The sequence below is a fragment of the Elaeis guineensis genome, chromosome 9 (assembly GCF_000442705.2).
Source record: "Elaeis guineensis isolate ETL-2024a chromosome 9, EG11, whole genome shotgun sequence".
NCBI classification, from domain to species: Eukaryota; Viridiplantae; Streptophyta; class Magnoliopsida; order Arecales; family Arecaceae; genus Elaeis; species Elaeis guineensis.
This window is the reverse complement of record NC_026001.2, coordinates 32,600,059-32,672,147: the sequence shown is the minus strand read 5'-3', so window position 1 is coordinate 32,672,147 and position 72,089 is coordinate 32,600,059. Positions and strand designations below refer to the sequence as shown.

At 36.7% G+C, this 72,089-nt stretch overlaps 1 protein-coding gene across 2 annotated transcripts; it reads left to right on the top strand.

The window, feature by feature from the left end:
• The first annotated feature begins 11,677 nt into the window (after window positions 1-11,677).
• On the top strand, window positions 11,678-22,716 carry LOC105051227 (uncharacterized). Of its 2 annotated transcripts, XM_010931551.4 has the most exons (16): window positions 11,678-11,812; window positions 11,903-12,305; window positions 13,220-13,396; window positions 13,594-13,718; window positions 13,785-13,920; window positions 14,437-14,586; window positions 14,674-14,727; window positions 16,675-16,770; window positions 16,859-16,918; window positions 17,053-17,127; window positions 17,232-17,285; window positions 19,238-19,339; window positions 19,433-20,158; window positions 20,517-20,615; window positions 21,177-21,284; window positions 22,451-22,716. In XM_010931551.4, exons 2-16 carry the CDS (start codon window positions 11,913-11,915, stop codon window positions 22,598-22,600), a joined length of 2,505 nt encoding a protein of 834 aa, XP_010929853.1. In that variant the 5' UTR covers window positions 11,678-11,812; window positions 11,903-11,912; the 3' UTR covers window positions 22,601-22,716. The 2 variants fall into 2 exon arrangements, with proteins under 2 accessions (XP_010929853.1, XP_073099414.1); XM_073243313.1 differs by lacking the exon at window positions 14,437-14,586.
• The last annotated feature ends 49,373 nt before the right edge of the window (window positions 22,717-72,089 follow it).

The following is a 72,089-nucleotide window of genomic DNA, read 5'->3' as shown; positions in this document are numbered from 1 at the left end:
GGCATCCCGGAGTTGGAACATACATTTTGATAGGACGATCAAGACGTATGGCTTCGTTAAGAACGGAGAAGAGCCCTGCATTTATAAGTGGGTTAATGATCCAGTAGTAGTATTTTTTGTATTGTATGTGGATGACATTCTCTTAATCGAGAATGATGTCCCTGCATTACAAGGAATAAAGATTTAGCTGTCGTCACAGTTCTCCATGAAGGATCTGGGAGAAGCTTCCTACATCCTAGGGATGAAGATCTATAGGGATAGATCTAAAAGGTTGCTTGGCTTATGCCAGTCCATGTACATTGATACTATGCTGAAGAGGTTCAGCATGGAGAATTCCAAGAAAGGCTATCTACCGATAGGCCATGAAATTTTTCTCTCGAAGAGGGATTGTCCGACAACACCTCAAGAGAGAGAGCGTATGGGTAGAATTTTATATGCTTCGACAGTGGGATCTATCATGTACGCCATGATATGTACACAATCAGATGTGGCATACTCACTAGGGGTAGTGAGTAGATATCAATCTGATCCAGGAGAGAATCACTGGAAGGTTGTTAAAACTATCCTGAAGTATTTGAGAAATACTAAGGATCAGTGGCTTGTTTATGGTGAATCGGACTTGAGACTTATAGGATTTACAAACACTAGTTTTCAATCTGATCACGATGACAGCAAGAGTGTGTCGGGATTTATTTTTACCCTTAATGGTGGGGCTGTCTGCTGGAAGAGTTTCAAGCAGCACACAGTGGCTGATTCAATTTGCGAGACGGAGTATGTCGCTGCATTAGATGCTGCCAAAGAAGCGGTGTGGCTGAGAAAATTTATCATCGAGCTCGGAGTAGCACCCTCCCTTATTGATCCAGTTCTGCTTTACTGTGACAGCTCTGGAGCCATTGCTCAGGCGAAGGAACCGAAGGCACACCAGCGGACGAAGCATATTCTGCGCCGCTACCATCTCATCCAAAAAATCATGGATCGATGTGACGTCGACCTTCAGAAGATCGACGAAAAGAAGAACCTGGCCGACCCATTCACTAAAGCCATTACGGTGAAGGAGTTCGATGACTTCAAGTCGAAGATGGGTATTAGATACTACACCGATTGGCTTTAGACCAAGTGGGAGATTGTTGGGAATAGTATCCCAAAGTTAATCGTCAGCCTGTCAACAGTTGTGCTCTTTTTTGTATTAGTATATGAATTATAAATTAATAAAAATTATTTTGATATTTTTCATCACAAATTATTTCATCTTCTAATAAACTCCTGTGTTGTGGTGAAGTCCTTAGGACTATTTAGACTCGATAAAGAAGGATTTGTCATTTAGTTCTTAAACCTGTTCGCGACCAAATGATACGTTGTTACCAAGGACAATAATGTTTATCAAGCATAGGTCGTTGTGTGCCATATAGGTTGGTTGTCCTCTTAACCAAGGAGTGTGGAGACACTGGTATGGCATACAGATGAGATGTAAGGATACATCTGCACTGAATGTGATCGATTCTGGAGCTATTTCTGCTATCAAGAATTGCTCCGATGGGATATGGGTATAACTGTCCCTCCGATCTGAGACCGTCATGGTGACTTGTAAGCAACTCACTGTACTTAGGCACTGGACTATCTGAATTTCTAATTCAGTGACAAAAGGCTGCTGGGTGTAGTCAAGTACTTGACTTATCGGTGCGTGTGTCAAGATGGGATTGATCACTCCAGTTCAGGAGCTGTATACAGTCGTATTTCAATTTAGCAAAACCTTAGCCAGGATAGTCCTAGTGAGAAGTCACAGGACTGTTTGAATTGAGTACGATTCGGATGATCTGATCAAGGTTGACAGTTTAACCCTAAGTCGTTCTAAACACAGGGGTCAAAAGGGATGAATTATACAGTAACCATATTCACGTAGGTTCTGAATATTATGATTATGACTATTCGACCTATCCAGATATCAGGTACCATTGCTAGATGATCACTTCGATTAGTACAGAAATTGGTTCCTATACTACCGATTTAGGTTCGAACCTGCGGGGTCACACATATTAGAGGTTCCTATCTGATCTAATGGCCGATGAAGAGTCCTAATGCTCATGGACTATGAGTCCTACGTGTCTGAGACTCTGTGATCAAGAATCAAGATTCTTTGATCACGAGTCCCACATATTTTGGGTACCAGGGTTAAGAGTCTCACTGGTTTGGGACTCTTCGATCAAGGTTTCATATCGAAGGACTTTGATACCCGATTGCCCATCAGATTTGGACTCAGTATTTATGAGAGGTATAATTAGTGATTTGATCATTAATTAACTCAATTTAATTGAGTAATTATTTTTGGATCAAGTCCAATTGAATTGGATTCAATTGGGTTTGATCCGATTAGGTTAAGTGTTGACCTAATCGTCGAAGTGGTTTGGTCCCTGATTTGATCAGGGGTTGGACTTAGTCAATTTCTGATTTGATTAAAACTTTATTGAACCTAATTAAGTCTAATTAAGTTGGGTTTAATTTAGTCTAATTGTGCTTAACCTATTTTGATTAGGTTGATTCAATTATGATCAAACCACCTTTTGAATTCAACTCCCTGCGCCACCTCACTTCTCTGTGCCCATTTGAATTCACGAGAAGCAACTTCTTGTGAATTTTCTCCCACGCAAAGGCCTTCCCACGCCCCACATTTGTGCACCATATGGGTGGATAAAGATGGTTGGTTGGCCATTCAAATTCAAAAAAAAGTTTGAATTTGAATGAGCAACCAATCCATGCGCCACCTAGCCTTATCCTTGCGCCATTTGTTTTACACGAGAAAGAGTTTCTTGTGTAAATTCTCCATGCAGAAGAGAAGCCACACCTCCTCTCTTCTCATGCGTAGAGTGGATAGGAATGAGTTGGTTGGCATTTGAATTCAAATTCGATTTGAATTCAAATGAGCAACCACTTATCTTTATCCTCTCATGCGGTAAAAATGCTGCAGAGATGCGGTCTTGCATCGTTTTAAAAAGGAGATAAGAGAGGGCATGCGCATGAGACAACTGAGAAAAAAGGGTGGCGTGAGAGAGGTTTCTTGCATGAGAAAAGAAAAGAAAAGCAGAGAAAAGAAAGAAACAAGTGGGCACTAGTTTCTTCGGAGTGTACCCTAGGGTTTTGGCTTAGGGTTCGAAAAGTGAGAACGTGAGCTACGAGTGTCATGAGCCCACCAAACTTCAGAGAGAGCATCATCAATCTCTCTACCATCTTTGCTGATGATTCAGAGTATCCGAAGAGTCAACAGACATCGATCGAAGGAGTTCGATCAACATCGGCCATCAAAAAGGTGCAGTCACGAACTAGCATTCGTGAGGAGTCGATCAGATCGGAAGCTTCATGTGGATGATCCACAGAGGTCAGACATACTGTGTGGTTGTGTTGCGATGATCATATCCTTTCGATGATGATCAGATTGCGACGATCGACTACCCACACAAAGGTAATATGTTCTGAACACATAACAGTAAATTATTTACTGCAGAAATTTGAATTTCAAATTTAAATGCATGCATGCTATATATCATATTTAGATCCTAGTGTAGGATAAATATATGTTAATTAATTAGATTAATTAATAATTTTTACTGTAAAATAGTGATTTTGAAAAAATTTTAAAATTATCATTTTACCCCAGCACTCAAATTTCACTTCAAAATTTGCATCGATCACATCGATTCTCTAGATCAGATCTAATTGTTAGATCTGATCTAATCCTAATTTAATGAGTTCAGAACTCATTATCTTTGCACGAGTCGATGAACACCACTGCTGATCATGTGGATCTAAGGCTCTACTGGTTGCTCGTAGCTGCACAAGATGTCCGACCTCTATGAATCATCCACACGAAGTCCTCATACCGATCTGATCTTTCGGGATTGCTAGATCACGCGAAGATTGCTCTTGGTAGCTGATCTGATTTGATCTTCTTCTAGAATCACCTCGAATCCTTCCAAGGTTGAAGATAGATCAATGGAGGTTGCTGGATGTTGGAAGAAAATCAGAGAAAATATCTTTTCTCTAATCTAAACTCTCTCTCCCAAAATTCATTCAGCACCAATGCTGAACTCTCACCAAAGAAGAGACGGTTCTTTTCTAATCTCTCACGCCAAAGGATGGCAACCCACCTCAAACCTCACGCCCCCTCTCTGGAGTTCGGCTACCCTTCTCTCAGCCTTCTCATGGTGGAAAAACCAGGCCTATTCAACACACAAAAAATAGGTCTTTTAATGCTTGCTGAATAGGAGGAGATAAGATAGGATGTGGACTCATTTGAGTTTGAATTCAAAACTCTTTTGAATTCTAACTCAACCAGATCTTATCCAGTTCCATTCCCATCCTAAGAAGGACTGAATAAGAGGTGTGGGGTGTTGAAAAAAAAAAACAAGGGAACAATTCCCTTATTCTCGCACAAATTGAACACCTTTATAAGGTGGTCAGCAAGAATGGATAAGGATGAGGGATTAGGGTTTCAAATTTAAACCTCTTTGAATTTGAATTAAAATCAAGTTATCCTTATCCATTGAGGGCGACAACTAGAGGTTTTTGCTAGGGTATGTCTCATGCACAAACAAGTTTTGCGATGAGAAAACTTGGCATGGAAAAAGAAGGTGGCGGATGGGAGAAGTCCAACTAGTTCGGACTCTAGAGTTTTATTTATTTGGTTCTTAATTAGGTTTCATCCAAACCCAATTAATTTAGATCTAAATAAAATGAGTTAGCCTAATCTAATTAGGTATCCAAACTTCTAATCTAATTAGAAATAAATTGAACCCAAGTCCTGATCAAATCAGGACTAATTCTCTCTTAGCGGTTAGGTCATCCTATAACCTAATTGGATTTGACCTAATTGAATCCAATTCAATTAGACTTAGTTTCGACTTTAATGCTTGACCAAATTGAGTTAATCAATAATCTAATTGTTGATTAATCCTCTTGAATATCATTGACTCTCAGTGAATCAATTTATTGCAACTATTATACAGGGTTAATCATCAATCGTATTGACAATTTTACCTTCGAACGATTCTCAACCGTCGATCAGCCATATGATCGGAGAGGTACTTCTTATGTGTGTAACCTTGTAGGTTCGAACCCAAACCTATAGCACAGAAATAATTCTATACCAATCGAAGTAACCATCTAGCAATGAGATCCGACGTCCTGATAGGTCGAATGTGTGCAAAGCAACACTTAGAACCTACTGGACTATGATTACCGTATAATTCATCCCTTTGACCCTAATGCTCAAAGTGACCTAGAATTTAACTGTCAACTCTGAAATAGTCAACCATATTGTATTTCAACCTTTCAAATCCATCACATGGATTATCCTAACTAAGATTTTACTGAATTGAAATATAGTGATATATTAACTTCTACTTATTCGGAGGGGTCAATCTCATCTTGACTCATACACCGATTACTATAAGTACTTAACTGTATCCAAAAATTTTCTATCACTGAATTAAAAATTCAAGTAGGCCAGCACTAAAGTACAATGAGTTACTTGTAAGTCACTGTGGTGATCTTAGGTTGGAGGGACACTTATACCTATATCCTTTTGGTGTAACTTTTGACAGCAGAGCACTCCGGAGTTAGTTATATTTAGTGAGATATACTCGTATATCTCACCTATATGCTATATCAGTGTCTCCACGCTCCTTAATTAAGAGGATAATCAACGTATATGGCATATAACGACCTACACTTGATATAGCTATCGTCCTAATAATAGTATTTCGTTTGTTTGCGAATATATTTAAGGACTAAATGATAAATCCTCCTTTATCGATTCTAAATAATCTTAAAGACTTTATCACAATGCAGGAGTTCATAAAAGAAGATATATAACTTGTGATGAAAAGATGCCAAATAATTTTTATTAATAAAAATTCATATATATTTACATCAATAAGCTCAACTGTCAATAGGTTGATGATTGACTTTAGAATATAATTTTCAACATCTATGTATATAAATAAATGGTATAAATAATGCTTTCCACATCTTGTTATTTGACGGTTGGGAGGATGACAAGATTTAACAGAATATTATACTTACCTCAGCGACATAGCCTTGGAAATATATTTCATAAGACTTGTCTCATCTTTGTAATATGCGATAGACATTAAATTCTCCTTTATATCTCTGTGGATCCTAAAATCTTACAGCACGTGTCACACCTTCCTTGGGTATTCCATTTGACATGAACCATGCATGATGCACCGTATTTAAATGAATATCACCTTCATCCTTTTAACTTGGTTACCTACTTCGGCCTCTTTCCAAAACCTTCATTATTCCAAGACTTGTCGCAAAACCCTTGTTCTTTGACTCATCACCATGAAATCTTCCGCTCCATTTTTAGTCGAATAGTTCAAGAGACGCAAAGGGAGTTAGAAACTTCTGAGGTCCTCGCTTTCGCCAATCTCCAATTATTCATCCTTAAATCCTCTAATTTAGTTATCCTGGGTCCCATCTTTGAACTTGATATTCTACCATCTTTTTCCTCAATTTTTTAGTCCATTCTGAAGAAAGTATTTTGTACTAGCGATCAAACTTTAGAATTGGCATTTGAGAGGGTACTAACCCTCCTAGATCTTTGCCCACTATCTCATCTTCATAGGATCGTTGGGCCTAATGTATTTTAACTTTAAAAGGTTCCAGTTGAGAAAAGAATGGATTTCATAATATTATAAAATTTTTAACTTTTTTGATGACTGAAAATCATCATTTGTTGTTAATTATCTTGTGTTTTGGGTCCTCTTTGACCAACACTTTTTACTTTAATCACGGTATGTTAGCCCCAACTTACTTGACTTAGGGTTTCTTTTAGATCTCGGACTGTTATGTGAAAATTTTCCAGTCGTTTCTGAAATCTTCATCTCTATTGACAACTTCAGCCACTATTTAGGAGACATATATGGTAATTGCAAAGGCCCTATTACCCATCAAGAATTAGTCACTTTCTATCTTACCTGCATCTGTAAATTCTTGTTTTGCTGCTAGTAATTAAAAATTGTTAAAGCTCATCTTAGGCTTGCTAAAGATCGGCCGATCTGTCTCTCCGCCCTCCTTTTGGGTTCTCTATTTTTGGGGTCCACTAGCTATGATGGGCCTCTCTAGATTTTATAACTTTGATTGGATGCTTATTTTCTCTAATTCAATCTTCACATCTTTCTTCTTTCTCCTTTGCACTTGTTGGCCTTGAACTCGCACAACTTGGTGGCCTATTTTTTTCATTTTTTGAGTACTTTTATAAGTTTTACGAAGGGCCATTACAAAGAAACAATTCATTTTTCTTCCCATTTCTGCATACACCTCATCCTTCTTGGCTTACTCTTCCTTCTTCTAATATGTTTGAAGTGGAAATCAAAACTATCGGCATGCTATGGAGATCTTTCTTGCTTCCTCATGACTTACATCTGGGCTCAGTTATAGAATTATCCAAGAATAATCGATGTTCAATTGAATACTATTCCCCAAGTTTTGTTGCTTGTCAATTCAATCTTACACAAGCCATACCTTACCGTGACTTATTTGGCTGAGTTTCCATCACCAAACTTAGTTGGATCGAGTTGGCTGATTACATCAAGATTAATTTTATGCTCGTTCCAATTTCTTCTATTCAATCCCAAGCCAGCCACAATATAGTTCATATATTGGTGGGATTCACACTTGACAAAAATTTGTGATGAACCAATCATAGCCATCCTTACGAGGATCACACAGGGTGACAATACTTCAGCACCAACTAAAGTTAGACTTTCCTTGTAAAGGGCACATGATGCATCCTGGTCTTCCCAACCGACAAAGGTACTATCTTGGGGCTTTATAAATCTAATAAGAAAAATAAAAAGTTTTATGATCCAAAAGATGCTGGGTAGAAAGATTGTACCAACACTTTTTGTAGGAGAGTAGAGGACCAAATGCTTGAAGATTTCAAGCACAAATTCAAACTTCGTTCCGGCGATCCATAAGTTATCTGTTTGACAAAGATCCAATAGTCCACAATTTGATAAACCGAACTGATTCTTTTGGTTCGATTTTAAGCAATTATTCTACGTGATCGATTTGGTTTTGATTTTAAAAAATCAATTTAAATAAGTTTGGTTTGAAAATTGATCCTAATCCGACTCGAGCCAAATTGTGCACATCTTTACTTGTTTGGGTGTCTATATTTTATAATGTTAAAATAAAAATCATGATGAAATATAAATTTTGATCCTATAAGATTATACATAAAATGCTATTGAGAGAAAAATCTAATATAATTAATCTTATCTACGTTTGGATGATAAATTAAGATTTTTTCTTTTTTTCTTCTTCTACTTTTCCTGCTCTCTCTATGTCACGCCTCCGATCCGAGATTGTGAATCGAGGATCATGGCAACCGCTACATACTCATAGAAAACTCTTCCCATAAGCATGCAAGGCATCTTATCATACTATCCTAAAACAACAGCAGAATAATTAGTCAATAATTTAAATCTAAAACATAACGACCTAATTTTTTTCTTTAATGTCTCAATAAATTCAACAATGATTCATAGGCTTTACATCAAATTCAAATAAGACTTTCGACCGAAAATAAAAGTATAGAGATTCTGCTTCTGATCATTCTTCCATTCATATCTTGTATCATCTTAATTCCTCAACATCTGTAAAAACAATAAAATAGGAGGTAATGAGCTAGACAGCCCAGTAAGCAATGATCACTTTCAACAGATTTCATCAGGCATTTAAGTAAATAATTATTTATAGAAAATAAGCATATAGAGTTCATTAATTCGAAATCAATTTTCAATTTGCAATATAATTCATACCAAATTTATTTCTTTTTCGAAAATTCAAGTTTCTTTCCAGATTTCAATTTCTTTTGTTCTTCAATTCTTTTCGTCAACCATGAGCTATGACCACATTTTTTCTGTGGCAGGGTCATAATACCGCGTATCTGCTTGCGGTGAGCTGCGAATCATCTGGCAGTAAAGTCCTTTGGAACCGCTGATTTCGCTGGAGGTTTGTCGCTGGTCTCTCTGGCGACATGTCGCTGGTCTCGCTGGCGACATAAACCCTCAGAATAATCAATTACCAATGTATATGCCCCCATTGGTGGGATCCTTTACATAGTCAGGTTGTCAATTCATAATGTTTCTTATATCATAATTCTTCATAAATCATGTTTCATATTCTAATTTCGATAATAAAACATATAATCATGTAGTATCGAAATAAATCAATATAATGCATCATGAAATCAATATGTTCAATCATGCTTCATCATAACATTTCAAATAAGATATTTTCATAACAAAAATACCATTCATCCAATTCATGCATCGTTTCACAAATCATATCAGAAAAATACATTATAATTTGTCGATAAATCTAGAAAAAAGTGAAACATTACTTACCTCGAACGCATTCCAATAAATCCACATAATTCTAAAAATTTTCTTCCAAAAATTCTGTTCGTAGATCATATTGCGATATCCCATGATCAAACATCCACAATCCTATACAGAATCAATTTCAATAATTAGAAAGAATACGAATACCATATTTCAACGGTTTAGATTGGGTCCGATCATCTAATTTCATCTAATCAAAATCTAATGAGGACCTAAACGATTCAAAGTTTGACTATCAGATCAAATCAGATTCGAAGTGATAGGATCGAAGTTTCTTCATTGATTTCATAAAATCAAGTAGAGAGAGAAAATTAGAGGAGAAAGAATTCATGAGGTACAATTCGAATTGATCAGGTGACACAATCCAACATTACGATTGGTCCAATATCTCGAGTGGTGAAATCAACATGATCAAATCAAGTCATGGCTAGATCGAAATCATTGATGGTCAAATCTAAAGATTCATGGTCTGATTAAGGTGGATGTCAGTACGCTGTCTGACAACCATGGATCAGGGTTCTTCATTAGAATCAGATCAGGACTATTAAAAGAAATTTTTTCATTCACTAACCTTTTTAGAGAGAGAATCAATCAAGAGAGAGAATATTTTAGAGAGAGAAAATTCTAGAGAGAGAAAATTCATTTTGGATTCTTCAGATAATATGATTCAACAAATCCTGATCGATTAGATCAAATCATGCTCAGATTATCATGTGGATAATTCAATAAAATTATGAAAAATAAAATTTTAAAATACTTGATCTGATCAAAGTGGATGTCGGTGTACCGTTCGACGATCACAGATCAAAAATCCATCACGAGGATCATTTAAATTCATCATCATTCTTCTCAAAATTTTAAAAATCTTAGGAGAGAGAAATAATCTAGAGGGAGGATTCTAGAGAGAAAAAGTAGAGAGAGAAAGTTCAATTCTAGAGAGAAAAAATACTAGTTTAGACTGAAGAGAGAGAAGAAAGAGAGAGAAACTCTCTTTCTCATATTTTATTATTTATATCATTATTTATTAATTTATTTTATTTTATTTTTTTTCTTTCTTCTTTTCTTTCTCTCTTTTTTTTTCTTTACGAAAGAGAGAGGAGAGAAAATCCTATTTATTATTATTATATTATTATTATTTTATTTTTTCTTCTTCTCTTTTTCTTTTTTCTTTTTTTTCTTTTTCTTTTCTTTTTCTTTTCTTTTCCTTCTTTTTCTTTTCTTTTTCTTTTCTTTTCCTTCTTCTTCTTCTTCTCTTCTTCTTATTTTCCCGTGGGTTCCTTTGGGCTGAAACAGGGGACCGGCAAGTCCCCTCATTGGTGTTCCGACCGGCGGCGTAGCCGACGTGGGGCAGCCATCGGCAGGAGGGGAGCAATCCGGCGGCAAGAGGGAGACCAAACCGGTGGTCGGCGGTGACCACCGGCGTCGGAAAAACGACAAAAAAGAAAGATTTCTTCCGCAACAAAATCCGGCGACTCCGGTCGCTGGCGAGCGTGCACACCAGCACGGGAAGGACAAGGGAGAAGAGAAGAAGGGGAGGAGGCTTACCTCCGACGCCGGCGAGACTTTTCCGGTGAGAAATTGGGCGGGCACAGGTCGGTCTTCCGCGGTGGATTTTCCGGCGGTCTCTACCGTTTTGCCCCGAGATTTCTTGATGAGAGGGAGAGAGGAGGGTTCTCCTCCTTAAATAGAGCCGGAGGGGGGCTCTTTCCGACTCCGATTGGGAGCCGGTGAGAGGAGGAAGAAGACTCTTCGGAGTCTTCTCCCCTGTTTTCTTTCTTTCTTTTTTTTTTTTTTTGGACTTTGGTGGGCTGGAATTCTCACTCGGATTGGACCATCACACTCTATCTCTTCTTATACTAAATAATAAATTTATTATTATCAAAATATTATATTAATAAAAATTTATCATTATCAAAATATCATATTATCATATAATTATAAAATAATTCATATAAAAAAAAGTTAACATATCGTATGGATCTTTAGAGTTTAAAATTAAAATATATTGACTTAAGATAGATTTAAATTTACCCCTTGGATGCTTATTGCTCATAATTATATTATACATATATATTATAAATTTTTATAAAATACACATACATAATAGAAGAAAATGGGGATTTGAACCTCCAAATCTTTAGATGGTTCGACCATTTGCTTTGCCAATAAGCCACCGTGCAAAGACACCCGTGTCTGATTGATATTTTATTTATACCGTTAGAACCATTAACTATAAATGACCAACACAAAACCCTAGCCATAGTCAAACCTTCCGTGTTCGGCCGCAAGCCGCCCACCCGACTGAGACTCCTGAGGACGTAAAAACAGAGGAAACGAGGGGGGAAAACATAAGAAAGATCAACGAAGGCAAAGGAAAGCCGTGAAAGGTGAGACCTTTTCCCACATAGATTGATCATTTTTTTTTCTTTTCGCTTCTTTTCTTTTTCTTTTCATTCTCTTTTTTCGGAGATTAATAGGGTTTCCGAGATGCCGGCGACTAGCGCTCACGTGCTCTCCCCGGAGTCCCTCTCGGCCGCCGGAAGGGCGGCGGAGAGGCTGAGCCTCCCGACTCTGCAGTCAAAGATGAAGTGCGATCCGGAGGGTTACGAGGCGGAGCTCCTCCTCCTTTACCGCCACTTCGAGTCATCCCTTCACCTCTTCCGCCATCAGTCCGCGCTCAGTCCCTCCTCCGACCCCGCCGTCGCCAAGGACCTCGGCGACCTCGCCATGTTCCTCGCTCACGTCACCCCCTTCTACCTGGACAAGCTCGCCGATTTCCCCCGCCAGATCGCCGAGTTGCTCCACTCCGATGCCCGCTCCCTCCCCTCCTCGCTCCGATGCCATCTCGCCCAGGCCCTGATCCTTCTCGTCAATAGAAAGGTACGGGAAGCTAATTTTTCCCTTTCTTCCTTTCTGTTTTAATGTGAAGTTTGTAAAAAATAAAAAAAAAGGGATTGTTTTTAATAGACAATGTGGACAACTTATTCTTCTGTTGAGTTATGGAACTATGTAATGGCTAATGCTAGGGGGTGTGTGTTTCGAAAAATCTTAATAATAGGGAGCTTCAACTCCCTTTTGTCTGCAAAAAGGGAAAAATGGTATGCTCCATTAAAAGCCAAAACTAAGACAGAAGATCAATATAAAGGGTTTTTACATCCACTTTAGCCCCTTGTGAAGAATGATTTTGACTCCATATGTTAATTTTGCCTGAAACTTTGAATGGACCACAATTTTGGATCAGTTGTAGTTGAACTGAAACATTTTGATTTTGGTTATGTTGTTTTAGATGAAATATTAAACCCTACACTTAACTAGGCCTCAAATGTTTGTGCTTCATATATTATAGTAGATAATAGGCGTATCTCAACTATTTGGGGTATCATCTCTTCATTTGCTATACATGAGTTTAAAATGCTTTTCAAGATGGCCGTTAACCTATTGTTTATCATCTACCTTTTCCATTTGAGCTTGCAATGCCATTGGCTGTGTTTAATATAATAATGGATAAGCCCATGATTATATGACTTTCTTGATGCTAAGATAATCTAATGAGAATTTCTAGATGGAGAAATTGCCACCATAGAAAGCCTTCATAGGTAGAAATATTGGGGAACTTTTCTGATTTCTCATTATTCTGATGTTCAAAGTTATTTGTGAGGGCTAAGACTTTCCAACATAACTTTGTTTAGGCTTCCACACTTTCAAGTCCATTGATTTGTTTCAAATCAGTTGAGGTTTAGTATTCTTATTGAATTTAATAGTACTCACATGCAGTCTTCTGTTCTTATATCCAGATAATTGATCTTGAGGAAACTCTTGAATTGTTCATGGATCTTCAAATTCTTGGGGACCGGACATTAAGAAAACTAGCCTTTTCGCATGTCGTTCACAACATTCGGCGAATGAACCAGAAGCACAAAAATGAAGCCAAGAATCGCAAATTGCAAAATATACTTTTTCTAATACTACAGGTCTGAAATATTTCTTGTTCATATCTTGTCCATTATTGTCCAATATGTGATGTTTCTGATATATGATTGCTTTCATTTTCTCGAATTTTGCTAATCCTTGTAATATCTGGTATTGATAAATGCTATTTCATATCAACACTTATGAATCTCATGATGCTGCTTCTTGACTAACAACTGCAAGTTTGTGTTCCATTTAGGGAGAGGAAGAATTAAGGGCCAAAAGATCTCTTGTTATCCTTTGTGATCTTCATAGACGAAGAGTGTGGTTTGATGATCGGACAGCCAATGCCATTTGCAATGCATGTTTTCACACATGTTCAAGGTATATAGTTTCACTTTTGTAAATTTATTGTTGATCAACAATTTCTTATAGTTTTTGTAACTTCAGGATTATGATAGCTGCTCTTGCATTCCTTCTTGGTTATGAACGGGTTGAAGAAGAGGATGATAGTGAAGCCTCCAGCAGTGAGGATGAAACCAGTCAACAGCCACAAATTGTTATAAGCAAGGAGGCTGTTTACAAGGTCTTGTATGTTGTCCTTTACAATTATGTCCTTTGTTGCATTCATCTCCTCACAAGCTGCCCTTATTTGTTCTTTACAATTATGCCCTTTGTTGCATTCATCTTTGTAAAAGTTGCCCTCTTTCATAAGTCATCATAGGTAGTTTTAATTTTTATATCTTGTTGGCATGCATGATGACCTTATGAATTATGAAGCTGACAAAAGTCAGTGTTGTACAATTATTATGTCACGGCTAAGCATGAAAGGAATTTTAGTTGGTGCGCTGACCTAGTGATGCAGATAAACATGTAACTGTATACAGTAGAGCACCGTTCAACAGCTACTTATAATCATGTTGGTTTTGCATGTTTTCCTGGGATTTGATTTCCATGACAGGAAAGATACACATTATAATTTTTTTACAAAATGGTCACAGCAGTTTGTGTTCTAGGGGACAACAATACTACTAACTGCAAGCAGCAAATGATTTCACAAATGATCTCTGGTCGCCATCATTCTTTTCTTTCTTCCTTTTAGGCACATCATAAAGGTACTACTGCTAGCAAGAAAAAGAAGAAAGCTAAATTGCAACGTGTTGTTCGCAGCATGAAAAGGCAACAACGTATAGCATCAGAAAATAACAAAACCAGTTACTATTCTCCTCTTACCTATCTAAAAGATGCACAGGTTGGATATCACTTATACTGCTTTTCACAGATTTGATTCTGGTTGATTCCATGATAAGTGATTTTTTTCCCCATTTCTTGTCTGTAGGGTTTTGCTGAAAAGTTGTTCTCTCGTCTCCAGAAGTGCAATGAGCGATTCGAGGTAGTTTTGCTTCATTTTATTCTTTGCTAATTGTACTTGGGGTTAATTTTCACTTCACTTTATTCTTTGCTAGTTGTACTTGGGGTTAAATTTCATGGACTTATATATTCTAAAGTCTCTGGCACTGATTTCATATATGATGTCCTTGTTATTGTGCATGTGCTTCCACTGTTGCTGCCTTTGCTGTAATAGTTGCTTTCCGTTGGTTGCTACTCAGTTTTCTTCATTATGATCCATCAGAAATCATGAGATAGTTGTACAATTTATTTATTTAGTGTTATTCAGCTAGTGCTCTTTATTAACGTGTTGTATTAAATTGTATTGTTAAACATAAAAAAATAAAAAGTCAAGGCATACCATTGCTGAATCGTGAATATATGGTTGGCTAGATGTTTCTAGTGCAGTCATTAGTACAGATGGACTAACAAGCAGCCCTTTTTTTTTTGGGGGGGGGGTTTCAAAATAATGCCAAAAATTCTAGATGGTTTGCTGATTGAGTGGAAGATACTTGTGAGGGTCTACAGGAGGCATGCCAGGAGGATAATCCTCATAAAAAGTCCAAAAGAGGGCTTGACAAAATTATCAAAGATTGGTATTCATTATTTTGATTCAAGAATATACCAAAACCAATAGTTCCTTGTTGTTGGGTAAGTCATCGAAGCTTCACCTTGGAATAAAAAGATTGATATTGGTGTGATCTAATCCATTATCAGAAAACAATATGGAACTTACCCTATCATACTTTTTGTTTGGTATACGAAATAGTGGACTTGACTACCTCCAGGTACCTTCTTTTTTTTCCTGCTTTAACATATCTGAGCAGCATATCTGTACTGTCATGCCACACAAGCTGATCCCTGTAACTCCAGAAACTCTCACTGCATTAGTCTAAAGTCCCTAGAGACATCCTTTAGATAACTCTGTTAGCATACCTAACTTGAGGTTGGGACCATAAATTGGTATTCCTTTTTTCTGTGATTAAAAAAAAAAACAACAACAAAAGAATATTGATCACTTGCCTGAATAACAAAGAGGAAATATAACAAATGAAACTATAGCTTATTCAAATATCTATCATATGCATATTGCTCACTTGATAGGCTAAACTTATTGAGTGCAAGGTTTCCAAACTCACAAAAATTTTCATCGATTTGATTTGCCAATAATTTTGGAATTCACACACATGTATGTGAGGCATGCCTCTTACAATTGTCATCATCAAATCCTTAATGAGTATTGCCAAATATATATCATATAATTAATTTTTTTGGTGCAAGAACACCTTTTGCTCCTGATGAGTCAAAAGATGTTTTCCATAGCAATGACGATTCTTCAATTTCTTGAGAAATTGATGAATTGTCACAATAATTTTAGAGACCACATGATTTCCTAAACAGATTGTAATAACACTATTATTTATGAATGATCAGTAACTTGCAAATCTATGAATTATTCATGACCAGTACTCATTGTCTGAACTGATGTTACCTGCATGTAGACATTTTAAAATGTTATCTGCATGTAGACATATTACTTTATGTGTTCTAAGATTTTTTTGTTTTTTTTTTGGAATTCATCTATTTTCTCTCAATATTTTGAGATCTTTGTTTAGCAATCATTATCTCAAATGCTAAACTTGGGATCACCTGTAATATATGTGCTATGGCACGTAAAACCTTAAAAGATATATGAAAGCTTCTAACTTTACTAGGTTGTTTACTGTTATTGATTAGATTTCCAAAGGTTTAATCAAGTGCTTCAATTTACTGTCTTCATAAATTCTATATAGGGAAAATGATAATGTCATCAAGTGATTACTGTTTTGTCATGGTGATGCATATAATCATAAAATTTTCTCCGTATAATGTGTTTACCAGCAGATGTTGCTTATTGCTTAATATGCTTACCCATCCTGTATTCGATTATGACAATGTTTATAAATTCCAGGTTAGGATGATGATGCTGAAAGTAATCGCAAGAACTGTTGGGTTGCACCATCTTATCCTGCTAAATTTTTATCCATTTCTTCAAAAATATGTTCAGGTATACACAGATATTCATGAATATGGATGCAAAGATAAACCTCAATTAGTGACTTTTCAATTCTTTTTTTAAAATGTTTTTTTGGCAGCCTCATCAGCGTGATGTCACGGAATTGCTTGCAGCAGCAGTCCAGGCCTGCCATGATATGGTAGAGTTTTACCTTATTTAGTTTGTAATTATGCTGCTTTTTCTCAGTTGGTTTGGATCATGAGACTGCTGTTCATTTTTATTCTTGTACTCAGTTTAACAGGCTTCATAAATCCTATCTGATTTTATGATTAGGTGCCTCCAGATGCAGTTGAACCACTATTCAAACAGATAGTAAATCAATTTGTGCATGATCGTTCTCGCACAGAGGTATTGTGTAGTATATGTTTGGTGTGGCACAGGCGTATAATCATGTACCGGTATTATATAATTTGGGTTCTAAGCTGACGTTTGGTACATCCTTCTTTTAACAGGCTATTGCTGTCGGATTGAATGTTGTAAGAGAGATTTGTTTGCGCATGCCCTTGGTAATAATTTCCACTAATAAACTGTTTTCTCCTAGTTTCTCAAGTGTCATTGTTGTCCTGTATTCTGCTTTGTTTGTGTTGTACGATTTCTCATGGCCATAAAGGCCTGTGTTAGACCCTCTAGTTTCACCTTTAACATTTTCCTTTGTCAATTTATGCCTAGTCCAAATATGAGAGGTATCATGTATTGACATGATTTTCTGTGAACTTTGTACAATCTGACTTTGTTGCTTCTTTAAGAATTGAGTCATAATTCATAACAAATGGACACATTAATATATAATTGGGATGAAATTGGGAATCCCATTGGATCTCTGAATACTTAACTGTCATTGCAGGTCTGAAACCTTTATTGACTGAGGAGACTTTGCTAGGTTATTCGGGTATAAGTAGGTGGCCTAAGCACTGACTAGTCAGCAACAGCCAATTTTTATGGTTGATTTAATTTTACATCCACTTATATCTCAAAATTCAAAATTTTGTTTTTGATGCTTTCACTAAAATCATGGTGTCATTTGCTACCAAGTCTACATTGTAGTTGAGCAATGTTTGTATGTTAAATCTTAGTTTGTGCCTTATGAATGTTTTCATTTTATTCCTTGTGTTTATTATATGTTGACCTATACAAGTTAAATGTGATTCTCAAGCAGAAATATGGATTAGAATCAGACGTGACTGTCAGAAATATTTGCAGTAGAATAACAAAATTAAATAGCTGTTAGTGTTAGTTGAATTTTATTATCAAGGTCAGCTGCACACTATTAATTCTTAAAATCCAAACAAGATACAACATAGATGTCCATGTCTTTCTGTCCTTTCTAAATGGAACATATAACACAATATATAACTCAGAATTTTCCTTGAATGTGCATTAATATGAAATTTTTAGTATCAAGAGCTGCTGAATTATTTTGATCTGGCTACTTCAGGGCATACTGAAGTAACCAAACCAGCCCGGTCGGTTATTGGCATGATTCAGTCCATTGGTTCAAAACAGAGGTATAGGGAGGGGGGGGGGGGATGTGCTCAAAAACCCTCATCTTGTTGGTAGAGAGTTTACCTATTTCATTTCAAAATAAGGGATACTCCATATTTTTTTCTGAATATTTCAAACTGAAGTGGCAAACCATTTGACGACTTTAGTTCAAGATTGGCAAAAACAAATCAGCAAATGGTTTGCCAACTTCATTTTTGGGAAAAAATTAATTCATATGTCCTGAAATGGCACGGTATGGACCTATATCATACCATGCCGGTCACTAATTGGTATGAGCCTTGGTACTGGTTCGGCGAACCTTGGTTACTATAATCATATAACTTCTTGTTGACATTCTAATCCCTTCCTAAAGCAGGCCTTTTAAAAGTTTTGGAAAAGGAAAAATGAATTTAGAAAAAAAGAAACTAATTTGTTAATCCAAATGCCATCTTGGTTGCTATGCAGTTAATTATGGATTCCATGCCCCCTGATGTGCTGCTGCACAAAGGAGGTGGTTGTGCTTATGGGTGGCGTGTTGATACATCTAAACTTGTGGTGTGTGGAATGGATGTGGGTGCATTTAATTGGAGATGCATGTGTGGTAGTTGGTTTTGTGAAGCAGAATTCTGTGGCATTTTAAAGCATATCAACTCATGTTAAATTTGGATAATCGGTGCTATCTTTGTGTCCCCTGTTTGCATATTACTTTAATCTACCCAAGCAACTTCCTTGTTTGATATGTTTTGACATATAATTATTTGGTCCCATAGTTTAGAAGGATGCAATATATCTTTGTTGACTTGTGTGACTATGTCTGACATGCAATATTACTGACAATTGATATGTATATCGTTTAAGAAGCAAAAAGGTGTTTGTGCATATATGAGATGGAACATTTACATAGTTATGACTGGTGTTACCATCTATTTTACTTATTTCCTTAAACTAAAACAACTATATATTTCCTTGACTCCAGTTAATGAATGAAGATCTGCTCCAAGACCTTGTCTTATACAAAAAGTCTCACGAGAAAGCAGTTTCAACAGCAGCTCGTTCCTTGATGACTTTATTTAGAGAGGTTGGATTGCATACCTTGTTATAGATTTTCTTGTACCATTTCTGCTTATTGGATAGGTCCTTTTCTAATCATTAATGCTTAATTTGTATGAAGATATGTCCTTCCCTGTTGGTCAAAAAAGATCGTGGCCGCCCCATTGATCCAAAAGCTAGGCCAAAAGCATTTGGAGAAGTCAGTGTGGCTAGCAATGTTCCTGGTGTGGAGCTACTACAACACGATGATGACTCTACACTCGATAGTTCTGATGAAGAAAGTAATGCTTCTGATACTGACAATGAACTGAATCAGTCGCCATCTCATGGAACCGAGCATGACAATGAAGCTGACTCAGAAGAAGAGAATGCTGCTGCAGAAGACAACGAGGAAGAGGACAATGAAGTTTCTGAGGAGGATGGAGAAGCGGATGGTGAGGAAGTTGAAGTGGAGGATGGTATTAGTGATGATGGAAGTGATTATGACGATCTGCGCAATAGTGTCGATGGAGACTTGACATCCAGCGATGAAGAAGAAGAAGAAGTTGATGATGATGATAAAGAGATGATTGCAAATTCCAAAGCATCGAAGAAGTCAAATAATGGTGATCATGATTATGACCGCTCCCATGATGAAGATGATAGTGATAATGATGATGAAGTGGGGGAAGAGACATCTAAAACACAGAAAAGGAAGTTTATAAATGATGATGGACAATTGAATTCTGCAGATACAAGTCTTCGGGTTCTAAAGAGACTTGCTGGAGCGAAGATGGCACAACAATTGGCAAATGAATCTGATGGAATTCTTTCAAATGAAGACTTCCAACGTATTAAAGAGTTGAAGGTTTGTCGAACGTGAAAAGTTATTATATTCTATTTATGGCCTTTTTCTTTCATGGCTCAAAATATGGTGTATTTGCTGGGACTGCTGAGAGTTTCTGTTCAAGTTTATTGAAGCTAAATAGTTTAAATTGTGAATTTTTCTAATACATTTCTAATTAGTGTGTTTTCTTATTACCGAGGGTTTTTCAAGGAGTTTTTGTGAATTGTCTAAGCTATCATTGGGAGCTTTTTCTAGAAAAAAAATTCAAAATATGCTATGGCCATAATATTTATGTGAAAATAAAACATAGATGTAATCTTCTCCAAAGCATAAATTATTATTCAGACTTGACTAATTTTTCTGTTTGTGCTCAATGTAGGCAAAGAGAGAAGCAAAGTTGGTTATGGCTCAACATGGTTTTAAGATTCCCTCTTCTGACCAGTTAACTGTAAAGCGTGTAGATCCAGCTAAACTTGAGGTGAGTTTTCATTTCAAGGGGTTTAAAATTCCTTCTTCTGATCCACATGTTAAACAATGAAGCAAGCAAGAATGCAAAAGACTAGGACCATCATACCATGGGAGGGAAGGTTGCAAAACAAGACTCTCTGTATGTGTGTGCGCGCGCGCGAGCGTGCATGCATGCATGCATGCGACTAGCCCGCTCGCTCCCATTTCTGGGGGATGGTGTCTGTTTCAGTGAAAGCATTATTATCTATTATGGTGTCTGCTGCAAAGAGTTGTGCTGACCCATAGCTCAAAAGGTTGTCAAATATATTTGCAAGTTTGAGATCATGGGTTCCAGTTTATAAGTGCCCCATATATATATAAATGCATACTCTGTCGGTACAATTAAGATTGACACACTTCAGTTCCTTCCTAAAAACAAATTTTTACCCTTATATGCTCATGTGTCCCATTTGTATTATGATCCTATTTTTGTTTGTTTATGGCTAAAACCTAACTATGACTCTTCATTATTATTTTTTTCTTGGAGTGATTTTGTATCATTATGTAACCTACAAATTAATATGATGTGTAGGCAAATATAAAACGAAAGCTGAGCAAGGAAGAAAGGCTGGCATTGGTGAGAGCAGGACGGGAGGATAGAGGAAAGTATCATGCTAGAACTGCTGTAAAACAGAAAAAGGTAAACCTGGTACCAGATTTATATATTGGTTTACATGTCATCAGTCTGTTTTATCGGCATGTTATCTTATTGCAGTTACGGGCAACAAAAACTTGATTCAAGCATATTGCCTTGAATTTTACGGAAGAAAATGCAAAATAATTTGCTTTTGCTAATTTCATGATTATAATGATACATTGTTTAAGCCTTTTCCTGTTAAAATGGTGTTGGTTATAGAGTGCAATTTTAAGGTGACAAGCTTTGTGAAAGGATTCAACGGGTTGTTATGTGAAACTCTCTTCCATCAACCCTAAGAACTGGAGCCAAATTCTTGGCTGAAGGTTGCTTTGAGGAGAGGGAACTGTGGTGATGCCTAGAGGGCTGATTGGCAGGTCAAGAGGCAGGTCAAGAGACCTGCTTTATTTGTTTCAGTTCATGCTCTTGCTGCCAAGAAGCAACCATCTGTTGAGTCCTATGGACTGCGAAGAGTCTAACAAAAGATGGAAGTGACAATTATTTGAGGCACGAATATAAGGCTGAGTGATATTGGAAAAGTCTTAAAAATTGTAGCTATTCAATTTATTTCAGATTTTTTTAATTCTAACACAAGAATTGGGCTTGTCTAACATTATAATTGTGGTTGGCATGCTTCTGTTGAGGAACCTTTTTCTTAGCTCCATCAAAGTTCAGCAAGTGGCAGGTTGCGTCATCCCAACAACAAATCCATAACACGACCATCCATTTGGGATTTGACTTTATTATCCCTCTTGATCATTATCTACTTTCAAGGTTACGCCCTATGTCAAAGCAAATCATCGACCCTCTCAATCATGTCATCTACTTATCTTTCACCTATCTATCCAACAGAAATGGAATGCTTATCTTACTTGTACCTAATTTATCTTTTATGCATCCCCACCATTACAGTATTGTTATCCATCACTTAATCCTGTACTGGTGCAACACACTAGTTTTCTTTAATGCAGTGATGTGAATTCTGCAGTCCTGAGAATAACAGATTGAGTCATCATAACTATAACTCGTATGGCAAATTGACTATCACTTTATCACACCAAAGTTATCTGCTTATCTGAAACTTCATGTTGGTGGCACGACTTTTGTTCTGATGCTGATAACATGGTACTGGATGACCCTTCTAAAAGAAAAACCCTTGTATTGGATGACAGGCTGGTGGTCTAAGTAATCGGCAAAAGGAGCACAAGAAGGCGATGCCTATTGCTGCCAAGAGAGCAAAGGCTGCTCGTTCGCGTCAAGAGAGGAAGAAGCAGCAAAGGCGATCTGGGAAGCAGTTTCTGGGGAAGAAAGGATGGAAGTGACAAGAACTATCTGGCACTCCATAATTGACCCCAGCTCTTTTTTCTTTATTCCTATTGTGTTTCGGTTACAGCTAAAATTTTGACTTAATAAAGCCTATGCCTTCTTCTTGTTTCTATTTATAATTTGTATCTGTTTCTGATTGAGTGATTAACATCTGCAGAGTGCTGACTTTGCAGATTTTTTTCCTCTAAATTTCAGCTCATTACAGAGCTGTCAGCTGGGGTGATATGTGAAGAAATTGTAAAAAAGTTTATGCTATCAAATCTTTAAGATGGCAGCCTATATGATAGTGGCAATTTTGCTAAATAATTCTCCAACGTGCTATTGGAAAATTGATTTTTCTTGCTGCAGATATTCTATCAATTTCTGATGTCTTGTTCACGGAACACATGAATTGCAAACTGATGATGCTAACAATTGTGGGTGGTGGTGATTTTACTATTTTTTATTATTACAACCTTCAAATTAAATTAATGTGAACAGGAAGATACTTTTATTTGTTAATGATATGGTGAGAAAAACTGAGATGATGAAAAAAAATTGTTTTTGGCAGGACTTGACCTATTTCTATGGTAAAATGGAATACCAAAGTTATTATACAGATTTCTGTTTGTGGACACTAAAAGCCTACTTAGATTTGTGACAAAGTTCATAATTTAATAGATGTGGCAGCTGCAAGTGGGCGTAGACGGAGCTCTTCTGCGCTTCGGTTGCTTCCTCTTCTTGTATGGCTTTTACACAATATTGGCCGAAGAAAGTAGTGTGAAAATTTAGTTCTTAGGACAGAAGAGAGTGCATTAATGTATTGATGTATTGGAAAACCAAAGTGGTTCAGAAATTTGGCATGTTATTTTTAATCATGACTTAAAAATGAGTATTATTTGATATTTGGATGTTTTGAATTTTATTTGTTGGTTCCTGCCTTCTCCAAAGTTTGTGGTATCAACTCTACTAATAATATCGACTTTGTAACACCTAACTTGCAACATTCTGCTGGATGTTTGCTTATGCTGTGAAAGTTACCCATCTGACAGTTCCTACTTCCTCTGTACATGAGAAGTATATCGCTAAGGCTGGAAGCATATTTTAACTCTCTGTTAAAGAACAAAAAAAATCATGAACTTATCTCAAACATTTCCTCAGCTGATGGAATCTTGAGTTATCCATTAAATACTTCTTCCGCTCAGACCAGCCAAGTCCATCACAAATGCTTGGGTTAGCCAAGAAAATGTGGTTACATGGTCTAAAAGAACATGTAAAAGCTATCTTTGATCAACAAACCACTCCTACCAATATATTTAAGGACAGCAACTTGTTAGCTTGGCAAGAACTCTGATGTGGTTGATCCAACGGCAGCTCTTATTATTATTAAAATAGCGAATCTCGAAATATGGCCGGTCCTTAGAGATTGGAGAACTTTAACATCAAATTTTGTCACTTGTTTATGCGGAAATTGGTTTAACTACTACTACCATTCTCTTCGAATCGGAAGCTATTAGAGCTATAAAACCCAATATACTCGTCCAAGTGGAGCAGGACACCCCTTGACCCACTTGAATGCAGCGTTCGCCGAGGAAGATAGGAACAGCATCATACTGTGGGCCTGGCATCTAAATGGATGGGTCTCAGCCGGATCTGGTCCATCTCGGTTTGAAAAATTATTGGTTACAACAGTTCTACATATGTACTACTTTGCACCATTCAATAGCAAACTAGCACATTATCTATTATTAAAAAAAATAAACAAAAATCATATGGGGCAGGCATTATAGGCCATCATATAGGGTGGGCTTAGTTCATACCAAGTTTTCTTTTTTTCGTATCTTAAAGAAGAAATTTAGAAGTCAAATAGGGATTGGATTCTTCCTACTAACGAAGTCTATTAGTTTCATGATTGAAACAATAAATAAAAAAAAGAAAATGCATGTTTAAGAGAAATCTTTCGTGACCGTCTATATTCTCTTTCTTTCTCATCAAATTTCTCCGTCCATTATATTTCTCATCAAGCCATTTCTCCCATCTATAAGATATTCCTATCAAGTCTCTTCTCTTCCAAACCCCACGCACCGTCTCTCCTATCCATGAAGTCTTCCTCGAGTCCCTTTCTCCTCTTCTAAATTTTTCTTTTTTTTAAAAATCTTTACACTTAAATATATGTATTGGAACATCGGATAAATATTTTGCTATATGTATATCAACTAACCATATATTATGTATTGGTGGATACTAAAGTCGGTAAACTATGTATCAATTTATTTGTAGGTGTGTATTGGGTCATTGCTAGGTGTGCATAAAAAAGCTTATAGTATGTATTAGTAAGTCATCAAGTGTATATTATTTGCTGATGTGCTGTATATACTGATAAGTGTTATAATCTGAAAATTGTATATCGTTTTATCTAGAGGTGTGTATTGGAACGACGAATAACAATTTTGCTAGGTGTGTATTTATTAGTTATGTACTGTGTACTGGTGAATATTAGATGCTGTAAACTATATATCAATTTAGCTATAGTTGTATATTGGATCATTGCTGGGTATCAAAAAAACTTACAGTATATATTATCTGACTATATATTTAGTATATATCATATGATCATATAGTATGTATCACTAAAAAGTATGCTATGAAAATAAGAAAGAAAGAGAATGCCTTAATCATGAGACTAATAACTCTATTAGTAAAATTTTTTTTAACTTTTAGATATATTCTTTAAGATTGGTATTAAAAGAAATATGGCAAACTATCAAACCCACTCTATATGATATTTTATAGTGTTCATTCCATATGATTTTTGTTCTCAAAAAAAGTCCACTGTTATCCAAACTTGATTGAAAGTTTTAAATGAAAAAAGTTTCACTGTTGATTATGATTGGCCAGCTAACAATTTTTATTATTTTAAATAAATTTTTTTTAGATGGTATACTGGTTTGTTATTGGATGGTGCAAGATACACATAATAAAATCATTTTAATTAATAATATCTTAATTCTTTGTCTCTTATTCAATGATATAATGGCTCTTTATTGGATAGATCAAAATAGATGTGGTAGGATGGCTCTAACCAATAATACCTCCACTTAACTATTCACTTGTTGGGAATCCATGTCACCATGTCTACATTTATTGAGTTGTTGGGCTATGTTTCTTTCAGTGTTGAGTTAGGTGGTCTGATCATTATCATGGGTGGTCAAAAATAAAAATCTAACTCAAACTATATAGATAGGATAAGTTGGGATCAAATTCTCAGGGATCAAAGAACTGAGTTGTGTTCAATTAAAATAAATATGATGAACAATTTAGATTTTAAAATTTTTAAGAGGAATAAAAAAAATAAGTTTGACAAAAATAAAATTGAGAAAAATCAATTAGAAGAAAATACTTCAGATTTTCGAATCCATCTTTTAATCATAAATCAGTATTCTAATCAAAGCAATCCAAATCACTACAAACTACAAACCATAGTGATAATAAAATGATACATTTATGATCTTGCTCTCTGATAAGTCGTATATTTTTATATTTATTTTAGATATTTTTAATAATTTATGGTGCTAACATCTTCTAAAAAAATCTAATTTCATAAATAAATTAGATTTTCTTACAAAAATAAATAATTTAAAAAAATATAAAATTAGAGTATATTTATAAAAAATAGATATCAAGTTAATTGAGTAATTTAAGTATCAAAATAATGAATAATAAATAAGTAATTTAACGCATATCATATTTTTTTATTTTTTAGACACAAAATTAGAGCAAAAATCAAGTCAAAATACCCCAAAAGTCAATTTTTATGGCCTTTGGTGCACGATGGATCGGTCGCTCTGTCCATAGATTTAAGGGCATTGTCTATAGAAACAGTACATGGTGCATGATGCGGTTCACGATGGGCAACTCATTTTTGTGCGATCGGACGGTTGATATCATGCCAGATACATGATTGAACGGCTAAGGACGCACGTTATCATATCTAGTGGTGGTGGCTCACTCCTAGTGCGTGATCTGACGGTCCAAATTAATTTGAAGCGAGATCCAATGGCTGTTGTTCGTTGTCGGTTGAGAACTAAATGAAGAAGGAATCTGATGCACCATCCAACGCTGAAAACCCATCTATCACATGATCCGACAGGCAGAAGCATTTCCGACTGTGAATAGGAGAGATTGAGCACGATTCGATGGCTGAAAACACTTCAAATGCATGATCCGATGGCTGCGGTTGATCTCGATCGTGATAAGGATTTAAACGTTGATTTTTGGGCTGATTTGGATGGTCCACATGTGATCCAACGGCTAGAAAATTAAGATATAGGTATAATACGATTTTAAAAGATTTTAGGACTCCTTTTGCTTCCAAAAAAAAAATGAAAAATTTATTTATAAATAGGAGGTTCGAGAATAAGAGAAAAGAGCAGAGAAAAATAATAAAAAAATAAAAAAAAAAGAAAAAAGATTAGAGAGGTTTAGGGTTCCAAAGGAGAGAAGAAGAAAAATTAGTTCGCTCCATGAAGTACGAAAGAAGAAGGAAAGATCATCAACCATCTTCCTGACGAGACTGTGCTAATCTACTTTAGAGTCTTTGTTATAGTTTTATTTTATTTTATTATTTTTTTAAATTTTTTATACTTAAATCTTAATTAATATAAAATTTATTTTTTTGCACTTTAAATTCTTATCTTTTATTTTTATTATAAGTAGATGCTAGGATTTAGTTAGTAGATCTTAGTACCAATTTATTTCTATGCTCTTTAAATTTCTGTCTTTTATTTTTATTACAAGTAGAAGTTAGGATCTAAATAGTAGATCTTAGTACCAGATTTATTTTTTATACTTTTAATTTTTATTTTTTGATTTAAATTAATTTTTTAAAATTTTATTTTTTTATAAAATTAAATATTTCAAATCAAAGTACTGCCTTCTCTGTAGATTCAATTTGACTCACTACTTTCTATGTATTTTTAATTTTTAAAAATTAAAATTAATTTAATAATCATGATGTCTTAACGACAACATTGCAAGCTATCAATTTTTGGTGCCATTGTCGAAGAAGGCACCAATTTTAATATTTTATTTTTTTAATTTTTTTTATAAATATAGCTTACTAACTTTTTTTTTATTTTTTTTGGTAGAAGAAAAATAAAAAAATAGATAGAAAGCTTTCAATTTTGCTTGGTGAGTCAATCCTAGCCCTAGACTTCTTTTCTTTTTAGTATTATTTACTTTCTTTTCAAATTAATTTAAAAATAACTCACTTGAACCTACTAAAAACTTCATGACAAGAGTAGAAACCCTAATTGCATAGAGCATGCATCATATAGATTTATTATTATTTATTTTAATGATTGCTAGAGACAAAGTGAGCCTCTCAAGTTAATTAGTTTCATGTATCTAATTTAGTTACATAGAATCTCTTGTTTGAAATTGGTTGTACATATTCATCTCAAATCAACTTAAGGACAATACCCATAACAAGATAAGATGAAGATTTCATCATCTTTCTTAGCCCAAAAAAATTACCAACCAGCATTCCACATTAACCCAAGCCTAATTAAAATTAAGTAGATATTGACCTCTAGGATCAATTGAGTTCAGTTTGAGTATTGTGATGAAGTCAAATACAAAGTAAATTTGGACTCATCTTTGAAACTGGTGTCTAAGGCAAGAGGTTACAAAGGCTAAGCCTAAGTAGACTCGTGGTTATTTAATTAGTTCTGTTAGCTTACCTGACCAATCTAATTAGTGTCTAAAGCAAGCAATGGGGGGACCTCCATGACCCCACCTCTTACTTGGTTAGTAAAGAAAGTGAGAACAGACCCAACTTGTATTTAGGCTAAGCCACTCTACATCAAACTATTAAGTCTAAAAAATTCGTAGGTGTCTAGGTTTAATTACTTACTAAATTGATTGTAATTAATACTTAACCACAACTAATTCTTCTCATCTATCATCTCTAGGTTTAGGGTTTTCTTAAGGTTCTCACCTTTAGAACTTCTCTCTTTCTTCCTCTTTCTTTTCTTTCTTCCTCTTCTTAAAAAAAAAGTGTTTGCACTAGTATATGCATGGTAGAAGATTTTTTTTTCTGACCTAGTTAAACCTAATCCTGAAGTTGAACGGTTAATCCATGTTAAACCTGATAATCAAATGGCTGAAAACCCTGGAGAATCACCTAGGCAGATGAAGGAATATTTTATTCCTTTCACATATAACCCATCAATGTTTCTATCATTCTATGGGTCAAATATTCAATTGATTTAAATCAGCCATCTAAAGAGGAGTCCCATGAGATTAGAACTCTCTCTTTCCATGCGCATAAGGAAGCCCCATGCCCACTTTTTTTGTTTGCGCCTATTTGTCTTCTTGTGCATGAGGTATGTTGCGTATAAGAAGTCCACATTATTCCTTTCTTCCGTGAGATATATGGGGTGCAAAAGAATTAGTTGTGGGCGGCATCATAAAGCAAGAGTCCCATGATCTTTGGACTCTTATCTTCCTACCTAAACTCTATCTCCCCTTTGCCTATTTAAACATGGGTCTTAAGTGATGGTACCAAAGGCTGATATGGATCAGGTTTTGATGCCCAAAAGGAGGGGAGGTGAGCATGAAAATTCTAGGGAGAGAGAGGGATGGTGTGATCCTTCTTGGCATGAGGTAAGTTGGTGTATATCCTTTCTTTCTTACCAACAACCAAAGGTTAGTTGTTAGGACCATCTCTTTCTCTCTTTTGTCTATGTTTGGACATGGGTTTTTTTCCCCTCTTTGTCCAAGAGTTAGACAAAAATTTCTGTATCTCTAGCATAGAGATTTGGTGCATGGGTTTTTAAAAGAAAAGAAAAAAAATGATTCTTCTTATGATCTCTAGTATAGAGATCATCATCCTCTTATTTTTTTTTCTTCTCTAAAAGTATCTTGAGAGAAAAGAAGATTTTCAATCGTTAAGATGTGATCTCTGCAAGAGAACTAGCACCTTGATGAGATTAAGAAGCTTTTGATCAGATCGAAACTTCGTGTGGATATCCGTAGAAGCCGGACGTTTGTGCAGCTTCAATAAACTTTTGAAAGACATCCATGATCATCAGTTCACGACGTAGATCAATTCATGCTCAAGTATAAAGATTAGATCTTCTCTATTTATTTTTTTCTATTTGATTTATGTATCTAAATCTTATCTCACATATGTCGATCCTGTTTATAATTTTAAGATTTGATCTTATGCATATTTAGATTAAATTAGATTTAATCTAAATTTTTAAAATTTTCACTGCATACTTGTTTCAATATTTTTGCATGCATGAAACCATGAAATTTCAACAGTGGTATCAGAGCCTCGTTATATGTATGAGATTAGGATTTACATTTGAAATCTGTAGAGAAAAATTTCAGATCTAAAAGTTTTTGATATCGTTCTGACATAAGGTTGTCTTGATATAACTTGTTATATTATATAGTTGTCCTATAACGATATTAAAATTTTTAATTTAAATAAAATTTTAGATCTAATTTTTTCAGTATATATGTGATATATATTTTGTTATTTAGATCTGAAAAGAATTTTGAGATCTATTTTGATTCGTATATATGATATATGAAAGCATATTTAGGGCTGAAATTTATTTCTATGACCTGAACTTATTCATGTATATGATATATGTTTGTGTTCATGATCTGAAAATTATTTCAAGATCAAACTTACTTTTCATGCAAAGAATTTAGATCTAAAAATTTTGATTTAAGATCTGAAATTAGTGTTTATGCATGAGGGATTGGTCATGGATAGATCAAATTAGATCATGTAGTTGGATTACATCTAGAATTTTTGATTTGATCATATTGGGTCTAAATCGATTTAGCAGTTGATCAAACCATGTCAAGTATTGATTAGGGTTAGGTCAATAGAGCTTAAGATCATATAATTATTGTTGATCGAATCGATTGACATCCATATGTAAAATTTATTAACCTAAGGATCTAATTTGACTCTATGGCTCGAATCTGATTCACCTAAGCTAACTTATTCGGATCAATTAACCAATTAGTGTCTAAGACAAGTGATTGAAAGGTGGTTATTTAATTGATTCTATTCACTTATCTAGCTAATTTGTTGGTGTCTAAAGAAGGCAACGGAGGGATCCCCACCAATCTCCATTTACCTGATTAATTTAGAAGATTGAGTCTCAAATATGGTTGCTTGGCGATTTGATTTAGCCCATGCCAATTAGATCAGTCATATGATGATTGATTAGATGAGACCTAAATTCAAATCTCTCCATAAACATTAAGTCTAATGATTTTCCATCATTGTAGATGTGCGGATGTGCTATCGGTGTTGATTATTCTAGACTGATCACAGTGGTTCAGTTACATCGAGAACACGCAATCACTCTATTAGCAAAGAGTTGCTCCCGGATAAAGATGGGGTTAGGCTCAATAACTGTTAGGTAAGAGACCCAATGATGGCTTTGCACCTGCTTGTGAATTATGGGTCTGACTTAACTAAAAAGTGTGGGCAATAACTGTTAGGTGAGCTCATATGACTTAGAGATCAAGTCACTGCAACATGCTTAGAGAAGTATCTGAATAAAGAGTTGTCCATGCATCAATGTGCATGTTACTAATAACTGTTAGGTGAGGTGCACGGCATCGGTGGGACCGTAGCACTCATTAAAAACCTAATTATCATGTTAAAATTTTTGTTTCTTCACTTGGAGAGTGTGAGAGATCTGATAAAATAGTGAGAGTTTTCTTGTTGCATCTAAAAGTCTATAGAGCAAATTATAAAATAAGTACAAACATCCAATTAGAATCTTTGCTCTCTGATATTTATTGTGTTAGCTTCCAACCCTCTAGCTTAAATCCTAGATATTAACCGTTTAACCAAAACCAATTATATAGATTGAGTCACAAACCTAAGAATCATTTTTAATTTTAGAAAAATTAAGCAATATTCTTTATTAGGTTATTCTGATGTTAACAACCTGTCCAACCCAAAGTCAATGAGCTATACTTGATGAGTGGATGGACAATGACAATAAAGATAGGTGCTATATGTTGAAGTCTATGTTAGATGAACTCCAACATATGTATAAGCACATGTTCACTGTCAACGATATATTGATTTATCTATAAGTGTTATGAGGTGATCAGAGTCGCACAGCGTATGAGATGCATGATGGACAGTCAGTCTATGATCATAATTTGATAATAATCAATGATATTAAGAAGCTTAAAAGGCTTGACATGATCATGCATAAGGAATTATTTATGGATTTGATCCTGCAATCCCTGTTTAGTTTATATGGATAATTTATGGTAGATTACCATATGAATGACCTTTTTGGCATCTTATTTGAATTAGTTAAATTATTGGCAACTAAGAAACCTTGAAAGAGTTCAGAGGTAAATACTTGGAGAGCCTAAAGAAACATGGACACATCTTGAGTAGGCATGTCAAAATTGCTTAATACTATCCTAATGATTTTTTCTTCTTCCAATTGAGTTTTAGGCCTAGTATTTTTATATAGAGTCTATAAAAAGGTAAAGGGCTGAGAAAGTAACCCTTAAAATTGGTAATAGGGCAAGAGTTGCTGCTGTGGCCATGGATATCTATCCTTTGTGATCATTATTTGGATTTAGTTCTTAGAGACAGTCTCTATCATTTGCATGGTGATGCATCTATGAACTTAATTGAGTAAGCAGTGAATGCCATTGGATCTGAGAGATCCAAAGTTGAGATAAATCTTAAGTATACATAGAACCTTGGGCTAGATTGTATAAGAGAAGAAATTATTAATAGACTGGAGAAATATGAGCTTTTGAGCTCATTGACTGTTGAGTCATATCTAGTTTGTGTATCATCTCTTTGAAAAAAAATGATCAAGCTACTCTTGTGGGACAAGAGAAAAAAGACCACTAAGATACTTATCCTTGTACACATTTTTTGTGTGTAGCCCATTTGATGTTCTAACAAAAGAAGTTATTTCTACTTTGTTACCTTTACCAATGATCAGTCATGGTATAGGTATGTATGTAAGATATAAATCTAAAATTTTTGAAAGGTTCAAAGAATTCATATGTAAAGTAGAGAAGTAAATCAAAGAATTTTTAACAGTACTTTGATCGGATCGAGGATACAATATCAAAATTTTTTTTTTTGATTATCTCATAAAATGACATAGTTTCATATTAGACCTCTCTTAGTATATCTCAGCTCAACGAGATAATTAAGAAGAGTTATGGGTCTGTATGAGATATGGACTGGCCCATGATGGATTTTATTGATTTATTTTATTTCTTTAGGGATATACTTTATTTTTATGAAATTGGATTCTTTCTAAATCTATTCCTACCATACCGTATGAGATATGGCATAGTAAAAATTGAATCTTGATTATTTCAAAATTCAAGCATGTCCAGCCTATGTCAAAGACAGTAGGTGGATATGTTAGAGGATAAGTCTATAAAACTCATCCTAAAAGAGTTTGGGATACTACTTTTCTTCTGAAAGGATTGCAATATGATTGTGACCCATCATACTATCTTTTTGAAAAATTATTTAACCAAAATAAAGTAATGAGAGGAAAGTTAAGCTCAAAGAGTGTCTTTGAAGAGCAGCGAGCCATAGGACCTAAAGAACCTATTCATGATGAACTAGTATACGTAAGTTTCTTTTTCACCTCGTGCATATAGTAGGATCTTCTATCCTTTCAAAAGGTACTTGGGTATGCTTAACAGAGGATATAAAAAAAAATTATTTCTCATGGGAGATAGGGAACATAGAGATGATCCCAAAACCTACAATGAGGTGATGTTAGACATCGACTCCAAAAAAAGAATGTGAATTAGCTTTCTTGACTAGATATCTTTTGAAGATTTCTATATGGAGTAGTTTATGGATTTCACTTCTCGTGATAAGAGATCACAAAGTCTGTAATAATCTTGGAGTTAGAACTTTTATTTCGATCAGTGGGAGTGTCCAATACTGACATCAGTTAAAATATGATTGTATATAGAATTCTCAATGAAAAATATGAAGCAAACATCCTATATTTTGAGAATATAAAGATCTATAGAGATAGATACAATTGGATGCTTGTGTTTTCACATATAAAGTACAGAGAGTAGATGCTGAAAGGGTTCAGTATAGAAATCTCATAGAGGGATCCGCTATCCTCTTAGGTATAAATATATTCCATGTAATATATTTGAATTGATATAGTTAATAATGTGAATGTCACGAGTAGATATCAGTTGTATTTAGGCTGAGAGCGCTGATTATTGTGAAAACATCCTTAAGTTTTTGAGAAGAACTAAGGATTTGTTCTTAATTTGGAGAAGGATCAAAGCTAGGAGTGGGATAATACACCAATTCAGATTTTATGTCTGATTTTAATGATAGAATGTCTACATCATAGGTGTAATCATGTCGATATCTTGGAAGGATTCTAAGCAATCGATCGATGGAAGTTGAATACACTGTAGATGTGTAGGATGTATTCTGGTTCTAATGTTAGTTGTAGAACTGGATGTCATACCATCAGATGTCATGATACTATACTACAAAGACAATGGCACCATAGTCCTTGCTAAGGAGTCTAGGTCTCACTAGATATCCAAGCACATAGAGCAACAGAACATGCGACTATCTCAAGTAGAAATACATAGAGGTACAGAAAGTAAACTCTATATGAGATATGGATAATCCACTGGTAAGTCACTTAGCTAGCTGAAGACTAAAGCCTGTCTTGAGAAGATAGGGCTTAGTATATGACAGATTAATTTTAGTGTAAGTGGGAGATTGTTGGATGTATGTTCTAGAAGTCAATCTTGGCTAACGCATATCATATTTTTGAGATATATTTTTATACTTTATGGGTATTTATATTACTGTTTATATTTATGTGTCCATGAATCATTAAGAGATTAACAAGATGATGATGCATATTCTCAAAGAATTGAGAATTTGAGACATGTGTCATTGATGGTTAATTCTTAAATTGCTCTTAGTTATAGGATCATCATGGGGATGGTGATTGATCTAGATAGACCAGTGCACGGATTGCTTCTTTCGGATAGATAAGTCTCGAGTCTGCGGTGTAGTGACACTGGAGTGAGAGTATAGATGGTTGTTAGAAAATAACTAGCATTGAGCATGACCAACACGAGAAGTCACATGGATGTCTGCTCACTCATTAGTGACTTTCTCGATGCTCAGTGGTGTGACTGATCCTTTGACTTGCAGTGCTATAGCTGCTCGCAGTGTGACTGTTGGAGTTTGACTACACATAAATATTGACTTAATGAGTCTTTATAATGGATGTTGGCGATAGTTGATCCACTGTATGAGTAGGATGTGCACCTAAATGAAATCTATCGATCCTAACAGAAAAGAGTAGTCCTATGAGATTTAAAAAGCTGAGCCTTTAAGTCTATGGCCATAGCAGTGTGATTGATAGAAAAGAGTTTTCATAAAAATCATACATAGACTTGAGCTAATTGAATCTATCATATGACTGATGATGAGGTTTGATGATTCATTTATGATCTGTCATCTAATCGAGACTCACGATAGAGGGACTGTATCATACGTTAACTGCACCTATAGGTTTATCATCTTTTATTCTGCTAGATTGTCACTATATACTGTTAGGTATCACTGGTGGATTGTGAGACCCACGAGCATCATCTCGATGATCGATGATCCTTGATGGCCAGAGTTGGAATAGTTCCAACCCATTGAAAAGAATTTTGATGATATTGTGATAGGGATCATAATATATCTCATTATTAGACAGAATAAAATCTATGGAGTTACACACAAAGAGGCTTTTGACTGATCAGATGGTTGAATTACGATTATGAATCGTGGTAGGATTTGATTATCAATTTGATTGATGATTAATCCAATGCAAAAGTTATAATTAAGTAACTTGCTAAAGAGTTAGTGAATTATAGGAGAATTAATTAGCAATTAGATTGCTAATTTGTTTAATTTGATTGAGTTATGGGGCTTGCATCAAGTCTAATTAAATTAAATTTAATTTGACTTGACATGGATTTGATTTGATCAAGCCTAATTAGGTTATTTTAGATAACCAAATTGCATGGGAGAATAATTCTTTGTTGAATTCAGATTTGGATTTGACTTAATTTCTAATTGGACTAGGATCTAAACAAGAGTGTTTGAGTTTTTATTTAGATTAAGAATTTTTCTCTTCATGGGTGTACTAAATTCTAATTGGATTAGGATTAAATTGAGTTTTACTCAAGCACCAAGAGAGGTCCAAAAAGACTAGGACTCCTCTAATTAGGTGACATCTAATCTAAATAGTTTGGACTCCTAATCAGATTTAAATTCTAATCTATTTGGATCTAATCAATTTTTAATATGATTAGAATTAGTTAAAGTTTAAATTGATTTAAATTAGCCATCTAAAAAGGAGTCATATGAGATTAGAACTCTCTCTTTCCATGCGCATAAGGAAGCCCCATGCCCACTTTTTTTGTTTGCACCTATTTTTCTTCTTGTGTGTGAGGTATGTTGCGTGTAAGAAGTCCATGTTATTCCTTTCTTCCATGAAATATATGGGGTGCAAAAGAATTAGTTGTGGGCGGCATCATAAAGCAAGAGTCCCGTGATCTTTGGACTCTTATCTTCCTACCTAAACTCTATCTCTCCTTTGCCTATTTAAACATGGGTCTTAAGGGACGGTACCAAAGGCTGATATGGATCAAGTTTTGATGCCCAAAAGGAGGGGAGGCGAGCATGAAAATTCAAGGGCGAGAGAGAGACAGCGTGATGCTTCTTGGTGTGAGGTAAGTTGGTGTATATCCCTTTGGACAAACAACCAAAGGTTGGTTGTTAGGACCATCTCTTTCTCTCTTTTGTCTATGTTTGGACATGGATTTTTCTTCTCCTCTTTGTCCAAAAGTTGGATAAAAATTTTTACATCTCTAGCGGAGAGATTTGGTGCATGGATTTTAGGAAGAAAAAAGAAGAAAGAATTTTTTTCATGATCCTTAACATAGAGATCATCATCCTCATATTTTCTTCTTCTCTAAGAGTGTCCTGAGAGAAGAAAAGATTTTCAACCATCAAAATGCGATCTCTGTAAGAGAGCTAGCATCCCAGTGAGATCAAAAAGCTTCTGATTAGATCGAAGTTTTGTATGAATACCCGTAGAGGCCAGACGCTTGTGTGACTTTAAGAGACCTTTGGAAGATATTCATGATCATCAGTTCACGGTATAGATCAATCCGTGCTAAGGTATGAAGATTAGATCTTCTCTATTTATTTTTCTCTATTTAATTTCTGTATCTGAATCCTATCTCACATATGTCGATCCTATTTATGATTTTAAGATTTGATCTTATGCATTCTTAGATTAAATTAGATTTAATCTAAATTTTTTAAAATTTTTTCTGCGTATTTGTTTCAATATTTTTGCATGTATGAAATCATGAAATCTCAACAGTATCCATACCTACTGACCATTATACTCAGCCAAGATCAGAATTACTAGTTGAACCCCTCATGGCACTGGTTGAACCTTTGCCTAAAATGGAAGAGGCAACAATAGGAGATCTAGAAACACTCTTTTAGCACATCGAGTACATAGATCTAGGCCTCTTAGAACCCCGACCAGTACTTAAGTTATACCTAGATCTAATTATAAAAGAAGAGTTGTTAGCTATCAAAGGAATGAGTCACATAATGGTCCCATGTAGGAAATATTTTAAGGAAGAGATGAATCACGTACGAAATTATAGACCTACATTAAGATTCGGATAGAAATAGGATAAGTACTTTTTTAGCATCCAATTGTAGATGTTAAACTTAGCACTTACTAGAAGGCAACTCAGATCTTTATAGTTTAATTTCATTTCTCTCTTTAGTTTGTTTAGGCTTTTACTTCAGTTGCTTTAATGAATAAGTTAGGGAGGAGAGCCAAATATGCATCTGCAAGGATATTTGAAGACCCCTACTGAACTAAGAACACAGCGAGTCAGGTATATTTTTTCCTATCTTTTTTTTTTATCTATTGTACCCTCTATTTTTGTCTCTCCATTGTGGATAATATCGATTAAGTTTGGGGGAGAATAATAATTATAATTTTTTTTTTGGTCTTTGAGTAAGTTAGCATTTAGCATTTAGGCACCGATTACACTTAAAGAATCAAGCTAAACTAAGTAATTTTTTTTTAAAATAAATTGATGAATAGATCAGAGAGTTTGTGAGATATCAAAGAATCAAGTATTAAGAAAATTCAATAAAGAGTTAAGTCTAGAACATAAATATTTTTTCGTCAGGACTTCTAATTCCTGCTACCAGCATCAAAGAAAAAATTACTTCTTATAGGCTAGTGTAGAGAAACTATATATTTTTTATAATAAAAAAAATAAAAATAAAATAGTTTTCAAGTACTTCTCACCAAGTAATCGATCCTTGCCTAAGCAAGTATTGAGGTTCGCATCGAAAAATGAGAAGGGCAAAGAAGCTCATTGTAAGGCTAGTTTTAACTCGTAACCTGTTTGATTGGAGCAAGCAAGTCCAAAAGATATTTTATATCTAGTGCTCTAAAGTCATCTAATTTGGAAGTCATTGGCTGAAAACTTGCTACATAGGTCAGATAAAAAGCTTAAGGAGTTAAGACACTCAATAGTAGTATAACATTATAAAAAAAAAGAGAGAAGAGAATCTAAACATTGATCTCCCACTGAGTAACTGGATCCCTTCACTTAAGTAATCATTGATGTTCGTATCAAAAAATGGACAATGTGAAGATGCTTTTATAATAAATGAAGGATGGAAGTAACAATACACTCACCCATGTGAAGGTAAATGATTTAGAGATAAAAGTAGGGGCAATTTAGAAATAATTCAGAAAAGATTTAGTATTTTTCACTTAATTCTCATATTGGTTAAGTATTAATACCTCAATGATATACCTCACTCACGCTCTACTGAATATCAGTGGCTTTTTGAAAAAAAATTGTTCCGTAAAACTTAAAACTCTAAGCTTAAAGGTATCTAGCTCTAAATCTTTTCTTTACTCGAGGACGAGTAAGACTCAAGTTAGGGGTGTAGTAAGTGCATAAATATGATCAAAAAAGCATTAATTTATAGACTAAATAATCTTTAGTCTTTTAGAATTGATGCTTTTTCATATATTTTACAAGAAAAAGGAGCACCAACGCAAAAAGTCCGATTCACAGGCCTAAAGGCAGTGGATTGGATCCAAAATGAAGACCAAAAGAGGATCAAATACGGTCCAAACCAAGCCATGGCCCAAATCATGATAGGCCCAAAAAAAGGCAAGAGGGGACATATGCAGTATTTACTCAAAAGAGATGGTTTTGAAGGAAAAATAGACTTTGGCATGGCATTTAATGAGGGGGGCCCATGTTGGCTTTAAATGTTATGGAGGCTGTTGGTGCAGAATTCCGTCGAAACTGGAGTTGTTGGAGTCGAGATGACCCGGCCGCTGTCGGGACCTGCAAGGAAAGTCTAAATCAGAGTTGGGGGTGCTCCTGCAAGACCCTCCGATGCTCAAGTCAGTACTCTGCTTCAACAGAAATGGAGTGCTCGAGTGAGAATTTTAGTAGAGTTTTGAGATAGAATTTTTGAGCTTAGAGAAGAACGTATCTGGAGATCCCTTTTTATAGACGGAGAGCGTAACTGCTTGACAGCGATGTCTGTAACTGCCTGGTAGTGGGCCGTTCAGAGCTGCCTGGAGTTTGTTACGAAGAGTAGTGGCATCAGGGGTCGTTTAGAGCCACGTGGAGTTTGCTACGGAGAAGAGAGTGGTGTCCGTTGTTGCAACTTGCCAGAGAGTAGTGGAGCCACATGAAATCCGCTGCAGAGAGTAGAGCAGGGTAGTGGCCATTGTCATGACTTGCCAGAGAGTTCGGATCTATCGGCTGAAGCTCGGTTGGGGCATCTGACGGAGCGGAATGGCTCTCTATCCCATCGATCTAGGAGAAGCTCGGATGCCTCGAAGCTGCTGACGAGACTACTGCTGTCGGATACCTTAGGCGCTGATACCACAGGTGGGAGTTCTGCTATAGAAACTCGGATGGAGATTTTTCATTGGTGAAGCCCGACAGGAGTAGGATTATTAGAGAAGTCCGTCTGAGATTCGCCTGATGTGGAAGCTCGTCTGAAGATGATCCGCCAGAGGAGTTCGATTTCATGAAGGATCTGGCGGGGGGTCGGCCGGCGATGGACTTCGGATAGCGCTGGGGAGGTTCGGCAGACGTCGGAGGTGATCGGTCATTGTAAGAATCCAGCTGCCGAAGTCCGTCTATCGTAGAAGCTCGTCTGGGATTCGGCTACAAAGAAGCTCGTCTGGGATCCAGCTACAAAGAAGCTCGGCTGAAGTCTACTTGTAATGGAAGTTTGAAAAAGGCATGTTTATAGTAGGAGCTCGAATGGAATTTGCTTACAGTAGAGATCCAGAGTAGACTGCCCGCTATAGGAGTTCGGAGTGGATCGCCCGCTATAGGAGTTCGGAGTAGACCGCTCACTGTAGGAGTTTGGAGTAGACAGCTCGCTGTAGGAGTTCGGAGTAGATCGCTCGTAGTAGAAGTTTGGCTCTCACAGGAGCCCGATCGGAATCTTGAAGGTAGTCGACCGTCGTAGAAACTCGGATGGAGTTCGATTTCTGTATAAATCTCATTGTCGAAGAAGCTCGGATATCGACGGAGTCTAGAAGGAGTTCAGAGAATAGTTGGTTACTGTAGAAGGTCGGCTAACAGTGAAGCCTAGAGAGCCTTTGGAGCGGTACGGTAGATGGATGGAGAAGCTCATTGTCGGAGAAGTCCCTAAGGTCGGATGGTCGGGGGGGTTCAGAGAGATGCCACACACGGTCGGAAGTCGGAGAAGCCCTGGAAGGGTCGGTCCTTTACAAACTTCGGCTGGGGGGAGGGTATTTTATACCCAACACTAGTCTCCCTACTTTCGAGTTCGGATTCCGAATGAAGAAAGTACAGAGAAATTCTCACGGTCGAAGTTGCTTCCCTCAATTTCTATGCTCGGTGGTTGCCAGATATTTTGACGTTCGGCACGCTGGTACTGGAGGCTTTTCGAAAAAGATTTCTTCTTTTTAGAATTTCCATCGGAGCGTGGCTCTAGGTATGGTGCAATAATGACTTTATCAGCTGCCAGCCATTTTCAATAGTCTGTCAAGGTGAGTGAGACACGTGGCGAGTGCAGACCGGCCAGAGGAGATCCGCAATCATTATTGCATCGGATCCCGGGGTCTATTTAAACACGTTCTCCTCCATTAGGGGTCTCACTTTGCCTGAGAGAATCCCTCGGTTCATCTCCTCTTCCCCAAGAGCTCCAGCTTCCTCTAGCATCCTTCTTGGCCTTAGGCATCCTCCAGGTCGACTTCCATCGTCCTTGCCATCTTCCTGCACTCCCGGGCCGATCTAGGTTAGTTCCAGAACTCCTTGTCATTTTTCTGTCTTTTCTTCTTCGTATTCTGTTCGTTTAGCTTCCTTGAGGGCCTATTTGCTATTTTTCCTAATTTTTTTGAGATTTTGTGGCTTCCATGTGATTCGAAATATCTTCTGATATCTCCTCTTCTAGCAGTTCTAGGAGTTCGTCAGTCCCAGTCCCCCAAAGTCTGGTACCGTAGACGAACCCGTAGCTAGGATCGAGCCTTGTCCGACTTTTGCATCGGACACCATCCTTGGCTCCTTGACTTCGGATGAACTCCATACTGAATCCTTATCAGTGAGAGTTCATCCGGAGTCAAGGAGCCAGGGATGGTGTCTGGTGCAAAAGCCGGACAAGGCTCGGTCCTAGCTATGGGTTCGTCTACGGTACCAGAACTTTGGGGGACTGGGGCTGACGAACTCCTAGAACTGCTAGAAGAGGAGATATCAGAAGATATTTCGGATCAAATGGAAGCCACAAAATCTCAAAAAAATCAAGAAAAATAGCAAACAGGCCCTCAAGGAAGCTAAACGAACAGAATATGAAGAAGAAAGGACAGGAAAACGACAAAGAGTTTCGGAACTAACCTAGATCGGCCCCGGGAGTGCAGGAAGATGGCAAGGACGATGGAAGTTGACCTGGAGGATGCCTAAGGCCAAGAAGGATGCTAGAGGAAGCTGGAGCTCTCGGGGAAGAGGAGATGAACTGAGGGATTCTCTCAGACAAAGTGAGACCCCTGAAGGAGGAGAACATGTTTAAATAGACCCCGAGATCCGACGCAATAATGATTGCGGACTCCTCTGGCCAGCCTGCACTCACCGCGTGTCCCACTCACCTTGACAGACTATTGAAAATGGCTGGCAGCTGACAGAGTCATTATTGTACCGTACTTAGAGCCACACTCCGGTGAAAATTCCAAAAAGAAATTTTTTTTTTCGAAAAGCCTCTAGTACCACCGTGCCGAACGTCAAAATATCTGGCAACCACCGAGCATGAAAATCGAGGGAAGCAACTTCGACCGTGAGAATTTCTCTGTACTTTCTTCATTTGGAATCTGAACTCAAAAGCAGGGGGACTGGTGTTGGGTATAAAATAACCCCCTCGATCGAAGTTTGTAAAGGACCGACCCTTCCATGGCTTCTCCGGCTTTCGACCATGTGTGGCGTCTCTCTGAACCCTCCCGACCGTCCGACCTTCCGGACTTCTCCGACAATGAGCTTTTTCATCCATCTACCATGCCGCTCCAAAGGCTCTCTAGGCCTCACTATTAGCCGACCTTCTACAGTGACCAACTATTCTCCGAACTCCTTCCAGACTCCGTCGATATCCGAGCTTCTTTGACAATGAGGTTTCTACAGAGATCGGACTCCATCCGAGTTTCTACGGTGGTCGTCCACCTTCAAGATCCTGATCGGGCTCCTGTGAGAGCCAAACTTCTACTACGAGCGATCTACTCCGAACTCCTATAGCGAGCGATCTACTCCGAACTCCTACAGCGAGCGGTCTACTCCGAACTCCTACAGCGGACGGTCTACTCTGGATCTCTACTGTAAGCAAATTCCATTCGAGCCCCTACTGTAAACATGCCTTTTTCGAACTTCCATTACGGTAGACTTCAGTTGAGCTTCTTCGTAGCAGGATCCCAGATGAGCTTCTTCGTAGCCGAATCCCAGACGAGCTTCTACGATGGACGGACTCCGGCAGCTGGACTTTTACAACGATCGATCGCCTCCGACATCTATCGTACCTCCCCAGCACCATTCGAAGTCCATCACCGGCCGACCCCCCGCCAGATCCTTCATGAAACCAAACTCCTCTGGCGGATCATCTTCAGACGAGCTTCCACATCAGGCGAATCCCAGACAGACTTCTCTAACAATCCTACTCCTGCAGGGCTTCACCAATGGAAAGTCTCCATCCGAGCTTCTACAACAGATAACTCCCACCTGTGGTATTAGTGCCTAAGGTATCCGATAGCAGTAGACTCATCAGCAGCTTCGAGGTATCCGAGCTTCTCCCAGATCGATGGGATAGAGAGCCATTCCACTCCGTCAGATGCCCCAACCGAGCTTCAGCTGACAGATTCAAACTCTCTGGCAAGTCACGATAATGGCCACTACCCTGCTCCACTCTCTACAGCGGATTCTGCATGGCTCCACTACTCTCTGAGAAGTTGCGACAACGGACACCACTCTCCTCTCCGTAGCAAACTCCACGTGGCTCTGAACGACCCCTGATGCCACTACTCTTCGTAACAAACTCCAGGCGGCTCTGAACGGCCCACTACCAGGCAGTTACAGACGTCACTGTCAAGCAGTTATGCTCTCCATCTATAAAAAGGGATCCCCAGATACGTTCTTCTCTAAGCTCAAAAACTCTATCTCAAAATTCTGCTAAAATTTTCACTCGAGCACTCCATTTCTGTTGAAGCAGAGTACTGACTTGAGCATCAGAGGGTCTTGTCAGAGCACCCCCAACTCCGATTTAGACTTTTCTTGCAGGTCCCGATGGCGGCCACGGTCATCTCGACTCCAGCAACTCCGGCTTCGACGGAATTCTGCACCAATAGAGGCTTTTGGTTGCAAATAGGATACTAGAAGCAAAGCTTGTACGTTGCCTTTTGGGGCTTTCGAGCAGGCACATTGGTCCATGAAGCGGCCTTTGGAGTGTGGCTATTTTATTTTTGCTTCACGGCTGTGCATGCACGAATGTGGAATGTGAAGGCAAGTAAAGGAGGGGCTGGGTGTGGACTCAGAGCAAGAAGCCATGATATTTGAATGCTGCTGTACAGGATCGAGCACGGTTTTGTTTGGGCATGCGAATGAAAAAGGAACAGCGGGCGGTCCTTACCCACGGCGTACACGGGCCTGAGACTGGTTCGCTAACTGAAATAGAGAGGAGAAAATAGAGAGTAGGGGTCTTAAAATCAAAAGAGGAAAGAAAAAAGTCACAAAGGATTAAGAGATCTCACCGATCTTTATTTTTATTAGTCCCACATCTACAAAAAAAAAAAAAAAAAAAAATCTACTATCTTTTATATCTATAAAGCCAATACCTTTACTTTTATATATCTCTCTCCACACCATATCTCTTGTAGGGCCCATATGATATATGAGAATATCCATCTTTTAAATTTTTTTAGTCATTTTGTTCCACTTCCTTCCATCCTTCCAACACACGAGAAGGAGAGTCAGTCAGAGAGTGGTACAAGAATTAGAAGACTCTGTAGAGGAAGATTGTGGGAGAAGATCCTAGTTTAGGTTCTTCTTTTTTTCTTTTATTTTTTTTTAAAATTTTTGTTCTAACTCCAAGCCCTATTAATAGCTCAGAGGTTAAAAATATTTGTGTTAGAAATTTTATTCAAGCAATAAATTAGTTTCTTTTCCTTCAATTTAATTTATATAATTTTTAATTTCAACATTAGGGTAGTTTAATTTCTTGCATTTATTTTTCTACGATTCTTTAATTTCTGTAATGTTAAATTCTCGCAATTAGCATAGTTTTATTTTATGTTTGCTTCAAATCAATTTATGTCTAGCTAAGCAATCCCCTTTGGATTTGTGATGAAGCTAGATCATGATTAGAAGTCTTTTTCTTTGAATTTTTTTTAAGCTTTTAATTTTTAGAGTTCTTCTCCATTCATGTCTCTTGCCAAGAGACTTGATGGGCTGTAGTTGGATCAGAATCCCTTCATAGTCTATGCTTGATTTGGTGCAAGAGGAGTAATGGGTAGAAGGCTCACAAGTATTTTAAACTCCTTTCTTCATCTTTTTTATGGAAAATTTTGATAGATTATAGTTGGGTTAGAACCCCTTCATAGTCCATACTTGGGTAACACAAGAGAAGTAGTTGAAAGAAAAAGTTTTTTGATTAGGGTAAAAGTGAAAGACTTGATAGATCATAGTTGAGTTAAATCTTTTCATGGTCCATGCTTGTTTATGCTTTACACCTTAATTAAGAGACATCATAAAAGAAACCATAGGAAGGCTATCTAAATCATTGGTCTAGTAGATTCAAAAGCTTTAGATCTTTTAGACTCTTTATTTCTATATTTAATTATTTTACTGCTTTGATAGTTAGTAATCTAACATAATCCGATAAATTCTCCTCCTCTCTATTAAAGCTAACCTGAGCAAGAATTTGAATATGATTCAAACACTCAGTTTCTCATGGGATCGATCTGTACTGATCGAACGTGCTACATTACATACCGTACGCATGCGATATAATTTAAGACACATCAATGACCCTCCAGTAGAATGGTGTCATGAAAAGAATGAACCAAACATTAATGGAGAAGGCACAGAGTTTGAGGCTACAAACATCACTCTCAAAACTTTTTGGGGTGATGTTCTAACTTTTGTATGTTTTCTTGTCAATAGGTCTCTCCATAGAAAGCTGAATGGAGGCATTCCAGAGGAGGTCTGGAGTGGGAAGAAGGTGGAGCTTGGCCACCTAAAGGTCTTTGGTTGCTCGGCTTATGCACATATGGAGGTAACTGAAAGGAGCAAGCTAGATCCAAAATCTCAGAAGATGACTTTCATTGGGTATCCACAAGGAGTTAAGGGATACCTGTTGTGGGATTCTCAAGCACAAAGGTCAGTGATCAATAGGGATGTTATATTTGATGAGAAGAGTGTTAGGAAATATGTCCTAAAGCCAATCGTTCGAATGATTGTGCTCTTTATAATTTGTATATGAATTATAAATAAATAAAAATTATTTTCGTATTTTCATCACAAGGTGTACATCTTCCTTATTAGAACTCTTGTGTTGTGATAAAGTCCTTAGAACTATATGACAATCAATAGAGAAGGATTTATCAAATAGTTCTTAAATATTTTCACAATCAAATGATACGTCATTAAGAGACGATGACGTTTATCGAGTATAGGTCATTGAATGTCATATAGGTTGGTTGTCCTCGTAACCAAGGAGTGTGGAGACCCTAGTATAACATATAAATGAGGTGTAGGAGTACATCATCACTACCCAAGTGACTCTTCTATGGAGCATTCTACTATCAAGAGTAGCTTGCGAAGTGTATGGATATAAGTATCCCTCAGACTTGAGATCAACATAGTGACTTACAAGCAACTCACTGTGCTTTGATGCTGGACTATCTATATTTTTAATACAGTCATGGAAGGCTATTGGATATAGTCAAGTACTTACAAAGTCTGTGTATGGATCAAGATGAGATTGATCCCTATAGATTACAGGAGTTAATTGAAGAAAATATGCGGTAGTGCTATGCATGCAATTTTAAAAATCTTTGTGCAGCGAAAAGGAAAGATCAAATAATTTAATCTCAATCATATGCATAAGATCTAATCTAGACTACCATGTGATGATTTATGATATGAAAAATATGCACTTTAGATCTGAAAATAAAAATACACATCGATCTCATCGATGCTGAAATTCTAGATCTAACTATTAGATCTATTAATATGATCAAGACATGTTAGAAACAATTACCAAACCAATTAGATCTTGATCTTTTCTGGTCCAATACTTGGAGAGGATGTTTCTCAGATCACTCTCAGTCATATGAAGTCATCTGATCTTTACAAAAAAATTCATATGAAGACTGACGCAGATCAGGGGCTTGGAGGTGCTAGCCTGCAAGTAACTTCGACGGCTGACTCTTTCTTTTTTTTCAAGTATCTTGGACACTCTAAAGGATGAAAGAATCTAAAGAAAGAAGAGAGGAGGAGGAGAGGAGCTCTGGAAAAATAAAAACTAGCAAGGAAGTTTATGTATCACGCCAAGAAGAGGAGGAGCCACCCTTTTATAGACTTGGAATTAGGGTTTTCAACGAAGAGAGGGCGCCAAGAGTCCATGCCAAAACACTTTTGGCATTCCAAAAAATTCTAAAAAAATCTCTTTAATGTTGAGAAGAATTTTGATGTCTCACACACCCAAGATCTCTCTAAGAAAAATAAATAAAAAATCAATATGATGCCAACAACCTTTCTTGTATGAAAAATCTCTTTTTTTATTTTCATCTTATCTCTAATTTGGATCGCGTTCGAATTAGGCAAGAGATAGAATTATGAGTCATCAATCATTGCCACCTACCCTTATTGGGTCTATTACTTTGATGTCAAAAAGGTCAAGCCAAATCCAATTTGGCATGGGGATAAAGGCATGGGTCCAAGTGTGGCGCAAGGAGATAAGGATAGAGTCCTAGTCGACTTGGACTCTTCATTTCTAATTCAATTCTAATCCAAATCAAATTTGAATTGAACCTACTCATAGAAATAAATCTAATCTAATTAGGAATCTAAATATCTTAATAAATTTCTAACCCAATTAGGAATTGACTGAATCCAAATCCTAATTGAATCAGAATTAAATTTCTTTTTGTAATCAGGATTGATCATATCAAACCCAATCAGAGTCAAACTGAATCTAATTCAATTAGACTTGATCCAAAGCTCTTTACTTAATCAAATTGAGTCAATTAGTAATCTAATTATTAATTAATTTTCTATTAATAGTAGAATTTCAGTCTCAGTGGGACTCTCCTCCAGACCACCATCCCAGTGGGACTCCTTACCAGAGTCACAATCCAGTTGGACTCTTCAGCCATCATATCTGACCAAATCTTCTAATGCATGTGATCCCATAGGTTCGAACTTAACCCGACAACATAGGAATAACTTTCTATACCAATCGATATAACTATCTAGCAATGGTGACCCGACGACTGGATAGGTCAAAATATTAAAAAGCAACATTCTAGAACCTACTGACGTATGGTTACCATATAATTCATTCCTTTGATCCTAATGCTCAAAGTGACCTAGGATTTAACTGTCAACCTTAATTTAATCGACCACATTATATTTCAACCTTTCAAATCCATCTTATGAATTATCCTGACCAAGATTTTGCTAAATTGAAATACACTGATGCTTATCTCCTACTAATTCAGAGGGGCCATTCCATATTGACTCATACACTAACTTGATAAGTACTTGACTGCATCCAGTGTCCTTCCATCACTGAGTTAGAAACTTAGATGGTCCGATACTAAACTACAGTGACTTGCTTATAAGTCACTGTGGTGGTCTCAGGTCTGAGGGACACTTATATCCATACCCTTCACGAGCTACTCTTGACAGTAGAGTGCTCTGCACATGGTCACGTTCAATGTGAATGTACTCCTATATTCTATCTGCATGCCACAATAGTATCTCTATACTCCTTGGTTAAGAGGACAACCAACTCATATAGCACACAACGACCTATACTCAATATTGCTATCATCTTATTTGAAGGGAGGAAAACCACTTTTTCTCTGTGTAGGATCTTCCAGATTTCATCAAATCTGGGGTGGAATAAATTTTAAATTTTATTCTATGCTATTTCAGATTTGATGTCTATTAGATCTAATTTTATTATTTGATATTTTAATTTTAAAATTAAATCTAAAAGTATGAGAAACATAGACATACCAGTATCCACTCAAGCACCTGGCACTGTAGATGATCGCAGCACTGCCTGAGGTTCTGATGTAGCCACGCAAGCGCCTGGCCTCTACTAGTATCCACTCAGGTAGGATCTGGAATGTCTTCTCCTCATGATTCTATGTTCCAAAAATTAGATCAATATCTGATTTGGAATTACTTTAGAACTCCTTCTGAAGTTGGACCAGCAGCCTGTCGAAGATGTCCTGCAGCCTTCTGTTCCAGGCATCACCATGCCTTGCACCTATGCCAGATGAATGTCCAACTTCTTGGACATGAAGAGGAGAGAAAGGAGAGTAGGGAGGATGTAGAGAAAAGAGGAGGGGGCAGCAGCTAATAGGTTTTTTTGCATAAAACAAGTTCTGCCATGAAACCCTAGGTGCAGCAGGGTTTATATAATTTTTGTATGCTGCGCAGTGCCACATCATTCGACCAATCAAAAAATTCTAATAAATTTTAAAAAAATTCTGATTGGTGGAGTGATGTCATCTGATCATATCAGATAAGAACCCACCTTATCTCCAAAAGGTGGCACCAACATTGGATAAGCATAAATAGAGTGGCACCAAAGAGTCCAAGTTTATCTGGACTCTTTGGTTCTTATCCATTTGGGGCGCCCACTTAAATCCAATTGGACTCACGCCATAATCTGATTATGGCACCCAATTTGATTAGGTTTAGGCATGTGGATACTCCACAAAAATTTTTCAATAAGTCCTCTTCAGTTCAAGACCCATATGTCAACTTTTGACAGATGTCCTAAAATAAAATTGGCAGGTGCTAGAAATTAGCAGGTATTATCTTAAATTCATCTCATGAATTAAGACAAGCCTTTTCTGAACTGGACAAGCTTCAATTAGACTAAGAAAAACCTTCCTAAGATTCTCTGGATGAGCCAGATCATATTTGGTTCAGTAGAGACAGAAAAGATTACACGAGGAGAAAGTTAGGCTCAATCGAGTGCTAGCACGATTTTTTTGAACCTAATTGGATCTTATCCAAATCAATTAGACTAGCCAATTGATGAATTCAGACCCTAACCCTTGTTTGTGTGACCCAGTTAGGTTCAATTCTGTATGGTAATGAGATATGTCTGATCTTATCATCGACATCATCGAAACTCCTTTCGATGGATCAGAACTCTTCTGATTCAGACAATTAGAATGATCGATCATCAAAATCATTCTAATTGCTCTCAAAATCCACCAGTGACACCTAGCAGTATATGGTGGCAACCCATTAGAACTGAAGACGAACCTCTTGGTGCAGCTACCTGTGTGATTGAGTTCCTCTATCAAGAGTCCCGACTGAATTAGGGTAAAGGTGAACTCGTCCAACCCAACATCAGTCATATGAATCAATCGATCGATCCGAGTCCGATGTGAAACCCCAATGGAAAACTCTTTTCCATTATTTCACTCTGCCATGGCCATGGGCTTAAGGACTCGATCTTTCGATCATCATAGGACTACTCCTCTCATTACTGAGGTTGATAGATCCCATCTTGGTGCGATCTGTTTTCTACAATGGATATGCTACAGCCAACATACACCTCAGGGTTCGAATGGCTTGGAGATCGAGTTATGGTGTAGTCAAACTATAACACACTCAAGGTGAACCATCGATGCACCTCAGGTCAAAGAACTAGACACACAACTGCAGCATTGAGCTAGTCATCGATGAGAAGGTAGACTTCCTTATGACTGCTCGAGGTGGTCACGCTCAGTACTTTTATTCTCAACGAATACCTGTACTCTCACTCCGGTGTCTCCACACCGTAGACTCAAGACTTATCTACCCTAAGAAAGTAATCGTACACTAACATTTCGGATCGATCATCATGCTCGTGATGATCCTATGGTCAGGAGCAGTTTATGAGTTAGTTTTGTAAATTCATGCCTTAAATTTTCAACTCTTGAAAATATGAATTAACATTCCCACTAACTCAAAAGATGTATCACAGACACAATGTACATAATGTGATAGAAGAATAACCCTTTTATTCATTTATAGTCAAAATTATAATTTTGTCCTTAGATTTGTACAGAAATGTGTCAGCCGATCTGGCATCTAGGGCACACATCTAACAAACTCCCACTTGACCTAATGCCAATTGGCTACATATCTAAGTCTCATCTTCTCAAGGTGGGCTTTGATCTTCTGTTGGCCCAATGGCTTAGTCAGTAGGTCTGCCACATTGTCTGTGGAGTCGACTCTCTTGACCTCGACATAACATTTTTCGAGGTAATCACGGATCAGATGAAATCGCCGCTCGATGTGCTTGGACTTCTGGTGAGACCTTGGCTCCTTAGCTAGGGCTATGGCACCATTATTATCGCAGTAAAGAGGTATGGCATCTGTTGACATCACTCCAAGCTCTGCGGCAAACTTCTTGTACAAGAATGCCTCCTTCGCAGCTTCTGATGCAGCAATGTACTCTGCCTCCATGGTGGAATCTGCAATCACCGTTTGCTTGAACTCTTCCAGCTAACTGCACCACCATTACAAATGAACAGACTCCCAGATGTCGACTTTCGATCATCTATATCAGACATAAAGTCTGAATTGTAAATCCCTGAATCTAGAGTTCTCCATTCTCAAAGACTAGAAACATATCCTTAGTCCTTCTCAAGTACTTAAGGATACATTTCACAGAAGTCCAGTGGAGAGATGAATGCCATGTCTAAAAGGTAATAAACCTCTTTTGGAGTTTTTCATGCTAAATCTCTTTAGCACCTCCTCTATGTATATCTTCTGTGAAAGTCCTAGCATCCTATTTGGTCTATCTCTATAGACCTTAATACCCAGTATAAAGGATGCCTCTCCTAGATCTTTCATAGAGAACTCCTTAGAAAACCATACTTTGACTGAGGTCAACATGGGAATGTCATTCCCAATTAGGAGGATGTCATCCATGTATAATACGAGGAAGACAACTGCGCTCCCACTGACCTTTTTGAACACACATGGTTTCTCCTCGTTCTTGATGAAACCAAACGTTTTGATCACCTCATTGAAATGAGTATTCCAACTCCGAGATGCTTGCTTAAGTCCATAAATAGACCTTTGCAGCTTGCAGACCTTGTGATCATCATTACTGGATGTGAATCCAAGCGGCTGTTCCATATAGATATCTTCCTCAAGATGTCCATTTAAGAACGCCGTTTTCATATCCATCTGCTATATTTCATAATTGAAATAGGCTGCAACAGCAAGCAATGTGCGGATGAATTTTAGCATGGCTACGGGCGAGAAGGTATCCTGATAGTCAATGCCTTCGCACTGACTATAATCTTTTGCTACGAGCCTAGCCTTGAATGTCTTTACATTCCCATCTGCACCTATCTTTCTCTTGAAGATCTATTTACACCCAATAGGTATAATACCTTCAGACGGATCTATCAAGGTCCAGACTTGGTTTGAGTGCATCGAGTCAATTTCTGATCTCATTGCCTCTAACCATTTCTCAGAGTCGATATCTGATATCGCCTCGTCATAGGTCTTGGGATCATCACCATGAACCCCATTTCCTGTGAGGAATATTTCCTCTACATCCTCTTGTATGGTACCTAAGTATCTTTCAGGAGGATGAAAAACCCTAGTCGATCTATAAGGTGGAAGAGGTTGTGTTAGGACTGGTTCTGATTGATTAGGTTCCTCAGGTTCTTTAGCTCGTTGCTCTTGGGAGACATTCTTCTTGAGCTTAATTATTCTTCCGATGCTACCATCTTGAATAAACTATTTTTTCAGAAAAATAGCATTTTGACTCACCATCACATTGTGGTCTTCCAGAATATAAAAATAATATCCTAATGACTCTTTAGGATATCCTATGAGCCGAGCTCTAAAAGACCTGAACTCTAACTTGTCCATCTGCTGTCTCTTGACATGAGCCGGACAATCCCAAATTCTGAGATGATTCAGACTTGGCTTCGTACCATACCATATCTCATACGGTGTGGTAGGAACAGTTTTAGAGAGAATCCTATTCAATACATAAATTGCTATCATGAGACAATGTCCCCAAAGAAATTCTGGGAGGCCTGTGAAGCTCATCATGGAACGGACCATATCTAATAGGGTCTGATTTCTCCGTTCTGAAATTCCGTTGAGTTGAGACATTCCAGGTGGAGTCGATTGAGAGACTATACCATTGTCCTTAAGATAGTCTAAGAATTTCCGACTAAGGTATTCACCTCCTCGATCTGATCGAAGAACCTTAATGGGCTTTCCTATTTATTTTTCTACCTCATGTCTGAATTCTTTGAACCTTTCAAAGGCTTCAGACTTGTGTTTCATTAGAAACACATACCCATACCTAGACATATCATCGGTAAAGATAATGAAGTAGACAAAGTTGCCTCTAACCAGCACATCAAATGGGCCGCACACATCCGTATGTACTAAGATAAGTAGGTCTGTGGCCCTTTCTCCATATTCCACAAAAGGAAGCTTGGTCATTTTGCCTTGAAGGCATGATTCACAAACTGGATATGACTCGAAAGTCAGCGGACTCAATAGCCCGGATTTCTTCAATTTGTTAACCATGTCTTCTGCTATATGACCTAGCCTTAGGTGCCACAGATATTTATCATTTAGACTATCTCTAGGCCTATTAATTCCTATGGCATTCATATTTTGCTCAATATTAAAAATAGATACATCAACATGTAACTGATAGAGACCTTTAATAACAAAACCATTTGCAACTTTATTATTTTCATAAATATGTTACAATGGTCCTTATGAAAGCTAATCACATAGCCTTCTTGTGCTAAATATGAAACAGAAATCAAATTTCTGCTTGCTGCAGGCACATAATAACAGTCTCTTAAAACTAAATCTAATCCTAATGGTAATCGTAGAGGGTAGGTTCCTACGGCCACAGCAGCAACTCTTGCTCCATTCCCGACACGTAGGATCATCTCCCCATCCCTCAACCTCCTGCTCTCTTCAAGACCCTGCATAGAAGTGCACAAATGAGCACTAGAACCAGAGTCAAGCACCCAACTAGATGCAGAAGAAACCGTAAGATTAGATTCGATAATGAGCATACCTCCAGAAGGACCATTCTTCTTGTTCTTCAGGGTGGCCAGGTACTGAGGACAGTTCCGCTTCCAATGGCCTTCTGACTGACAGTAAAAATATCTTTCTTTTTTAGAAGTCTTCTTCTTCGATCCTATCTTCTTGTTCTTTCCATCCACCTTCTGCTTCTTCACGAACTTCTTTTTCTTTCCAAAAGACTTTCTCTTGGAAGAAGTCTGCTCCACAGTAAGAACTGAGCCTTTTGAACCTTTCATTGAAAGCTCAGTCGTAACCAGCATATTCATTAACTCGACCAAGGTACATTACATCTTATGCATATGAAAGTTCATGATGAACTGACCATATCCATCGTGTTGGGAAATGTGTCCCAAAAAGCCAATCGTCAAGCTGTTGACGGTTGAGCAACCAAGTATTGTAATTGATTTGTTAATAAATAAAATATATTTGGCATCTTCATCATAAGCTTTCATCTTCTAATGAACTCCGTTGTTATGATGAAGTCCTTAGGACTATTTAGATTCGATAAAGAGAGGATTTATCGATTAGTTCTTAAAACTGTTCACGACCAAATGATAAGCTGTTAATAAGGACGACAGCTTCTATCGAGCATAGGTCGCTGTAGGCCATATGGGTTGGTTGTCCTCTTAACCAAGGAGTGTGGAGACACTGGTATGGCATACAGGTGAGATGTAAGGGTACATCATCATTGAATGTGACCAACTCCAGAGTATTCTACTGTCGAGAATATCTCTGATGGGATATAGGTATAAGTGTCCCTTAGACCTGAGATCGCCTCAGTGACTTGCAAGCAACTCACTGTGCTTTGGTACTGGACTAACTGAATTTCTAATTTAGAGACGGAAGGCTTCTGGGCACAGTCAAGTACTTGCGAAGTCAGAGTGTGATCGAGATGGGATTGACCACTCCAAGAGTTGGAGAAGAATGAGTCGCTGTATTTCAATTTAGCAAAACCTTGGCCAGGGTAATCCATCAGATGGATTTGATATTTTGAAATACAATGTGGACAACCTGATCAGAGTTGACAGTTAAACTCTGGGGTGTCCTATGATCATTTTGGTCAAGGGGATGAATTATATGAAAACTATATCCGCATGGGTTCTAAGGATGTTGTTCTACACATTCGACCTATCCGGTCGTCGGGTACCATTGCTAGATGGTCACTTCGATTGGTATAAAAATTTATTTCTATGCTACCGGCTTAGGTTCGGACCTATGAGGTCACACACATTAGAGTTCATGATTCGATCAGATGGTTGATCAACGATTAAGAATCGTTCTAGGATTAAATGATCAATACGATTGACATTTAATCCAGTGCAAGTGTTGCAGGAGGAACTATTAGCAATTCGATTGTTGATTGGCTTAATTTGATTAAGCTAATGGGCCGAGATTAAGTCTAATTAAATATAATTTAATTAGATTTATTTTGGGGTTGATTGGATCAAGTCCAATTGGTTTATTGGATAAGCCAAGTGCAAGGAAAAACTAGTCCTAGTTCAACTAGGACTTGGGTCAATCTAATTTCTAATTTGATTAGAAAATTAAATCAGATTTAAATCTAATTTAATCTGATTAAATTAGGTTCTTAATTGGGTTAAGACCTATTTTAATTGGGTTGATCTAATTTTGATTTGATTTGGTTTGGGAAACCAAATTAAAACAAGTCATAAGACAGAATCCTAGTAAGACTAGGATTCCACCTTGCGCCACATAATCCTTCTCCATGCCCTCTCTCTTATTCAACACCAATCTCCACTTATTTTGTGCAACAAAAGCCCTCTCCCAGATTTCTCCCATGTTCACAAAAGGTCTCCTCTCTTCTTTCTTACATGGAAGGTGGTTTGGATCAAATCTAAAAGGAATAAGTTTGGATTTCGAATTCCATGAGATAGAGTTTTAGAAATCCAAAACTCTTTCAATTTTGCACCGAATTTATCCAAATTTTTTTTGGAATTTTCATGGATTTTAGGGTATACATTGTGCACCCTTTTCTGGTGATCCATGCATGAAAATATGAAGGAGGTGCTCAAGAGTTGGGCGTCCCTTAACTTGCCATGTTTGGATAAGCCTTGACTAGGTGTTTGACCTAGACAAGGACTCTATCATATCTCTCTATATAAGATGATTTTCTTCGTAAAATTTTGGGGAAATTAGAGATCAGAGAGACCTTTGTTCCATCCAAAAATCAAAGAGAAATACCTTTAGGTCGTGGAGATATAAAAGATGCAAGTTTGGGTGTCTAAAGAGAAAAATGTGAAGAAGAAGAGGGTCTTCTTCTTGGTTTTTTGTTTTCATATATTTCCTCCCTCCATCTTGAGTTTTCTGAGAGTGTCTCAGATCTGAAACTCTTCCTTTTACTTTTCATCTTTGGAAGAGTTCAAATCAAGAAAAAGGAGGCACCTGATCAACCATCAAAGAAGGATCAGCGCAGTACTAGCATACTGTGCTGATTTCCTGAAGCAGGACTTCTGATCGAGATTCGTGGGCTCGTGTGGATGACTCCTAGAAGTCGGATGCGTGTGCAACTTGTAACATCATCCTCAAGCCCAGATCAACAAGGTTAGAACGTCTAACTTGCAAGGTAATAGATCTGATCTATTGTTTAATACATACATTAGATGTAGTATAGAAACATGTTGATATGATCAACATGTAGTTCATGCTATATTTATATATTTTAATTTCTGATTTAATACCATGTAATAATCATGTAATAGGATCTTAGATCTAGAGATTTTTTGATCTTAGAAAATAAATTTTGATTTATTTTAGTCTTCCGCTGTATGATCTTAAAAAAGTTTCAAGATCTAACCCTCTTTTTCAAGATCTAACCCTGAAACCCTAGATCTGGTTCCTACACATCGGACAAGGACTGAAGGATTACATCAATCTGAAAATCCTTGTCTAAGATGACACTGAGTTTCTCAAGCTCCTCAAGATCCTTGATCATTGTCAAACAATGATCTTGGACTGACTGTCCATCATGCATCTTGGCCTTAAAAAGTCTTTGACAGACTTGATACTTGGCCGCGTGACTCTGTTCACCAAACAACTCTTGTAGGTGAGCCAACATTTGGCGGGTAGTCAAAATATTTTCATGTTGGCACTGCAAATCATCAGACATTGCACCCAACATGTAGTACCTGGCTTTGTTATCATCGTCCGTCCACTTTTTCAGAGACGCTCTCTGTTCAGCAGTCGGACGTGCTGGCATGGCAGGTGGGTCCTGATCCAAGACATGAGTCAATTTTTTGAAACCCAGAATAATTCTGTAGTTCCTCAACCAATCCTTAAAATTTGGTCCAGTCAGTCTATGAGTGTCTAGAATTTTGGTCAGAGGGTTTGAGGCAGACATGTTTCCTGTAGAGAGTCAAAAGTTTCTAGTTAGATTTTGTAATCAGACTCAACCAATTTATTTAGGGTTTTCATTTTTAAACAAATTAAGCTCCCACTATTTTTTCAGATCCTTACACTCCCTTGGTAGAGATGTGAAAATCTCCGTGATTAGTGATTTCTTGTGGGTGGTGCAGTCTCACCGACTGGCTCATCACCTCACCTAACAGTTATTGGTGATGAGTCAACCGATGAGTGGACAACTCTTGTCCAATGATTCTCTAATCATGGTGCACCCAAAACTTGGTCTCTAATTCATGAAGCTCACCATATCTGGGATATTGCTCCAATCCTTAGTTAAGCCAAACCCACCATTTGCACGAACTAGATTCCTAATTGGGTCCCTCACTATATCCGAAATATTGAGCCCAACCCATCCTCTAATCCGTAGCATCCAATGCCTAATAGATATGGTTGTATCTTTTCGGTGCAACTGAGCCACTGTAACCAACCGAGAACAATCAACCCCGGGAAGGGCCTGCACATCCACAATGGTGGAAGACCTAGACTTAATATTTTCTTAGGAAGATTTGATTTAGGTCTCTTTAAACTTGACTTGATATAGTCATAACAATTATGACTAACCTAGTTGCATGGGTCAGCTCGAATTATTAGCCACCTCAAATCAGAACTGGATCGACACATATGGCCAGGTAAGTGAGACCGGTGGGAGGGATATATCATTAACTCGACAAGAACGCATTCGAGTCGAGTAGCTCCCAATTAAAAACCAGTCGGTCGCATCTGCCCAACTTACCTTAGACACCAAATTGTCGAACCAGAATTAATTGAGTTAGTCTACAATCCAGGCTCTAACCACTAAGCCAAATTAGGTCTTAACTTGATCGAGTCACATCTAAATGTGATTCGACCTTGACCCAGACTTAATCCTATTAGACTGATCAATTATTAGCTTTTATGATCCCACCTAACCAACTCTTAATTCGGTTTGATCAACCGCTAGACCTAATTGAGCTACCCAAGCCCGAACCCAATCTTATGAAAATATCTTAGATCTAAAATTCTCAATTTTAGACCTAACTTAATTTCATAAGCTCAATACATTAATTAAGTTTGGGTTCATAAACAAAGCATATAAAATAAATCCTAAGATTTCAGGATCTAGGATTTTACAGAAAAGTAAATTTTGATTTCTGATTAAGGATGAACACGCGGCACACCTACATGTCATATAAACATCCCATTGAATGGGAAGAGAGGGTCTTAAAATCTTACTTTATTCTTATGACCGGATGGCCATGAGGAACACCTTAATCAAAAATATAAATTTTAACTACAAAACTAGTTAGATCTAAATTAACATATCACATATACAATTTAAGATCTAACTAATACATGCTTTGCATACATCTCATGTATCCAAAATTAATCTAGTTAATATACTTTCAGATCTAATACATCACATGTAATATCTGAAAAATAAAATTTAAATTAAACTATTCAAAATAAAAACTATTCTAGATAAGTTACTAGAACAATTCTACAACTAGTCTTGACATGCAACAGATCAATTTTATGAAATAATTAAAATTTTATTATTTATTTTTTAATCTAATTATAATAATTATAATATCAAAAAAATAAATAATAAATTATATTTAATTCATATTTTAATCTCATTAAAATATAAAACTTAAGACTATTCATGGATTCAATTAATCCTAGTCTAGTTATGCATCTCATGCATGTTAGATCTTCTTAGATTTAATTTTAAATATTTTGATTTTAGATCCTATCATATTTGATGTGACATTTGAAATTAGATAGATTAAAATTAAAATTAGATCTAAAATAGATCTAAAATAGAGCCAACAACCTGGCTCTGATACACTTGAAGGGAGGAAAACCATTTTTCCTCTGTGTAGGATCTTCCAGATTTCATCAAATCTGGGGTGGAATAAATTTTAAATTTTATCCTATACTATTTTAGATCTGATGTCTATTAGATCTAATTTTATTATCTGATATTTTAATTTCAAAATTAAATCTAAAAGTATGAGAAACATAGACATACCTCAAGGGTAATTTAATTACCCTGTAGATGATCGCAGCACTGCCTGAGGTTCTGATGTAGCCATGCAAGCGCTTGGCCTCTACCAGTATCCACTCAGGTAGGATCTAGAATATCTTCTCCTCATGATTCTACGCTCCAAAAATTAGATCAATATCTAATTTGGAAGTACTTCAGAACTCCTTCTGAAGTTGGAGCAGCAGCCTGTCGAAGATGTCCTGCAGCCTTCTATTCCAGGCATCACCACGCCTTGCACCTATGCCAGATGAATGTCAAACTTCTTGGACGTGAAGAGAGGAGAAAGGAGAGCAGGGAGGATATTGAGAAGAGAGGAGGTGGTGGCAGCTAATAGGGGTTTTGCATAAAATAATTTCTGCCATGAAACCCTGGTGCAGCAGGGTTTATATAATTTCTGTATGCTGTGCAGTAACACATCATTCGACCAATCAAAAAATTCCAATAAATTTTGAAAAAATTTTGATTGGTGGAGTGATATCATCTGATCATATCAGATAAGAACCCCACCTTATCTCCAAAAGGTGGCGCCAACATTGGATAAGCATAAATAGAGTAGCGCCAAAGAGTCCAAGTTTATCTGGACTCTTTGGTTCTTATCCATTTGGGGCGCCCACTTAAATCCAATTGGACCACGCCATAATCTAATTATGGCATCCAATTTGATTAGGTTTAGGCATGTGGATACTCCACAAAAATCCTCCAATAAGTCCTCTTCAGTTTAAGACCCATATGTCAATTTTTGACAGATATCCTAAAATGAAATTGGCAGGTGCTAGAAATTAGTAGGTGTTGTCTTAAATTCATCTCATGAATTAAGACAAACCTTTTCTGAGCTGGACAAGCTTCAATTAGACTGAGAAAAACCTTTCTAAGGTTCTCTGGATGAGCCAGATCACATTTGGCTCAGTAGAGATAGAAAAGATTACACGAGGAGAAAGTTAGGCTCAATCGAGTGCTAGCACGATTTTCTTGAACCTAATTGGATCTTATCCAAATCAATTGGACTAGCCAATTGATGACATTCAGACCCTAACCCTTATTTGTGTGACCCAGTTAGGTTTAATTCTGTATGGTAATAAGATATGTCGTGATCTCATCATCGACATCATCGAAACTCCTTTCGATGGATCAGAACTCTTCTGATTCAGACAATTAGAATGATCGATCATCAAAATCATTCTAATTGCTCCCAAAATCTACCAGTGACACCTAGCAGTATATGGTGGCAATCTATCAGAACTGAAGATGAACCTCTTGCTGCAGCTATCTGTGTGATTGAGTTCCTCTATCATGAGTCCCGAATGAATTAGGGTTAAGGTGAACTCGTCCAACCCAACATCAGTCATATGAATCAATCGATCGATTCGAGTCCGATGTGAAACCCCAATGGAAAACTCTTTTCCATTATTTCACTCTGCCATGGCCATGGGCTTAAGGACTCAATCTTTCGATCATCATAGGACTACTTCTCTCATCTACCGAGGTTGATAGATCCCATCTTGGTGCGATCTGGTTCCTACAATGGATATGCTACAGCCAACACACACCTCAGGATTCTGAATGGTTAGGAGATCGAGTTATGGTGTAGTCAAACTATAACACACTCAAGGTGAACCGTCGATGCACCTTAGGTCAAAGAACTAGACACACAACTGCAGCATCGAGCTAGTCATCGACGGAAGATAGACTTCCTTATGACTGCTCGAAGGGGTCACGCTCAGTACTTTCATTCTCACTGAATACCTATACTCTCACTCCGGTGTCTCCACATCGTAGACTCAAGACTCATCTACCCAAAGAAAGCGATCGTACACCAACCTTTCGGATCGATCATCATCCTCGTGATGATCCTATGGTCAGGAGCAGTTTATGAGTTAGTTATGTAAATTCATACCTTAAATTTTTCACTCTTGAAAATATGAATTAACATTTCCACTAACTCAAAGGATGTATCATAGACACAATGTACATAATGTGATAGAAGAATAACTCTTTTATTCATTTATAGTCAAAATTATTATTTTGCCCTTAGATTTGTACAGAAATGTGTCAGCCGATCTGGCATCTAGGGCACACATCTAACATTATTAATAGCATATCATTTGATCGTGAATATTTTTAAGGACTAAACGACAAATCCTCCTTTGTCGATTAATTATAGTCCTAAGGACTTTATTACAACACGGAAGTTTCAAGATTGATAATTTATAATCAAAATATCAAATAAGTTTTATTAATAAAAATTTATATACAATTTATCAGAATGAGCACAATTATCAACAGACTGACGCTTGGCTTTGGGACATATTTTCAACAATTCTCACTTCGACTAAAGCCAATCAGTACAGTATCGTATATCTATCTTCGACTTGTGATCATTGAACTCTTTAATTTTGAGAACTTTAGTAAATGGGTCGGCTAGGTTCTCCTTTCTATTAATCTTCTAAACATCGACGTCACCTCGATCCATGATCTTCCAGGTAAGGTAATAGCGGTACAGAATATGCTTGGTGCGCTGATGGGACCTCGGCTCTTTGACTTAAGTAATGGCTCTAGTATTATCGTAGTATAACAAAATAGAGCCATCAACGGAGGGTGCAACTCCGAGTTTGCCGATGAACTTCCACAACCATACAGCTTCCTTTGCAGCATCAGATGCTGCGATATACTCCACTTCGCAAACACAGTCAGCCACAGTGTGCTGCTTGAAACTTTTTTAGTAGATTTCTCCATTATTTAGGATAAAAATATAACCCGACATGTTAGGTTTCGATGATGCAGCAAAAGAGTTAGGTGTTTAAATTTTTTTTTTCAAAATACCTAATGCTTCGGAAACACTATTGCCCAAAAATCTTTGACTATATCTATCAAAGTACAATAAATTGAACTTGGATAAGAAGAATACCTGTAGTGCTAATCAAATTTTCATGAGACATCCAAGTGTCCGCCCTTCAATGGTGATCCACATGAAAATTAGACCAAAAACAACGCTCCTCCTTCACCTTGCTTCAAGAGTTTTAGCCTCTAGAACTCGACTAGCCATCAGTCGATCAGACCTTTCTTTAGACCTGAGTCTGACCCTTTCAGAACCACCCATTGGACCTGACCACCTTCTTTGGGACCTCTTAAACTCTTAGAGCTATTAAGAATAGGCTTGTTTTAAAAAAAACAAGCCTTTGTCCTAAACCCAAGAGTTGTAAGAGAAGGAGAGAGGGAGTGGATAGGGGATGTAAGAATTGAATGATTAACTCATCTGTCGTCCCCTATTTATAGCACCAGATGGGGCACCAATAGAGAAGACATGGCTTATCTAAAAAGCCATATCAGGTTCTCATATCACTTATCTGAGAGTCTTCAAATAGAAGGATTCTTCAGGGTGTGATACGTCAACTAACTATTTTCTGCTCATGCGTGCATGCACAGAAAGAGATGCAATTGGCATCTCTTTTGATTTTAGATTAGCATGAAACTTTGCCACATATTCCTTGATTCAAATGGAAAGGTTATCAGCAAGTGACACCCCATTTAGATAGGAGTTTAAACCATAGAAGGACTCTTCATTGTGGAGAGATGCGCGAGCCCTTCTCTATCATGCGAGCGCATGCCCAATAAAAGGGCGTCAAAAGCAACGATACATTATCTAATAATTTTCCATAATAATCACATGTAATCAACATTCCAATCTGATCTTTATCAAGAAAAAGTACTAGATAAAAGTATCACCTAAGACTCCTTAAATAGAAGGAGTTTTCGCATCTCTTCGCACGTTCAAAAGATCTCTCGCGCATGCGGCAAGGTTCTAGAAAAAATTCCATGCATAATCCAAATAATTTTTTATACTTTAAAAGGTGTGCTAGGTGGTTCAAGATCTGATCTTGTTGTCATAAAAATTAGAGATCCAAAGCAGAAGGACTCTTGGTCCTTCTGCATGCCAAAACCAAAGAGCGCGTGCGTTCTTCATTTTTTGCTCCAAGAGTCCTTCACAACTTGGACTCTTGGTTTTTGGCGTTAACATAAGATATGGCATCCCCTTTTGGATTGTTTCTAGGTGGCACAACCTGATCCAAATGCCCACCAATTGGGCTAGCAAATTAGTTAGGGATAAGATCAAATTGATCTCCAAAAGAGCTAGGGTTTCTACACATGCTAGCATGCTTATCGGAACCCTGATTGGATCTAAAATTCTAATCAACCTTATCAAAAGGGTCCTTTGCTAATTTTCATATATGTATGATCCATTGAGTTTCACATCCAGTCAACAATAGCTTTGGATGTAAGTTGACCGAATTTGATTAGATTTTAATCTAGCCGATTTAGGTCCAATCAAGCTAACCCGAGTTCAACAATTAGAATCTTTTCTAATTGGTGATCGAATTAAACTCTTCAATTTGATTAAACCTACAAGTCAAGATTGATGTCTAGCAATGTATCATGACTACCTAGAAGATATAAAATTTGATAAAAATATCAAATATACCCTTCAGTGATAAGTTACTGTGCAATTCAATCCTTCGATCATCCCTGCACCCTGAATATGTTCATGAGTATGAAATTATGTCAAACTCAAACCCATATTCATATCAATTCTCAATTAATCAATGATGACTCCAATGATGAAGCATTAGAAACTCTTTCTAATCTCTTTCCTGCTTTTGGCTAAATTTTTTTTTTCGAGTTATCTAGGGATGAGAATACACAGGATGCGATCTCCTCTTACTAGGAGTATTCGATTTCATATTAACCTACTCATAACCTTCATGCATACTCCATCATATCCAAAATATCTCATACATATCTTAATGCCATACCTGGATATGAACCAAAATATGGATTCTATGCATAAGATACCATTGGTGATCTCAGGTCTAAGGATCACTTGCACAACTTTCACTTAGAGAACTATTTTTGACATATAAGTAAGGCTTCCATAAGATGTTCTCTTTTATCGAGTCAATTCAGTGGACTCATTTTCAAATGAGTACCCACATCTTTGTATTAGTGTCACATACACAAGTGGCTAGTGAGATCTGCCACCCTCTCCATTGAGTATACATAGGATATGCCAGTCTATCTAGAATATTGATCTCTGACTCAATGCTCCTATGATCAAAAAAATTTAAGATTAGGATTTTAGATTTTTAGGTCTCACTAGCATAACCCATTCATGTCTCCTAAAACTATTGTCCTAATTTTTATGATTTATCATAATCTTAGACATAATAAGATACAGCTAAAATGATGAATCAATACCTCATTTTATTATCAAATAATAAATATCATTATATGAGTTAAAAAATTATAAAGAAAAGTCCCATGGCTTATAGGATACTTCTCTTTCAATCTCTCACTTGCACTAAAGCCAATCACCTTTGTATTTCAATCCCATACAATCATGATGGCAATCAAATAGCTGCTGTGGTATGGTCTTAGTGAATGGGTCTGCTATATTGTTCTTTGTGTCAACTCGTTAAAGGACAACATCTTGTCTCTCTATAATTTTTCGAACAAGGTGGAAGCATCTGAGGATGTGCTTGAATCTTTGATGAGACCTAGGTTCCTTAGCTTGAATAACGATCCTAATGTTATCACAATAGAGTGGCACCAGTTCTTCAATCTCAAGAACAACTCCTAACTCCATGATGAACTTCTTCATCTAGACAGCTTCCTTAGCAGCTTTACTAGCAGTGATATACTCTATCCCAATAGTTGAGTCAGCTACTATCTACTACTTGAAACTCTTCCAACTCATTACTCCATCATTTAGGATCAACACATACCCTGATATTGACTTGCTATCATCCAGATCAGATTGAAAACTAAAATCTGTATATCCCTCTAGTTTCAACTCTGATCCTCCTCCATATATGAGAAAAATATCTTTAATCATTCCTAGGTACTTTCACATATTTTTTATAGTTTTTCAATGATCCTCCCCTAAATCAGCCTGAAATTTGCTAGCTACGCCTAAAGCATAAGCTACATCAGGCCTGATACATAGCATGGCATACATAATTGATCCCACAGTCGAAGCATAAGGGATCCCATTCATTCTCTTTCTCTCTTCTGGTGTCTTAGGATATATTTTTTTAGAGAGATGTACACCATGACTTGCAGACAGATAACCTCTCTTACTTGTCTCCATATTAAATCTCTTTAATATGAGATCTATGTACTGTGACTGAGATAAGCCTAACATCCTGTTAGATCTATCTTTATAGATCTTTATACCCAGTATATAGGATGCTTCATCCAAGTTTTTTATGAAAAACTTATTCGATAGTCAAATCTTGACCGATTGTATCATTGCAATATCATTCTTAATGAGCACTATGTCATCGACATATAAAATCAAAAAGATAATAGCACTCCCACTTGTCTTCTTATAAACACATAGTTCATCCTTATTTTTGATACAGCCAAACTCTTTGACTGTCATATCAAATTAGATATTCCAACTCTTTGAAGCTTGCTTCAATCCATAAATGGATCTTTTTAGCTTGCATACTTGATTTGCCCTCTCACTGAGATAAATTTCTTTGGCTAAGTCATATAGATCTCTTCCTCAAGATTATCATTGAGAAAAGTGATTTTGATATCCATCTGTTAGATCTCATAGTCGTAGTATGCTGCTATAGCAAGCAAAATCCTGATGGACTTGAGCATAGCCACTGGTGAGAAGGTTTCATTATAGTCAATTCTTTACCTTTGTCTAAAATTCTTCGCCACCAACCTAGCTTTGTAGGTTTCTACTTGGCCATCTACTCTGACCTTCTTCTTGAAGACCTATTTGTATCCTATTGGGGTCACACCCTTAGGTGCATCAACGAAGGTCCACATTTGGCTGGTGTACATCGAGTTCATCTCAGATTTCATGGCTTCCAACTATCTGTCTAAGTCTCTACTCATAACAGCTTCTGAATAGGTCAGTGGATCATCATCCTGAATGATATTGATCGAATTATTTTTCTTAAAGATAAAATCATATCTCAAAGATGCTTGACGCACTCTATCTGACTTTTGGAGAGGAGGTGTGTATTGTGGATGTACCTCATTCTTGAGTACTTCTGATTGAGGATCTTCTTGTGGTTTAACTATAGGTATTTTTGGATCGATTTGTAGATTTTGAACTTTCATAAGTTTAATATTTCTCCCACTGCCTCCTTCTTGGATGAATTCATTTTTCAAGAAAGTAGCGTGCCTACTAACAAATATCTTTTGTTCAGTAGGATGGTAGAAGTAGTATCCATTAGTTTTCTTAAGATATCCTACAAACCTACATCTATCTGATCTAGCACTAAGCTTATATCTAAAAATATTTTTGACATAAGCAGGACAGTCTCAAATCTTATGATGTTTAAGATTAGACTTTCTTCCCTTTCATATCTCATATGGTGTGCTTGCAACAGACTTTGAAGGTACTTTATTTAAAATATATGCGGATGTCTCTAGGACATATCCCAAGAAAGATATTGGAAGATCAGTAAAGCACATCATAGACTGCACCATATCCATTAAAGTGTGATTCCTTCTTTTTGATACACTATTTAACTGGGGTGTATAAGGAGGGCTCCATTCAGAAAGAATACCTTTACTTTTAAGATGATTAAGAAATTCACTGGATAAGTATTCTCCTCCTCGATCAGATTGAAGAATCTCGATATTTTTTTTAGTTTATTTCTTAACCTTATATTAATACTCCTTAAACTTATCAAAGGCTTCAAATTTATATTTCATAAGATACACATATCCAAACCTTGATGGATCATCTGTAAAGGTGATAAAATAAGAGTATCCTCCTTTGACCTGAGATGTTATCGATCTACATACATCTATATGTACTAGGACTAACAACTCATTCGCTTGCTCTCTATATCCAGAAAATAGAGTCTTGGTCATCTTACCCATGAGACAATATTCACAAGTTCTCAATGATTCATAATCATACGGGTCAAAAAATTCTTCTTTGTATAACTTGTTTATACTTGACTCACTAATATGATCAAGGTGGGAATACCAAAAATATGTGATATTCATATCTTTTCTCTTTCTTTCAATATAAAAATTATTTTCATTGAGTGCAAGAACTAAAAGATTGTTATCAATATAACCACTATTATAAAATTTATTAGAAAAGAAAATGGAGCATCCATTTTCTATTAGCTTTATTTCATAACCTTGTTTTAATAACAAAGGTATAGAAATAATATTTCTAATGATCTTTGAAATATAATTACAGTCTTTTAATTTTAAATTTTTTTTCAAAGGTAAATCAAGCATATAGGTTCTTACAGCTTCTGCGTTAATGCACTCTCCACTTGCGCCATAAAGTTCATGTTAGTATTCGAGGTTTGGTGCATGCATATGTATTTTAAAATTTTATTTTCTAAACATCGCAGTAGAGAATAAGATTAAAATATATTTAATCTAAATTATGCATGCATATAAACATAAAACTACATGAATCTATCTCATATGCTGAAATTCAGATTATGATCAAATCACATACCTATTTCGCAATCTTTTTCTTCAAATCTAGATTTTGAAGTGAAGAGGTTTTCTCTTAGCCATACAAGTGTCCGGCCTCTATAGATATCCACTTGAGATCAGTCTGGAATAGCCCTCTTCAATCTAATTTTTTTTTTTTTAAAAATTCAGCTTGCTGAATCTGAATGAAGTCTAGATCGCAATCAATATTTGATCTCTTTCTTTGATCTTCTTTTTTTCCTCTTCTCTAGAGTTTCTCCTTGCTATGTACTGCTACCAAATGCTAGAAACCAGCAAGGAAGAGGCACCCAACAACCTTAGGCATGGAACACCTTAGGACGTGCATCTCAAGAGAAGGGGTGTGTGGAACATCCAAGAGAGAAGAGAAAAGGGGAGGAAGAGAGGGTGTGGAGACTTTTTATGGGTGTGGGGGCTGCTGGTTTGGATGCTCAAGGGATCTTAAGGGAGATCCCTTTAAATAGGCACAAGGATTGAATCCTATTCAATCATATAATACAAGTCCTACTTACATTGGGTTTCCTATTAACTTAAATTATCTAACTTACTTTAGGAGACCCTTTAGGTGCCAACAATTAGAGTTCTTGCACCCATAATTAGATACCCCAAAATACACCAAAGAGATGCCCCATTGGAGAACTAAAGGCCTTCTAATCAATGGACATGCCGAATATAATCAAATCATGGTGGCACCCAAGAATAACTATCAAGAAAATTAATTAGGGGCTTACACTCTTAATTTATATGATCCATAACCTTAGACACCTAATAATTGGAGTCTCATGAATCTTATTCATATTGATTATTAGCAGATAATTAAGTTAGAATTATCTTATCAAATAAGTAATCTCAATAGAAAGAAGAATTGGATCCAACCATGTGCTAGCAAGATTACCATGAACCCAATGAGTTTCTTTAAATCCAATTGATATTTCATAAGCTTAATTACTTATTTCAAATCTAATCTCTTTGTTGTGTGATCCTATAGGTTCAATTCTATCTGGTAGTAAGATATACAATGATCTCTATCATCATATCATTGAAACTCTTTGTAATGGGTCGGAACAATTTCACTCTAACTCAGCAAGTATTGTCGATCCAAAACAATCCTAGTGAGCTCTCACAATCCACTAGTGTACCTAGTAGTATGTAGTGGCAATCCAGAAGAACTGAAATGAACCTTTAGATGTAGTTAACATGTGATTCAGTCCCTCTATCGTGAGTCCTGATTAGATGGCAGGTCATAGATAAATCGTCAAACCCATCATCAGTCATATGATATATTCGATTAGCTCCAGTCCAGTTGTGACTTCTATGAAAACTCTTTTACATCAATCACACTGCTGTGGCCACAGATTCTTAGACTTAGACTTTCAAATCTAGTAGGACTGCTTTTCTCTATCAAGGTCAGTAGATCCTATCTTGATGTACATCCCACTCTTACAGTGGACCAACTATCACCAACATCCACTACAAGAGCTCATTGAGTCCCATATTTATATGTCAGTCAAACTCCAGCAGCCTCACAGCAAGTAGTCGTATCATCTCAAGTTAAAATATCAGTCACATAACTACAGCATCGAGACAATCATTGATGATCGAATAGAAATCTAAGTGATCTCTCCTATAGTCACGTTCAGTACTAGTTGTTCTCTAACAACCACCCGCGCTTGTCACTCTGTGTCTCTATACAGTAGATCAAAAACTCATTTATCCTGAAGGAAGTGATTTATGCATCAGTCTATTCGGATCTATCACCATCCTCATATTGATCCTATGATTGAAAGTATTTACAATTAAATATATATCTCTAATTCTCAATATCTTAAGAATATGTATCGAAACTAATTTCATGGATGATTCAAGGACACATCATATTTAAATGAAAAAAAACTTATCATTTTATTGATCATATCAATATATTAAGTATAAAATTATATCCTAGATTTATTATAATGTGTCAACCGTATTGGCTTCTAGGACATACATCTAACAGTTCAAGATCACCTCTTTTCAGACCTTTGATATTCTGTAGTTGCTGTAATAAATTATAAATATATGATCCATAGATGGTATCCAATACTCAAGTATCAGAGTCTGAACTACTCATTGAAAAATAGGTCTGTATCATATACATACATTTTGGTGCTACACTTGCACTCTGCTTCAATCTTGCAAGATAATTCTTGTAATTATTCTTCCAATATCCAAATTTACCATCAAATGAACAGATAATATCTATGGGGATATCTTTTGTCTTCTCATTATTACTGACCATTTCAAGGTCAGAAATATCCAGAACATCAAAGTTTTTCTCCGATATGAACCTAATTTGCAAGTTTCTCAACCAATCCACATAGTTTGGATCGATCAATATATTTTTATTTATGATTTCATGCAGTGAAAATAAAAAACCATAATATAAATTTAAATCTACATAAATAAAGAATAATAGTATAAGTAGATCACTCATGTTTGATATGCATAACTAGATGAGATCTTTTAACTAGTTATGTCTCCCACTATTTTATCGAATACCATAGCCCTCTTCTATGGTAAACAAGAAATCCTCATCTGATTTCTTAATGGGGTTGAGACCTTAATCCCTTAATGAAGTCTTATGGATATCATTATAAATCTCAATGTGTTCATAAGTAGGAAAACCTATCCAATTACATCTCATGCAATTCTCAATATAAATCTTGCCTCTAAAAATACTCAACCTTATGGATATCACAACAAACTATAGTATTTTATAGTTAATCAGACTCTTCATTTTCATACAGTCATATCTGAAAAATGCTATCCTTGTGGATATCATAATAAAGTAATATATCCAAAATATATCATAAAGCATCTAATATGCACCAAGGCAAACCCATATCAATTCCCATAGCAAGCCTTATGGATATCACAACAAGCCTACTATGATTTTTGACAGGGTATTGACTAGGCATGAAGGAAGGTATATATAGTGTTCAAAATACTGAACAATCTTCATTCAAGATTTGAACTAATCCAATTAACCAGCAAAGTATTAAGATTGGTGGGAGTCCCCTCGTTACTTTTTTTAGACACCAATAAATTGATCTGGCCAGCAAACGGAACCAATTAAAGAATCATCATACTTGAAACACTTTTTAGACACCAAATGATTTATCGATTCAAGAAATAGGTCAGTTACTAGTTCACAACACTACGACTTAATATGATTTTTATGAGAACTTTAATGGTCTCATGCATATCCTAATTCAACCAATCATATCAATGCACTATTATAGTTGTATCATAACAACTAAACCTGGCATCTAATCATATCTCTAAGATATAAAAATATAATTATACAACATGATTATAACATAACATCTTAGTATATCATATGCATAAAGTACTAATAACATGCATGAATATAAAATACTCTTTTCACTATTCTTCTTCTTGGGATATCACAGTGGCACCCCAACATGCCATAAGAGTACCCTATGGAATGGGAAGAGAGGATCTTTGAACCCTACTTGCTCTTATGACTGGACGGCCTAGTGATGAACCCCAATTTGAGTACTAAACTACTAAGAAAGATTCTATACATACATCATGCATTTAATATTATGTATCTAAAATATATCTTTAAGACATGTTAAGGTTCGGATGTTCAATTGGGTTCAACCATTGATCCGACTTGAACCAAACCAAAAATCCATACTCGATCACAATCAAGATAATATTTTAACCTTTGATTATATAAATCAAGATAGGCTTTGATACTACTATTGAATTTCAGTGACGTAGCTGAAGGGTTAGGTGTTTGAAATTTTCATTCAAAATACTTGATGTTTCGAAAACCCTAATGCCCATAAACCCTTGACTATATCAATCAAAGTACAATAAATTAAACTTCAATAAGAAGAATACCTCTAGTGCTAATCTAATTTTTATGAGGCATCCAAGTGTCCATCTTTCAATAGTGATTCACACAAAAATTAGACCAAAGACAGTGCTCCTCCTTTACTTTGCTTCAAGAGTTCTAGCCCCTAGAATTTGACTAGCCACCAGTCGATCAGATCTTCCTTCAGACCTGAGTCTGAACCTTTTAGAATCACCCACTAAACCTAACCACCTTCTTCTGGACCTCTTAAATTCTTAGAGCTATTAGGAATAGACTTGTCTTAAAAGAACAAGCCTTTGTCCTAAACCCTAGAGTGGATAGGGGATGTAAGAATTGAATGATTACTCATCTGTCATCCCCTATTTATAGCACTAGATGGGGTCCCAATAGAGAAGACACAGCTTATTTAGAAAGCCATATCAGGTCCTTGTATCACTAATCTGAGAGTCTTCAAATAGAAGGACTCTTCAGGGTGTGATGCATCGACTATTTCCCTCTCACATGCGCATGCCCAGAAAGAGATGCAATTGGCATCTCTTCTGATTTCAGATTAGCATGAAACTTTGCCACGTATTTTTTGATTCAAATAAAAAGGTTATTAGTGAGTGACACCCCATTTGAATAGGAGTTTAAACCACAGAAGGACTCTTCATCATGGAGAGATCCGTGAGCCCTT

What these genes read in the sequence shown, in the direction of transcription:
- LOC105051227 (XM_010931551.4), top strand. Translation starts at nt 11,913, where the DNA reads ATGCCGGCGACTAGCGCTCACGTGCTCTCCCCGGAGTCCCTCTCGGCC. An exon ending in TGTTTTCACACATGTTCAAG is followed by an intron (nt 13,719 to 13,784) that starts GTATATAGTTTC and finishes TTGTAACTTCAG; the next exon opens with GATTATGATAGCTGCTCTTG. An exon ending in TAGATCCAGCTAAACTTGAG is followed by an intron (nt 20,616 to 21,176) that starts GTGAGTTTTCAT and finishes TATGATGTGTAG; the next exon opens with GCAAATATAAAACGAAAGCT.